The 66,143-nt window shown below is 32.6% G+C and overlaps 1 protein-coding gene across 2 annotated transcripts; it reads right to left on the reverse strand.

Annotated features, from left to right (window-relative positions):
- Positions 1–10,684: 10,684 nt before the first annotated feature.
- LOC130440445 (uncharacterized) lies at positions 10,685–35,842 on the reverse strand. 2 transcript variants are annotated; one of them, XM_056773588.1, is made up of 5 exons: positions 35,710–35,842; positions 31,876–32,068; positions 15,268–15,347; positions 12,959–13,085; positions 10,685–10,992 (listed from the first exon to the last, which is right to left on the reverse strand). In XM_056773588.1, the coding sequence occupies exons 2-5, from the start codon at positions 32,048–32,050 to the stop codon at positions 10,763–10,765; spliced, it is 612 nt and encodes a 203-aa protein (XP_056629566.1). In that variant the 5' UTR covers positions 32,051–32,068; positions 35,710–35,842; the 3' UTR covers positions 10,685–10,762. The 2 variants fall into 2 exon arrangements, with proteins under 2 accessions (XP_056629566.1, XP_056629565.1); XM_056773587.1 differs by having other exon boundaries at positions 15,268–15,362.
- Positions 35,843–66,143: the final 30,301 nt, after the last annotated feature.

Below are 66,143 nucleotides of genomic sequence, written 5' to 3' on the forward strand. Positions count from 1 at the left end.
ATTTGTGAGTCGTTGATTATCATATTTTTTATAAATGTTTACCAAGTACAATTTATTTTCAGATATTTCACCAATAACAGTAAATCGACGTTGAACATGAGTTTTTGTATGAGGTATTGTGATAATTGAAGCATTTCCGGTATTATTAATATCGTTACACATTTTATATAATTCCTCCCTCCATAGAGCTCCTGCGATTTCGAATATTGAAGCAACCTGAAAGATACAAATGTTATCGAAGCTTACATTAAAATTTTTTGCGGGCAAATGTTTTAGATTTTTAGATTTTTTGGGTATATAGCCAACCAATTTATGTTTAGAATATGCAATGGTGCCTTTCAGTTTTAAATAAGTCGACCAAAGTGTTGAAGACTTCCATATTTTGGATTTAGTTTCAAAGTAAGCTAGTAAAACTCTTTCTGTAAAGCTGGTTATGCCTTTTTTAGTACGCCACTCCATAAAATAATTATATTCCTTTAAATACTGTTTCCTGAATTTCTCAGGGAGAAGATTCATTGTCGCTGCCGATGCCGATTCACTCCATAGAGGACTAGATGAGAGAGAATATAATATAAAATCTCGATAATATTGGCCGAACCAAAGATCAAGTCAAGCTTATATCAACGCATGTGAAATATGCCAAATAACAAAATATGATCGGAAACTGGTAAAACCACTTTTTAATATCACTCCAACTGCTATAAAAACGTTTGAAATAATACATTGAGATGCCATTACATCAGAAAGTACAAAATTTTTGACTATCATAGACTCTTTTCGAAAATATGGGCAATAATATAAATTGAACTCAGCTCAAGGTATAGAGATAGTTGATAATTAAATATTTCACCCATAATTGTATACCGGAACAAATGATATCCGACAATGGGACAGAATTGAAGAATGGTGTAGAAAACGATTTATTACGAGTATAAGCTCATGAAATTAAAATACATTTTATCAGTTCAAATCATCCTGAATCAAACGGCATTGCCGAAAGATTTCCCTCAACAATATTTGATCATATAAGGCTTCTAAATAATCAGACTGAATTTAAAAAAGTACCTATTAAAATAAAAGTGGATTACGCCCCTCTCGCATATAATAATGGTAGTCACTCAGAAACAAAATTAAAACCATATGAAATTATAACAGGTCACTTAGAGAATAATTCTTCTTTTGATATTGACATTGATAGACAATTAGTAAATAATTATATTCATAACCATAAAGAAAAAATGAGATTACTTAATTCTGAAATAAACAAGTCTTTGCAGGAAACCAAAGAGAAAGTGATATCGAAAATTGATGAAAGTAGGGAGACTTACCTAATCCTCTTCCTACAAAAGTATTTGTCAAAAATACACAAGTCCAAAGTAAAACAAAATACGAATATCAACCCGATAAAATAAAATCCGTAAATCAGAAAAAATAAAACTGCAAAAATTGCTACCCGTCATTTTAATACCACACAATACATTCATCGTTCAAATATAAAACGACCTAAAAAGAAGCTATACAATTTCATTTCAAATTCGTCTTATTCGAACAAGCAACAATAGAAATAAAAGACATCACTAATAACTTGGGAATTTTAGCAATAAATTTTGAACCGGCAAAACTACAAAAATGACTATGCTAATATCACAAAAAAAACTTAAATATTCATTCAATTACAAACAGAAACGAAATAGGCTTGATACATGGACTTGGATCTATAATAGAAACTGGTAATCTATTCTCAAGACGAAATAATAAATGCAATCTTAGAACATTTAAAACAAAATCAAGATAACCTTCAAAATCAAATTCAAATGGGATCAAATACTAAATAATTTTAATAAAGTTATTGAAGATATTTAGAATAAAGAATTACTACTAAAATCGATATAATTAGACATAAAAGATATGCCTGACCTTCTATTGCAATATGAGAATCTTATTTATCTCAAAGATATGTTGAATGAAATTTTAATTATCTATAACATAATATTAGATGTTATAGAAACTGTAGAGATATCTTGGACATTCTGCAAACTAAGGACATTACATCCGAGTATAATGAAATCAAAATAATTGTTTACTGGGTTGCAAAAAATATCTTCGTATTATAAATTACAATTACCGTGGAATTGAAATACGAGAATATTTTAAGTTTTTATCAATGTTAGATATAACATGTAGAGCAAGAAAAAATAGAATAGAATATTTTTTATCAATTCCCATATATTTCAATATCGAGTTTTTATTTTATTTACTACCGATACCCACTAAGTTAGAATCAGAATTCGTAATCATTATATGAAATTCAAAGTGTATTCGCTAAAATCTGATACACAGATAAAACTCTGAACGACATTTGTACTAGAAGCGAGACTTTCCAATGGGCTTCTAACCTTCAAGACAATAATTAATTTTCAAAGAAGAAGAAGAAGAAAAGCTGAAAATGAAATGTTCGAAAGACAGAGAAATCAAAATCCTGAAAGGAATTTTTTCTACGACCGTGCGTTTTAACCCACTTTTCCGCACGCATTTTAGTTTTGAAAGTGTCACTTTTCCGCACTAGTGAGAATCCGATACAATAATATTAATGGATTCATCCGACGAAGAACTTCCCGAAGCCATTTTGAAGGCTGCAAATGAAGCTAATTCCGAGCGGTTATCTGCCAAATCCAGACTAAAGTATGAGAAGCAATACGACCATTTTGTTACATGGTATAAGGAGAAAGGGGCCAAGACTTATAAGGAAGAGGTATTTCTGGCGTATTTTTCAGACCTCAGTAAGGTTTTGAAATCTAATACATTATGGTCCCGCTATTCGATGGTAAAAAGTTTCTCTGTTCTACAAATGACTTAAAACTGTTGCCGTCACCGTCATCGTCATCTTTATGCGATTTGCAAGCGATGTCATCCTCACCGACGTCATCTACCTTCCAGTTGAAACAAAATAATTCCACTGGACCGGCAATTCTTACTAGTCTACAGAATACAACAAATTGTGTTTTCAATATTAATATTTATAATAATTAGTAGTTTTTAGTTAAAATTTTGTATATCATTATGTTTGTTACAATAGAATAATTTTTGAAAAATGGGTTGGTATACTTTTTTGTATATACGGCCGTAGAAAAAATAATGTTCCTAACTCATGCGTAAAGTGTCTTTCCCGCACTTGACCTCTTGCCCGAACTCCGCTCCGCGTCGTTCGGGACAACTGCAGTCGCGTGCGGGAAAGTTTCACTTTCCGCACTTGTTAGGAAAATAACTATATCATAGATCACACAACACATTATCACCACTTTTCACTACTAGTATTTATAAAAAATTTATGATATTTATATATGTATATGTATATGTATATATTTATATATGTATATATGTATATGTAACTCTTTTAAATATTTAATATTTTCAGCATTTGCTTGAAAATCTAGAATATCTCTTATCTCAAATATTTTCAATTTTAATAATTTTTCATTATACTGAATGTCCTGAATTGTCTTATTAAAATTATCAATTATTTGGCGACTAACAGAATATTGCATTCTTATTTGATTTTGCAAGTTTTCTTGGTTTTGTTTTAAATGTTCCATAATTGAATTAATTCTTTCTCCATCTTCAGAGTCCAAGTTTCCTGTAATTGTTTTTACTATTGATCCAAGACCGTTAATTAACCCTCTCTTTGGTCTATCTAAGGTAGAATGAATATTAATGTTATCAAATTCCTATTCCTATTCCTAGTGTACTCTTTTATATTTACAATATTTTCTGTTTCAGAATGAAAAAATGTATTATTAGACATATTATATTTAACGTGATTATATTGTATACTTAACTTATTATATTCTACGAGTAGTGGAATTAAATTATAAAAATGAACAAAAGTATGACTGGATTTCTGCAGCTTGGCATATCCAAGATTTATGAGAAGTATTCCCAAGTTATAGGTAACATCTTTTATATTGACTGTTGCGTCTCCGGCGGTGACGAACCTAAAATAAATTTATAAGGAGTTTTTTAGGACGTTTTATGTTTGAAAGATGAATATTTTCTGAAGTATTTTTGTGTCTAGTAGCGATTTTAGCTGTTTTTAGTCGGGTATTTTTGCTTTTGATTTCTTCACTTTTATATTTATTTTTGATTTTACCTTGTGCCAGTTTATTACGTACGTACACTTTAGTGGGTATTGTATCTAGTAATTCTTCACGGCTTTTATTTGCTTTAGAGATTACTTTTGATTGGTTTTCCTGTAATTTTTTATTTAAATTCGAGTATAAAATTTTCATTTTATCTTTATGATTTTGTATATAATTATTAACTACTTGTTGATCAATTTATATATCGAAAGGTATGTTACTGTTTATGTGTCCGGTAATTATTTCGTTTGGTTACAATTTTGTTGCAGAATGAACGCTATTATTATAGACTAATAATGCGTAAAGTATTTTATTTTCAATAGTCTCATTTTTAAAATCTTTTTGATTATTCAATAGTCTGACGTGTTCAATATTCGTAGAGTGGAATCTTTCAGCAATTCCATTCGATTCTGGATGTTGAGAACTTATGAAATGAATTTTAATTTTAGGCGTTTCTAATAGTTCTTTTACAACAGAATTTTTTAACTCAGTTCCATTGTCCGAAATTATTTGTTCTGGTATATAGTGGTGTGTAAAATATTTAATTAGACGATGAGCTACCTCTATTCCTTGTCTCTATTTTAATTCATACATTTGACCATATTTGGAAAATGAATCTATTATCGTAAGAAATTTACTATTTTCTAAGGTTATCGTGTCTAAATGCAAAATTTGGAAAGGTTTAGTAGCTGTGGGGGTAACATTTAAAAATGGTTTTATTGGTTTTCTATCATATTTGCTTAACTGGCAAACTTCACAATCGTTTATATAAGTTTGTATAGATGCTCTTTGATTTGGCCAGTAATACAAAGCTTTTAATTGATTTTCAGTTTTATCTAGTCCTCTATGATTAGTATTACCTTCGTGGTAATTTTAAATTACTCCTTTAATTTCATTTAAAGAGACATCTATTAATTTTTTATTACATTTAACAAAGTCAATTTGAGAATCTTGAAAGTGATTTTGTAGAACGACACTGAATTTTTCATAAATTGGGTCTTCGAAATAAATAAAATATTTAGTTTTTGGTACTATGTATTCTTTCACGAAATTAATGACATCTTGCTGAAAATTGTTTTTAGATAATTGCACAACAATTCTTTGTTTATTTTCGTACAGTTTCATAATAGTATGTATGTATGTATGAACAGTTATATCTTCATCGTCATTCTCATTATTATTACTTTCATTATCTGTTTCAACTATTAGCGAACCATTATCATCGAGAGTTGATGAGAGTTTTTTATTAAATTTGTCCATATAAACTAATAATTTTTTTGAACATTGAGGTTCTTGTAATTTAGTTTCATTAATATTTAGTTCAGTTCTAATTTTCGAAACATCAAATTTAGCATTTTCACAATAAATTTCATTAAAATTTGGGTTGAGGGTTTATTCGTATTCATCGAATGTCTCAACACTAATAGAGGGGCTTAAATCTACTCGAAAGTTGGATTCTGAAGGATTTAAAATTGTACATAAAGCTATATTATTTTCAACTTTTGTTAAACATTCAGGGATTTCTAATTTCCCAATTCATGTATATGGTATAATAATATTACCATTTTTTACATTTTCAATATTTAATTTAATTACTTGTTCACAACGTGGAGGCACTACTATACAATTCGTGGATCCAGTTTATTATTTAAATCGATAATTGCATTAAGTAATTTTAAATTATCCAATCCTAACAAAAAATCAAAATGATCGTGAAATTTGAAAACGCAATATTCTAAATTGAGCAGTTTCCTATAATTAAACATTTTAGGGATTGGAATGAATGTGCAGAAATTTTGTGGACTGCTACCTAAGGCAGATTTTACTTGGAAGGGTTTTTTGACATAAGATTTTTTGAAATATTTCTCAGCAACTGCTGGTGTCACAAAGGATCTTGTGCTACCAGTATCAATTAAAACTTTAAGATTTTGTTCTGGAAAAATTATATAGGGTAACACGCTTTCTGAATTATTTAAGTTTAACAATTTGATAATGTTTGATTTGGTTTGGTTCCGAGGCTGGTGTCTCTAAAAAATTATCGGATTCATCATTAGTGCAATCAGAATCGTCTATATTATGGAGTTCTTCCGAGATAAAATTTCTAGGTTGATTAGGATTGTGTTGGAACCTATTTTGATAATTTTGAGGTTAGATGTATTTCTTGTAGACATACTCATTGGAGTTGGATTAGGAAATCTTTGGTTCTGGTTGGGTTTAAAGACGTTTTGACCATTATTAGAAAGGTTTGTATTATTCCTATTAGAAGGAGTATAAGAAGTTGATGGACGATTTTGCGGGTTTCATGCGGAATTTCGATTAGTATATTGATAATTCGGAATAGAATTTTGCCTAGGTGGTGGCTGCTTATATGCCACATTATTTTGGAAATTGGTTTTATTTTTATGTGAATTATTTTGCGTATTAAAGGATGAAAAAATATTTTTCGGATGATTATTCTGGGTCATATAAACTTGAAAATCATTTGTAAGAACATTTAAAGCAATATTCAAATTTTCTGATTTTTCGTACGCATTAATGTGCCTAAAGGTTCTTTTAAACCGCGTAGCAATACTCTGAGAGCCAAATTTTTAAAGTAATTACCCAAAATTAAATGTTCACTAATATTAGAATGTGTCGTGAGATAAGAAATTTGAAGATTTAATAAATGTTGAATTCTATTATAAAATTCGAAAGGCGTTTCATTACCTTGTTTCATTTCTGAAAGTTCTATATTTAAAGTGTAAATATCTCTTTTGTCAGCGTAAGTATTAAGAAGTTCTTATCGTACAAGAAGAAATGTTTATTGCTGCTTCACCTTTTATTTTTGCTAAAATGCTGGACATCAAATATTCATTTTGAAAATCTCCTACATCCACAGTATTATAAAACTTAAATACTAATTTCTCTGAAATTTCTATGAACCTAGGAAGTAATGCATTGTTTCCATCAAATTCGGGTATCATATCAAGATATTCTTTTTTTTTAAATAGGTAATTGTGCAGTAGCCATTTTATTAAAATTATTCGTAGAAAAAAGGTTTTGATGATGCTAAGTTTTATTTTAGTATTAACAGAGTTTGAGCCTGAATTTGAGTCAGAATCGTCAGATGTGTCAGGTAAATAATTAATATTTCCTCTATATGACATTAAAAACACTTACAGCAATAGAATGAAGATCCTTTCCATTGGCTCGGACTGCACAGGAACAACAAATATCCTCTTGAATCTTCCGGTTATATTTCAATTTATAAAAATTTATAAAAAATTTTCACTAATAGAAGAGATAAGAATAAAATCAAACTATAGTACGGCCGCTCATTACAGAGAGTAATCACGTGCATAGTGCGTGAGAGAGAAATTGTAAGCCTGAATCACACCATACACAACACTAAAAGGTATTTAGTGACAAATTTGAATTGAATTTTAAATGCTTTTTTCAAAGTAACATTTTTATTTGAATTTTAAATACTTTATTTTAATATCATATCATATAAATAATACTTTTATTTATCAATTGTATAGCATTCATAGCATTGTATAGCATTAAAATCTTCGTTCAATTTGTTAACTACTAAATGTTTTACCTACATATTTCACACGTTGCCTTGATTTTTTTAAAGGTATCTATAAATATATATAATTATTATTTCAATCGTAATTTTGTTTTCCCCAACCTTAAATAGCTAGACGGTTTTTCAAATTTATGGTATATTAAATAAAAATGTAAGTAGGGTACCTAATACTGTAAAGTAATATATAAGAAAAAAATGTCGTGCTATATGTTTTATTCAAATACGTATCAAAGGTTATACAGTAAATTCATACAAAACGATATAAATAATAATAATAATAATCTTTATAAACAACACAAGGTCCTTTCTTGAATAAATTCTTTGTTTTCAAAAAAGGTGGTTGGGAGGGATATAAGGGCGGATGAATTTTTATTTTAATCTAAATCGGAATCTGATTCCGACGAGGACGATTCAGCTCTTAAATTTATTATTAGAGATTCCACTTGTTTTTCCATTAAATTATCAATGTCCCACATTTTATTTCGAAAAAAGCGGACATGTTGGATTGCCTTACTCCAATTGGTTTGGGTAACACTATTTAAAGCTTTAGTAAATAAAGTTTGGACATCAGTATTTTTAAATGTTGTGTTTTTCCTTGCCACCTCACCCTTAATTTGTGTCCATATGAGTTCAATTGGGTTGAATTCACAATGGTAAGGTGGCAATCGTAAAACAAATTTATTTTTCTCTTCGGCCATCTCATCAACGACATATCTTTGGACTAATGGCCGATTCTCTTTAAGCAATGCCAATAGTTCTGCCCGCACCATATTGTTTTCAAAATAAATATTTCGTTACCTTAACCACTGTTGTATGTCCGCTTTTATTGTGGAACTTGTGGGACACTGGTCTAATTTTCTGGAATGGTAGGATGCATTGTCCATTACAATGACTGACCCGTCTTCAAGTTTATTTAAAATACTACAATAAAAACAATAATATTTCCAAAAATTCTCTTTTTCGTGTTTTTGGATTGGATTTTTGGTGTTTTAGATTTTAAATAAGTGAAATATTTGGATAATGTATTATGTCTTTTATGACTTATATCATATGTATTGAAATAATTCGATAATGCTGGGAAAATGCTGGGAAAGTCTTTGTACATATGGTAAAGAAAATTTTTTTATGTTTTGATGTTTCTTTTATGTTTTGGTTGTTAATTGCTTATAGTAAATGTTTTCTTCTATATGTTTTCTATAGTAAATTATTTATTTGTTTTTTGAGTATATATATATATATATATATATATATATATATATATATATATATATTGTCAGTAGATTGAAATTTCTCCCTTCAACCTAATAAGTGCAATTTTAACCAACTCTTTAACTCGAATGCAAAGTTATCTCCAATAATTCCACATTCCTTGCGTAACTAGTAAACTATTAAGTGGACTGTGAAGAAGAGTAGGCCTATTTTACCCAGCATCAGAAGGTAGAGATTTCAACGAACAAAAAAAATCACCGACTTTTTCAAAAAAAGCTGATATTCGGACGAGAGAATTTTCGATTGGAAATTAGGGTGCGTTTTCGATATTGAGTCAAAATAAGGTTAAAAAATCAATATCTCAAATTACATAAATTACATTGTGTTTTGAACATAAAAAGGTGAATTTCCACGAAATTTCATGGAAGCAATTTTTTTTGTAAAAGATAAAAATAAAAAACCAAAACCAAAGTAAGGTGAGTTGAGAAATATTTCAAATTACATTAATTATAGTATGTTTGGTGTATAAAAATGTGAGTTTTCACCATATTCCACGAAAAAAAAATTTTTCTGTAAAAGATAAGAATAAAAAACCAAAACCGAGTTATTCCAATTTTTCACATACGTTTTGAGGATTACCTGCAGTTTTACTATTCAAGTTTTCCCATAGGACTTGTATTTTTGCTGGAAATATCAAGATAAAATGTTTTTTACTTCCCGACCTCTGATCGCCCGTAAATCAGTTTTCCTTTCATTTTTATTATATTCTCATTTTACAACGGGTTTGATGCTAATACTATTTTTTTCCACTTTTTATAATTTTAAATGTAGATCAACATTGACTCGACTAGCAGTAAGACCGGAAAGAACTGATCCATCAGACTTTATAAGATTAGTGCACAGAGCACAAACGGAGTACATTGTTGTAAGAGTCAACTACAAGGCATTTAATAACTTTAAGTACTCAGTACTTAGTTTGTAAGAATTATTAGATTAAAACATAAATCGAGAACAATGAATTATTCCGACTGTGTGTAACAATTCTGAAAACTTCGAATATATTTTGATAGGGTATTGAAATCTATCGCTATCTTTTCGTTATACTTCCTGACAGAGATTTATAGCTTTGAGGTTTGAGGTTTTTCTCGGGGCTCCATATTAAATTGTTGATATGATTGAGACTACAATCTAGACATTATGGATTTAATTTGATATACAAACGCACCCATTTTAACAAAATTGCAGTTCCAACAAAATTAAGTGATCAACGTTGTTCTGGCCGCTGCCAACGAGAACCAGGTTACTGAGGAGCTTTCACAGTAATTTTTGAATACTAAGTAATTCTACCAAAATTAAGTATCAATATTCTACATTTTCAAATAGTCGTCAAACAAATTGAGGCACTTATCACTTAGTACACGTACATCTAGCTCATCATCGTCGCGCTGTCTTGAATATGAGTTCTTCATTTTTAATAAATCTTCGTGTGCATGAACAGTTCTAGAGAATGGATGATGTGAAACCGCTTATTTAAATGAATTAAGATAATTTTTAGAACGTTTTATCATGTGTGGTCCAAAAAAGTCATAAAAGAACTAAGTATTGAATATCAAGTTTAACAGTAACACTTGAAGTTTATTGTACGGTGTGCGGGTACGTTCGAAAATTAAAGTATTCGACGCGTTAATCTTCCTTGTGATGCTGCTTACTTAATTACCGAGTACGCTGGTATTTACTTTCAAAATAAGGGGATTTGTGGAAAAGAAAATATGTGAAGTAAAAAAACATTTTATTCGTTAAACTGACAAAAAAAGACTAAAAAATATGATATAAACATTTTTCCATTCTACGTATTTTTATGTTTTCTTGACTTACAAATAATGTGCAACTCTGAGTTGCAATTATCGGTTTTTAAAACAGCTTCATTAGTACTAAAATCGTACTCGAGAATCATGCAATCTCCTGACATTCTATTTTCAATTATGATATCTCTATTCACAGGTTTCCCAGTATCCATCCACATCCAGAAGCCTGCTTTATTCAGTCTTTTCCCTGACGTGTAGAATGAAACTTTATCTATAACAAACGTAATTTGTGATGGAAAATGTTCAGGACAGTTAGTTTTCTGATGTATTATATCACAATCTCAGCCCAAAATATCAACAAAACAGAAAGAATAATGTTTTTAGTACTATAACTATGCACCACTTCACCTATTGTCCTTACATGGGGATGCCGTAGTCATGAACTACAATAAATATGAGAAAAATATGTTATTGCAATCTATATTATGCATGTAAATATTGAACTTCGCTGTTAACACATAAAAACAAAGTATCGATAGAATGAGTACGGTGATTGAGCCGTGAGAAACTCATATAATTCTCCCTCCCTTGATTTGCAATAAATTTCTTGCATTGAGAAGAATATGAAATTTTTGTCACTTCTAGAATATCTTATTGTTTTTGTTGAACTGGATAATGCATAGATTACGACTATAACCTTATAAATGAATTATATGTTCTAGTTATTGTGATATGTGCATAAATTTTGAGTAATAAACGATCAATATTGATAAAATTTAGCTTCACAGAACGACTTATATCGTTAAGAACGTATATCTGGATGAGTTGCAAATTATTGAGTGAACTTTGATCCAATATTTTTTTGCCTTTTGGAACATTATTTCGTCACCGAGAAAGTGAAAGTATAACAGTATCATATTTTGTTATACTTTTGATGTTGATCTAAGTAAAAATAAACAAGGAATATCACAGATTTTTAACTGAAATTTATACTAAATATAGAAAAATTGGAAAAGTTTCAGCTTTTGTAAATACTGTGTTGAATTTTTACGGTTGTGGAAGGAAGAATAACGTACTAGATTAGATTTTAATATCCCTATCATCTGCATGGAGTCTAGATATCATTTCATTGGTACTTTTCCGTAATAGATGCTGAAGGTTTAAATAACAATTAAACGGTGGAATATACAAACTTGCTGTCTACAAAAATGTCCTCTTCACAAAACAAAAATCTTAATCGGCCTATTTATGCTTCAGACCATTAATTTCTATACCTTTAGAAATAATTATCTTGTCAGAGACATCAAGACATTCTAGAAGTGTGAGTGAATATCAAGGTGAGACATTTGCGCCAAAGTTAGTCTTTACAAATAGACTACCACATAATACAAGATACTAATTCAACAAAACAAAGGTCGAAACTATTGTCAATAATACATTGCAAAGCTACAAGGTACAAAGGTGTACAAAACTTATGAGTGTCTACTTTTTAGTGATAGTTGCCGAATGAAATTGAAAAAAATAAGAATTCTATCGCAATGAGTAAGTGAGTACCTAACAAAGACAGCACTTTAGATAGGTTGAAAAAAAAAAGACTGCTTCCAGGACTGAAAACCACCTTTCAAGAGTTGTGTTGTAGAATCTTATTATACCTTCATGGTAATTGAGTCTTCTAACAAATAATTGTGTAAATTTTCCTGACTTTTCAATTAACCTCTTAAATATTCGTATTTAGTCATATTCATCAACATACGTAAAGTATCTCCATGAAGACTTATTTTGTAAGTGAGTTAATACCAAGTTGATTCGAACGTATGTTTTGAAGAATTTTATAATCCAACTGTTGTTATCAACGAAGATATAAGACAGTGATACTAAATCCTTGACTTGACAAGGTAAACTAACGGAACGAAACAGGTTTCTACGTTTAGCCAGCAGAGAATACCTAGAAGACCACTTCATAAGAAACAATACTCGGTAACATTAGACAAAATATTTATGGCTGATAGCTAGACAGACAAAAAGTCGAAAAAGGGCCAAGAATAATTTGAGTTGTTCTTTTTCAAGAGATTTTTGAACTACATATAATCAAGTGGATTTAATGAAAGACGATAATATGTAGTTATTCATAATTCTGCGGTATTAATCATGATAATGAATAGATGGATAATGATAATTAAACTTCTGCTGATATATTTTCTCCAAATATAATCATATAAAAGTGAGTGTATACTTACTATCAAATTTATTATCATTTTCTACCGTCATAAAGTACGCTATATTCTGTAGTTCATTTGAATCTTCCACTGATAAGACTTCCATGAAATATTCCTTGCAGAAAAACCAGGCTTCATGGAAGTCACCCTGAAATCAAATAATCTTGAAAAATTATGGATTATAATAATAATACTAGCTAGATTAACAATATAATATTGCGATAGGGATTGTCTTAATTTTGTTTACTATAAACTTTTAGTCGATAGAAATTCGTGTAAAGATTTATACTGACCTAAGCATTCGTGCGCCCACGCCCCAGTGTGTTCATGAATATCAGCTTTATAACGAGTACAGTAATGCATATGGTTTCTAGAGATGAAACTAATAGAATAAGCGATAGTGGATCATATAACTTTATCGGAATAGAGAAATATGCAAAAAGCCAGTGGATTGAAAAACTGATTTTGAACTATTATACCTCAATAAAACTAGCCACATTATTACTGGAATAGCATCTGAGAAATCCCAGTCTATTTATTTTCTGTTATACCTCAAAATACTCTATTTTTAAATTATAGGTAATGATATTCCAAGCATTTACTTTTTTGCTTTTTTTTAAATGCTGTGGGTCATTATTATCCCATTACATAGGATACTTTTCGTATTCATAAATAAGTTTTAATGCTACCTTATTTCATGTGGATAACTGTTTGCTTGAACAAACACGTCCAAACTAAACACATAAGTCCCTAGATATGTCGAGAAATGCATATGCACACGAATATTTGTCATTTGTCGTCATTCTAGATATTTGCGCACACAGCATTCGCATACGCACGAATGCTTTGATCAGTACGCAACTTTACACAGACAGATCCGCGACCGGGGCGAGTTCGTTCAGCGACTTCCAGAGGAGTCGCTTCCCCGATCCCAAAAGGAATCAGTTTTTTTTGCAAAAGAAGCGAAAGTATTTTTTTGAGCGGTGTATTGTATTGAGCGTAAAGAGAAATTTGCATGTAACTTGAAATTTACCATAATTTGGATCTAGGCGGGATGGGTGTTCTGAGTTTAACATTTATGCCTAACGGGATAGGGAAGTTGTGTCCTCAAACGCATTCTTTACAATATACAGGGTGTGAAAATTTGAAAAATAAAACGATTTTTTGTCAATAAGTTTCAAATGGTATGATCAATTGTTATTTAAACTACTTTTAGACGATCATTAGATTGATAAACTACTTGATCAAGCACGAATAGATGCTTCTATAATCATCATCAAAACAGTAACAAAATTTGACTACGCTAAAGCTAACCGTTTTTGAGAAAAACATCATTTTGTGACCATTCTTGTGATTATTTAGAACAATACAAATTAGTTCTTTCCTTACCAACTTTCATCGATAGGTTGATGGTGTCCTACAAAATAGTCGATGTTTTAATTGGTCGTTAAAGTAGGAGTTTAAAATCGATTTCTCTTTCGCTAAATTCATTATTTACTTTAATACTTCATTTAAACACGCATTCACCTTTCGCAGCATTGATAAGCGCACGTTTTAGAAAACATTAGGTGTCTTAGACTTGACTTGAGGCAATTTTTACCAGAAAAAGCATGTTAAATTTCTGAAACAGTCATGTATTGGAGGATGAAAACCCATATACTTCTTTTACCCATGCATGTCAGCAAAGGTTTCTGTCAATTTATGGGCCGAAATAGTAGACAATTACATAATAGGACCATACATGTTTCCTCAAAAATTAAACGGAGAAATTCATTTAACATTCTAAAGGGTCATATTACTAGAACTTCCGAAAAGATTTCCTTTTTATACCCAACAAAATATGATAGAAAAATACTACCAAATTTGCAAAAAACATGCAAAGTTTGGATCAGCACGCATGAAAAATGTAAAAAACATCCTATGGGAATAAATTTGGCAAACAGCAAAAGATAGTGAAGCATTTGAAATTACTGAGTCCACTATTGCCGAAGGTCGTTTGCGCCTTTTTGAATAAATATTGCTGAATATATCGGGAACTTTATGACTAATAAAATTTATGACTAAAAATGAATATAGAATAGATTCATCCTCCAGTTCAGTTTTTCCCAGCAACTTCATCTTCGACCTCGGCAAATACTACAAAAAAATTGATGAAACGAAAGGACCTAGCAGGAATTATTTTACAAAATAGTTCAAACAAATTTCTGCGCTGTGGAGGAATATGTAATGTTTTGCACTTGTTAATTGATACATTGACTTCAAAACTGCAAAACAATTGTATAGAATTGATGTTGCTATTTAAGCAATAGATCTATAAAACATTCACTCACCTTCAAAATCGGATCGACATAGTATAGATTGTCCACAATATCAGATACTGGCAGAGTTTTTCTCTTATATCCATCGGAATCTAAAATCAAGTGTTCTACACAATTATCATTTTCATCACAAAATTCCAAACAGATCATCTCCCGAGAGATTGTGAACAGGCTTAAGTTTGTATGTAACTGAATGCAGTTTTTATTTTTTTTTTTAAACTTGTGGGGCAATTTCTGTTGCAGTTGCGTAGGAATTGTCTTTTTATGATAGTAAAATAACTTTGCATTTGTCTTTCAAAATTTGTTTCGTTACGTAAAATACGTGTTTCACCGTGACATCATTAGAATTTCTATCTAAAGAAAAAACTTTCGTATGCTTTTAATAGGTAACTTTAAGTTTCAAGTGTCTAAAATTATCTACTTTTCATTCAAAACTTGTAACATGCCATTCAGCTTGTTACGTTTTTCTCCAAACATTTTGAATATTCCTTTGTTCACGTATTGTGGCACAATAGTGACTGATTTATTTATTCTAGTATTCTAAATTTTGAAAAAATTCATTTGTTACCGACCTCCAACTCCATTCGAGAAATTCAATATAACGGAATATATTCGAAATCTTCCTCTACCTATCTACACTCCAGTTCAAATCAAAGTAAACTTTAGTACATATGTAGTGATATTATTTTGTTTATTCGCTGTTTTACAGTTGCCAGGCTAGGAGTTACAGCTACAACTGAGGATCCTACCAACAAACTAGACATTCAACTAACTCCAACATCTGAGAATCCAGTTGTGGGATGCAACCATACCGGATTTTCATAAATAACCTTTACCTTTAATGTATATAAATCTTAGTTATTTCATTTTATAATTTCTTTTTATTCGTTGTGCTTTTTTGGGTACGGGGTTAATGGGAACTTATTATTTTTGCAATAAATTTAGTTTTTGCTGAAATTTTTTTATTATTCAAAGCAATGAAAATATTAATTTGGATAATCGTGTCCGCGGATAGTTTTAGTATTGTTCAATTTTTATCATTAATTTAATTCATTAGGTGTTTCCAGCTTTTCTACCTTTTTTATTCATTTTTAACGTCCTTCGTTAAAAAGCCGGTGGCGTTCAATTTAATATTAATTGTTCACCCTATCGGAGTACCAGTTATTTATATTCTCTAAATGAGACCGAATACCACTTCCTGAGGAAGAGTCTCTAACCGGGAAATAAAGTTGTAAATTGGCGCCCAGTTAAGCTTATTTTTTGCAGTTGACGTTTGTATTCAATCAATTTTCAGCATCATAAACTTCACTGTGTAATTTCAATATTTATCTCATTATACGGGAAAGCAGTACAAAATATAAAATTTCATGTAGTTATTCGGTACAGTAACTATATTTTTTACAAGTTCTAGGTCATTTTATTGTTTGTAGTGATTTTAGTTGTTCCATTTTCTGTTTTTGACAAATTATTTCTTCAATTAATACTTTTGAAAATGATATTTTTAATATACCGGACTCTTCATATTTTGTTATTCTCTTGTAATTTCGATTTAGTTGATGACTTTAAAGTTTATGTTTAAATACTATTAGTATGATGTATGATGCAAGCAAATCATTTGAAAACTCACGGACTTCCTTATTAGATCAGTATCAAAAATATACCTGTACCTGATACAGTTGAGGAAAAGCGATGACTGCTTACTGGTTTATTAGCCCATGAAAAAGCAAATCGTAGTTTATCATTTCCCATAGACAATTACACATTTGAAAATGATTTAAGCGAAATCCATGGAACAATCCAACATTTGACTCAAAAATAATTTTGATAGTAATAAACGCGAACCCGAATTCGAGGTTAAATCATTTAACTAACCGAGTTAATAGATTAAATGTTGAAACAGATGATGATCAACAAGTTCAGCTCAAAATTCTTCTGGATAGGGAAGTGATTTTAATTGAATCTCATTTGGAAACAAAGACAAACACATTAGTTTCTAATTGTGTTTAATCACACAAAAATCATGTTCCTCCCGATTCTTCATCTTTATCTTCTCTTTCTGTTCCCATATATCATCATGATCCAGTTTATAAATATTACCTTGTAGATGATGTAAAATTGAAATACTTAGAGTCTAAATGTTGAATGTTGATGTTGGTGAATGTACCGTTAAATATTAGACAACACATGTAGTTTAAACACGATGGGGCATGTGTTGATTTTGCTACAGCGGCAAGAAATTACTTAAACAGACGTTTAAGAGAAAAATGGATTTGTCGGGACCCAATTGTTGGCCTCCAAGATTACCTGACATAAATCCTATCGATTTTTTAATATAGGGCTATATGAACTTCTTAGTGTACGAAATAATCATGGAATCTGAACAAGATCTAATAGTTAAAACTGAAGCTGCGGCAGAAATCAATCAATCCCATCCAGATTTATTCTCAAAGACACGTTTTTCAATGAAAAAACTACAGTTTGAACAACTACTGTAACTTTGTCAATTTTATTATTGTTCTAATGCAGTGTTATTTAAATTTAATATTACACCAAATTCGGAAAAAAAATTATATGCGTTCATGATTTATGGCAAATTTTTTGGAACAAAAATAAAACGTGTACGTTTGAAAATGTTAATTTCAAGTTTTCAACTATCTGGTAAAATTCGTACTCTATTCTCAAAAGTTGCATACTACCTACGATTTAAATTCCTCCATAGTATATATAGGTGGAGAAGGCAATATACAAATAGAGGACTCATATATAGGGAAGAAAATTATTATCATTTAAACTAGTTAGGATTATAGTTAGTCCTCAAACACTTGGTCAAGAAAAAGAAAATGGGGAAATGACGGGAAAAATTAAGAGACGAAACAAAGCAAAAAGAAAGGTACGAAACAAGCAAGAGACGAAGCAAAGAACAAAGCAATACACAGAGAGATATAAGGGGATATAATAGAACGTGAAACCAAAAAATCACCTATTCAGAAAATTATGAAACCAAACGATTTATCATAATGAAACAGTATTCAAGTGAAACGAAGAAGCACCGTATATAGTAATATTGACAATAAACGTCGTAAACAGACTATGTAGAACAGATAGAGGAGGGGAAAATTCATTAATAGGTATATGTCTAATCTCATTGTCAGAATAGGAGCTATATACTCGAAACGCAAATCAACTAATGCTATAAAGAATAACAGGACAACTACAGCTATACGGATCAACCAAATTGATTATAGCTGCAACGGATATTGAATTACAGCATTCACAAAAATCATTGCAGCAGAGGACTGCATGATGGGCGAAGTATCGGTATTATTAGGTAGAGACTTTCTGGAAGAACAATGAGCTATAATCTTACACAAAGACGAACTTTCATCGGAAATATGGGAATGACACTTACCACTATTGAGCGTAAATCAAATTGGATATATTTCAGACAATGAGAAGATAACAGTCCAGACACAAGAAGAGAACCAATTAACAGTAGACAAAGAAGATGACTACACAGAAAATGAAATTTGGACAAAATGGCTAGAAACCTAGAAATTTAGACATTATGTACATCTATTTGGCTCTCAGGGCAATGCCATTGTTCAGATTCGAATTCAAAACCAATCACAGTTCGAGTGCGAAGTGTGTATTGAGGATGTAAATCGGTGCCAAACGTGCGTATGGAATGTCGTCAAAGACGCGATAGCGTCTTAGTTTCTGTTAATCGTTGTTTCGGTAAGATTGCTACAAATTTACCATCTCGATTTGAATATTTTTAAATAAGTCTAGGAAAGTATAGGGCAAAATTGTTAAATGAGAGTGATGTGAAACAGTGGAGTGGATAGAAGAATACGTTTCTTTAACAAATACCATTGGAATATTGGAAAATATTCAAAACCAAAAGTAATACGCCATATTACATATGCAGGTAGATGACAGGTAGGTGTGAGGAATATGCCCATGCTGTTAATATGCCCAACTGCTGTCATTTTGAATAGTTTAGCTTATCTGCTAATAGAGGGAGAGTAATATGTTGAATTTTTGCCCCACAGTACTACAAGGAAAATCAGTTTGGGCTATTCAGGCTGCCGAGAGGTTATAAGTTGTTCACATGTAATCGGCACTGTTGTAAATAACAAATTCACGTGCTTAAATAGAGTGTAAATTTCGTGTATGTTTGTTTGCAATAATTGTAAGTACAACATTATAAAATAAGTCTTTTTACGATTCTTTTAGTGATAAAGTCAAATAAAAATATTTTCAAATTAACCCAAAATACTTGAAAAAAGTATTAACTCTCTATGATCTTATGTTGTTAATATTCCCTATGTGTATTTCTATTCAGCTTATTGTCTTGAAGATGTCACCTTAACAAGCAAAAAAATTTCCAGTGGACAGAAGATGATCTTAAATTGGCCTCAATAGCAGTAGAAAACTGGTCAAAAAACTCTTCCAGGCAATATAAAATACCTCGCAAGACTCTTAATCGTTATTTAAATTAAAATATTTACTAAAAACAGCCATTGGGTCGAAAAAGTATTCTCATTAAAGCTGGCTGGAAGAAGTAGGTTACCCTCTAACGAAACGAATGCTTCGAATATCTGTATATAATTATTGTGAACGAAATGGTCTTTGTAACCTGTTCTCATAAGAAAAACGTCTTGCTGGCCGTCACTGATTGAAAGCATAAATAGACACCAAGAAATTTCTTCTAGACGAGCTCAAAAATGAATCCTGCTCGAGCACAGAAGCCCAATACATATATTTTTTCTGATTATTTTGAAAAACTTAAAACAGTGCTTCTAGAACTTGACTTAATGGATAAACTTGAGAGAATATATAATATGGATGACAAGGAATGTAGGTTAACTCTACATCACCAGCAAACGATTCTAGCTAAAAAGGGTGCGAATAGGGTCCACTTGGAGGCACCAGAACACGCCGAAAATATCACTGTTGTTGCTTCTGGCAATGCTAGTGGAGGAAGAATTCCCCTAGCAGTTTTATTAAAAGGTCAAAGAATGAAACAAGAGTGGCATGACAACTTACCACTGGGAACTATGGTCACCATGACGAAAAAAGAAAACATAACTATTCAGATATCCAACGAATGGATAAAGCACTTTGGAAAATTTAAGCATCCACGAAAATGCTATTTAATTTTCAATGGTGCATCTTGCCATTTAAATCCATCTATAGTGGAAACTGCAGATTCGTATGGCATCACTCTTTTGTGCCTTGCGATGAATTGCGATAAAACATACAACCAAAGATACGAGAAAAAAACATATATGTAAAGGTGAGATTATGTGAAAGTATGCAGATTTAAATTCCATATTTTAGCTGACAGGAAAGAATGCCCGCCAAAATTGTAGTTACAAACAATCATAGCCATAGTCTGACCTTTGCAGAGATCCTAGGTTATTTACGCCCCATATGTAAAGTGAGAAATGAGTCTGAAACCTATTTCGATAGTGGATTAGGAGTTACAGAATCTATTCAATACCATGAATCATAATTAGAATTGAAATATGATTTGGGAAGCGTTGAGCTGGTCAATTTATTACTAGATCCTAAATATGGAGCAATGTGTTTTTGGTACAATAAATGGAGAATTTTAAATTTAGGAACACGAAATGGACAAGGCGTTTTGTAGATACGTAAGTTTCCCTATAATTTGTATTTAATTTCAAAAAATGGTGTTGTTCTGGAAAATACAACAAAAAGAAAATGTATGATGAAAACGGAATTATCGTACAATTTCAAGAGAACCCATTTGCTATAGTAGTAATAACATAAATTATGCAACGGGCTCATTCCTTACCATTTTTTAAACATATTGTATTCACATCTTGCTGTGACTTATTTGAATTATTCGGTCACATTGGTAAAGGTGTATTGGAGCCGTTCCTCTAGGCGTCATAATAACTAAGGAACAAACTGCCGCATATAAGCTAATTAAAATTAACGTACCGAATTTGTTCTGTGGAGAAGGATATCCTAAGATTTTCATGACAAACGATAGTGACTTAAAAGTTGTATGGCCGGAATCTAACCCGTTTGACGTTGGCTTTGAGAAAAGAAAAACAATGTTCCAAAAGAAATACGTCAATCACTTTACAAATATTTTCAAGCAGAAATTGAAAATCGCTACATAGATTGCAAAATACATCAGCTAAGAGAAAGCCTTCTAGAAATATAACAGTGTACAGAAAGACAATATGAACAGTGAATGGAGCAATAGCAAGAACGAGACCAGTGACTAAGGTGCCGCGAAATAAAAAAAATTAAGTGAGAGAAAAATATAGAGTGTTATAACTAGTACACGTAGAGACATTATCGTCTCACGGTTAACAAAATAATATTATATACACTTAGATAAGTTTAGTACTTAATTAAGGGTCATGGTTGTAAATTACCAGCTTTTTACTGTAAGCAATTGTACACAACCTTAAATTTATTGGGCAAGAATAAAAACGTATTGGACCTGTAGAGGTCGTAATATTTTGACAAAGAGAGATGTGATGTAATGAACATGGACCTATAAAAGATTAATCGAAAACAAAGGAATAATAATTATCGAAAAAATTACGATAGTATGTTTATGTATTTCCCATTTCTTTAAAAACAAACGGAACGAGACGTCGTAGCTTTAATCTCACTCAGCAATAATTTTCAATAAAATGGAATTTCCGAACGGCTCCAGAGTTCGTTTAGCAACCTCCACTGAAGTCACTCCGCGATCCCAGATGAGCGACATAAAGTTGAGACGCTTCACGATTTGGAGCGAAGTCGCTCTAGCGATGAACTTTAGGTGAAAGTTTTTTCGGTCGAAACGGGAACTTAGTGCCTAATATCCAATTTCATATAAACCAATATCTATTTTGTCTTAATTTAGCTGATTTGGTTCTCTGAGCGTTTTCTGTCGTTGGATTACTGAGCATTTTAGACAAGTTGTGGCATTTTCGAATGAACAAGATTCAAGTTTGATAGAACATTGCTACGGATCTACACATCTAAATACGTCCATTTTTATGAATGTATCTTAGATATCGTTTATATATATTTTTTCATGTTGAGTGGTTGAATCGCAGATAAAAAATCAAGATAGAATATCCATGGACGGGAAATCCTAGAAAAACAATTTCTAATTGGTGAACAATGTAATTATGAACTGTGCTGAGTACAAATTTTCCACTTCCAAGATAAAAACTGACGCAGTTCAAGGTTGCTGCTTACTAATAAGTTAGTTCATGTGATGAATCATCTTGTTTAGATGGTACCGTAGTAATCCTCTATCAATTCCCTTTCCGCTCAGACTAACGGCCCACTTTTTACTGAAATTGTAACAGTTGATTATCTTCTCCTTGTGCCGTTTCGACACTGTTGACAGCAGTTGGATTTCTACACAGGAAGAAATAACGGAAATTTATGGCAAAAATGCTCATATATCGTAGACCTGGGCGTATTCTAGATGGTGGGTCAGTAATAATGTAAACCTGAACATCTATTCTATACTATCATATCATATCAAGCGGAGAAGCCAGACATCCTGAATAAAAAAATTACATTGATGAATTGTAGCTCATGTGCAACCGATATATCAATAGTTGAAAAGAAATGTTTTGGAAAACAACAGTTATAAAACTAAGTGAATAGTGAAACACAAGTCATGAGATTCATCATATGCTTTTTTTTTAAAAAAATACAGGACAATGATCAACCATTAAGCTATAGTTGGTTGTCCAACATAAATAAACTCTCGCTCGTTGGCTGTTCGACTTCAAAGCAAAATATTGCTTATCAAAATAATTGTACTTTTTGTAGTGATTCTTATAATTTTTTCTATTTCAATTCCATTATGTTAGTATTCACTGTTAAGTAAAATATTTCAATTCACTTGACTTTACTATCATAATTTAAATTCTCGATTGGAAAAATTAGTTCCTCAGTTTAAGGACATTGAGAGTCAAATTTTCAATTTAAAATCCTCCTAGACACCTCCATCTAGTGGTGGAGAGGAAGACGATTTTGAAGATTCATATTGTGAAATTATAAGGTTAATAAAATCATTGATACAAATGTTTGAATACGCTAGAAATTCCGATAACGGTTCAGTGAATAGCGGGAACACCGCAAGTGAGGGTCGCAGCGAGGGAGGCGGAGTAAATGGCGCAAGATTTCAAAATAAAGTACAATTGCCACCTATTAAAGTGCCTACTTTTAGATTAATGTGCCTACTTTTGATGCGATCCACACTGGCTGGTTATAATTTGGGGACGCATTTAAAGTTTTGGTACATGACAACCCGGAAATATCCGATACTGAAAGGTTTATTCATTTAAAAAATGCTTTAAATAAAGACGTTAATCAGATCCTAGACCAAATAGAAATCTCGGCTTATAATTACTACCATGCATGGCAGCTGCCCGTTATTCAAAAAGATAAAATAGATGATAATAAGGGAGGAACAATAGTTGTAACAATGTAAAGAGTGGAAAATTAGATATGATAGTAGCATTAAATGTAAATGATATTAGATGAACCTTCAGACGTCAATCTTAAAAATGACGTTAACTAAAGAAATATTTGAAAATGAATGAAATGAATTTTTATTAAAATGAAAACCATAGAAATCAGAATAAGCGACTACAGATTTATTATATTTTGGAGGATAACAAGAGTGTGTCTACGAGTAAAATTTACATAACAAATAACAAAGCAGTGATAATCTATGGAAATTTTACAGACAAGAATGTTCGACATGTAGACTCATAAGAAGAATGTGACTGAGTTGAAAAAGAATGCATCACGAAAAAATCGAACAAAAGAAATATTTATAAAAAGATAAATACAGCAATATCAGTATTATCGATTTCAGTTTGAAGAAATCACATTCTTTTTAAATTCTTCTATGAACGTAACATATCAACGAAAAAATATATCTACAGACTTTTCAATCAGAAAGTAACATGTCAATTAGGCCATTAAAACACGTAATCTGGAGCTAATCTAAAACTATTAAGGATTGCGTTACTTGCTGTTGAAACTATTCTCAAAAATAAATGTAAATTGGATGTGAATGTGAACTAAGTCTGAAAGATATTTCGAAGTGTAAAATCAGGTTCACAAAAGGGCTAGTCATTTAAAATATTAAAATAGGGTTAACAACCCGATGTAGTGACAATTCTATTTGGTAATTCAGTGAATACTACAAAGAAATTTTAAGTAATTGTATAGTGACTTGTTAATCCGTGATTCTCTATTTTGGTATTGAGACGATATCTTGAGAAAAGTGAATTTATTATTATGATAACGAAGAGAGTACACCAAATGACTGTGATTATTTAGAGCCTGAATAGAGCTATTGGACATTTGAACCTTATAAATAAGCATTTTCGAAAGTTGATAATATTGATTCTGTCTTTACCTCAGAAATTATCATAATTCGTTTAGAAATAAATTTACCAATTACAATTTTGTTCAAAGAGAAACATGTCCATCAGATCTATTCTTAAATATTTGTCCTGATTCAATTATAAATTCATTCTCTTATTTGGAAGCTTAGGAATATCAATAAGACTGAATCAATATATATGGTGTTCCGAAACTTCATTCAAAAAATTCAGGAGTCAATAGATGTTGTGAAAATAATTCCGTAACATAGAAAAAAATTCTCATGTTTGGCAGAATAAAAAATTCTACACTACTATTTGAAGGCCAGGGGCGGCTCATAGTTAACAATCCCTAACTTTCACAGGGACAACCCGTACAATCTAAAGATAGCGAAAAAGAATAATCTTTTGAAGTGGACATCATGCACTTCTACACACTACTAAAAAGAGGATATTTCTTTGAACTTGGACGAACATTTCAAGATTCTACAATGGAAGTTTATTCAATCGAACATTCATATATCAAAGTATCAAAAATTATTGAGAAAAAACTAATTTTAAAAGTATATGCATTTATACATGAAGGAACCCCATAGAAAAAACGAGTAATAGTTATGGTAAGGGTCAATAAGGGTAGTTTGGATGAATACGACATATGATGAACAAAAAATCTATCAAGAGTATGACAAACTACGCTAAAATAAACTAAAGAGACGAAAAAAGCATCTTAATGGAATTATGAGAAAGAAAACATATATAACTCCACTTGTGGTTGGTTACTGCGTGGATAGAGTAGCCTGGTGACTGCCACTGCCGGTCCCAAACCCGGGTAAAGGAGGAGGGTTGTCCTGTGAGGCCAGCAACCTGCCTGACGTAAAAAGAATTATCTGCTCACAGATCCAACAATCAGCCTCAGAATAGGACGGTCCAAACTAATTCGACTATAAATTGGAATATGAATACGGAAAACAAAGTAAACAAGAAACAAAAATGGAGGAAAAATATAATACGAACTGCTTGTTGGAACATAATGTCATGGAACACCAAAAATTGTGAAATACTTTTAGAAATGGAACAACATAACATAGATATATGTGCGCTATCAGAAACCAACCTCAATGGAAAAGGAAGCATCAAAATACCGAACTACTTACTAATATAAAGCATTGTCGTGAAGCACCAACGAGCAACAGCAGAAGTGAGAATAATCCGAAATAATAAATAACCGAAAAATACGAACATCCCATACCAGACATTCACTACGTAGAAGAAAGGATCCTCAAAGTATGAATGAATAGAGGAACAGGAAATCTTAATCTCTTAAATGTATAAGCAAGAGCAAAGAAGACACGGTCACATTCTACGAAAATCTTGAAACCGAGCTGAGAAACATACCGGTAAATAAAAAACTACTCATAATGGGTGACCTGAATGCCAGAACTGGCAACAATATATTACCCGGAATAAAGCACCACTTCAATGAGGAACACATCAATGAGAACGCAGAAGCACCTATGCGCACTTACAATAGACTACATAATATCCAACAGAGCCATACACCCAACCCAAATACTAGGCACAAAAAGCGAACATAGGATCTGACCATTTCCTATTTGTTTGTAAACTATGGCTAAACGTACAGAAGAAGAAGAAAATAGAAAAAACGTTTAAAGATAAGCTCAACATAGGATCCATTAGGAACCCAACAACAAAAGCCCTATACCAAACTCGCCTAACCCAAAAAATCGAAGCAAATAACATTGAAGAACAGGACGATACAGAGACGTGCTGAAAAGAGATAAAAACGAATATCACCGACTCAGCTATTGAGGCGCTATGCCTAAGGAAAGTAGGAGTGAGCAAAAACAGTCGAAGGAAATGGTGTACACCGGTAGTGAACGCTTTGGCCAAGGAAAAACGGGAGGCATATTTAAGATATAGGAGTAACAAAACACCCGAAGAAAAGAACATTCAAACAAAGTTAACCAGAGTTAACCTAGAAATCAGAAACATGAAACGAAGCTTCTAGGAAAACTTTACCTCCGAAATGGAACATGACCTATACGGAGTACAAAAAAGTTATGGGGAATGCTAAGAAGGAGAAGACATGAAATAGTAGAATACACACAGAGACAACAGATTGACGAGTCCCACTGGAAAACCTATTTCGAACAACTATATGCAGATGCTCCCGAAGAGGAGGGAAACAAAGAAAACGATAAAGAAGAAGATGAAGAAAACAATGAACCCCTCGAGATATTAGAAGAAGTAACGATAGAAGACGCAAAAAAGATCAAAAACAGGAAAGCTCCTGGATTAGGTAGCATACCAAATGAGTTATTGAAATATGGAGGACAACAACTAATGGTAGAACTTACAAAGCTTTTCAACAGATTACTATCAAACAGAGAAGTTCCTAACGATTGGAAAAAGAACATAACCATTCCTATATTCAAGAAAGGGGACAGGAAATCTCCAGAGAACTATAGAGGTGTAAAGGTTATAAACACAACCATAAAGCTTTTTACAAAAATCATTAAAGCAACATTAAATGAACACGTAAACACGTCGGAGGAACAACAATGATTCAGGAGATATTGATCAACCATAGATGCCATCTTCACAATCAGACAAACTATAGAATACGGCAAGCCCGCGTATATCGGCTTCATAGATCTCACCAAGGTAAGGACAAGGACAAGGACAAGGTAAGGCTAAGCGACGTAGTAGACATCCTAAAAAAGAAATACGTTCCGAAAACCATAATAGACATAATAAGACATTTAAACTATAACACATCCACTCCACAAAACCTAACAGAGGAATACGGGTATCCGAGAGGGAGACTCCTCAAGCCCGCATCTGTTCAACCTGATAATGGACGAAATATTAAATCATGTCAAGAATACAGCAAGAGGATATTCACTTACAACGGGCGAAATAGAAATAATCTGTTATGCCGATGACGCTGTAATTGTGGCAGAGAGCAATAACGACTTACAGCAGCTCCTATATTCATTCTACGTAAAAGCTAAAACCTTTGACATGCAAGTATGTACCGCAAAAACTAAAACCCTTATCATCTCTAAAGAACCAATGAGGTGTAATCTCGCCCTAGAAAATAAAACCATAGAACAGGTAATGTCATTTGACTACCTAGGCACACAAATCAGCGCAGACCAGAACGGAATAAAAGAAGTAAAAGGACAAGGAACATCAACCGAATATCAGGCGCACTCCGGGACATTATCTGGAATAGTACAAGTATGAACAAAAGGGCAAAAGTTAAAATATACAAAACCTGCGTTAGACTCATATTGACATATGCTAAAGAAATGAGAGCGGACAACGACAGAACTAAAAACATCATTCGAACAACAGAAATGAAAATACTCAGAAACATATGCGGGTACATAAGAGACAGAAAGAGAAACACAGACATAAGACACGAATATAAGGTGGAAGACATAGTCAGATATAGACGGGACAGGATAACCAGAGATCAGAGAAAGACTAGCACTAGACGGTTACCAGGGACATGACTACCTTTGGGAAGACCTCCAAAAAGATAGATGAATTCATGGACATCAACATCTCAAGGATGACAATATGTTGAAGAAGAAGAAGAAGAAAACATATGTGACAAAATTGATATATTGTTAAAACTAATTAAGATTCCTATTCCAAAACGATCGATACTAAACGCTAAATAATATATTTATATACAATATCAACAAAATATACTATAGGAAGATACTTATGTCATGGGTACCTGATTATGAAATATATAATTATATATTAATATATAATAATAAAAGAAGTCAAAATCCTGTGCTATGCAGACGATGCGGTACTGTTGGCGGAGAACGAGGACGATCTTCAAAGGTTACTATACCAATTTAACAAAACAGCAAAAAAGTTCAATATGATAATATCAGCGGCAAAGACAAAATCAATGGTTACTTCCAAGACACCGATCAGATGTAAGCTTATGGTGGATAACAAAATAATACACCAGGAAATGAAATTTAAATATCTGGGAATCGAAATATCCGGACACGGGGACGTGGAGACGGAAGTAAGAAACCAAGCTACAAGAGCCTCAAGAGCAGCAGCATACCTAAATGACACAATCTGGCGAAATAAATACATTCGAACTGAAGCAAAAGCCCGCATATACAAGACCGCAATCAGACCTATATTATCCTATGCACCAGAGACCCGACCTGAGACCTCTAAAACGAAACGGATATTGGAGACTACAGAAATTAAAATAGTTCGAAGAATAGCAGAAAGAACACTAATGGATAGAGAAAGGAGTGAAAACATAAGACGAACATGCGGCATAGATAACATCAATGACTGGGTACTGGATAGAAAGATAAAATGGAATGAGCACATTGACCGCATGACGGAAGAACGAATTGTGAAAAAGGGACAAACAACCAGCAGGACAAAGAAGCCTTGGAAGACCTAGGAAAAGATGGAGTGACAACCTCCCAGGTGACTGAGCAGAGGCAATGATGTGAAGAAAAACAGGCAATGATGCCTATACATAGCAGGAAGAAGAAGAAGAAGATAATTATAATCAACAATTAACAGATTGAACTATAGGTTTATTGATATATATGTGCTCACATGTGCTCCACGGAAACCCAGGGTTACGCGAAGCCTCTGAGGGGAGTCCGCGAGAGTTTAGAAAACACCTCTGATTATCAACACTGATCAACATCTGACATTTTCATTGGATCGTTGCAATTTAGTCAATTAGATTAGTACATCATTTAGTTGCGTCGATCCATTTCGTTCTATTTCGTTCTATTTCTTTCGGCGAGTAGCGCCTCTCACCAAGCGTCACCGCTCACGCGTTCATTTGTTAAAAAAGTCCAAACCTATCGATTTAGTAGAGTTCATCTTGCGAAACACCACTCACTTGTGTACTATACTTGACCGTAGTGCAAAGATTTTTTGACAATATTATTCTGCTCGTCGATTAAAAATTCTTTTTCATTCAATGTGCAAATGCCCTATGTAAGTATGTCAAACGAGATATATGAGTCGTTTTTAGAAGTCTCATCAGACACAAGTATGGAGTCATTGCTCAAAACGACGCCTCTCAACGATGTTTGGGTTATAATCCGTGATGAACATGAACAACAATATTCTTGTACTAAACAGGATTTTCAACCTATGCAGCTATGAAAACAAAAAACGCCAAACTTGATATAGGACTTCAACTATCTCCTATCAAACTTTACATCAACCAATTGATGAAAAGCAAGAAACAATTTCATACATCTCATTAAGTTTTTTATATTGTATCCATTCATATTATGATTATTGATGCACATAAGTACATATTTGTTTCATTCACTCATTCATTTCATAGGGATCCGTGAAGTATTTCGCTTTCCAAAAAGGTGCCGTTACCAAAAAGACCGCTGATATAGAGAGAAACGGGATCAAAATTTGATGAGGAAATGGATGTGAGACGGACAATCGGAGTGATATGGACAAATACAAAGAAGACCGAGATACGATAACGTATTACATGAAGTAGAGGACACAGAAATTATATGTAAGGGATTAAAAAATCATCGAAGAATTGAGGAATCTTGTTTTTTGAGATTGTACCTTTCGTAAATTCGTGAAGAAACTTAGCTTTAAATCTTCAATCTACAGTAAAAATATTCAGTTTAAATGATTTGTGTAATAAAAATTAACTAATTATACATGGATATCATCAGTTTTTCGGACAAAAAATCATATTGACGTCATTATTGGTAAAAGACATGCATCAGATATTTTAGATACTAGGTACTCGTTTCAGAGGTGAATATTCTGATACATACCTCTAACTTGCCGTGGCAAAATATGAGGAAAAAATGTATATATAAGTTGACAAAGAATATCAGAGGGAACAACCTGAAGGAAAATGGTAAAAATTCAAAGATAGAACAAAAAAATGGAGAAGAAAAGAGGAAATTATAGTCTACAATAATATTTCGTTGAAAATAGGATTAGGGCAAGGCAGAATACAGGAGCTTTAGAATAGGAGATATCAGCGGAATGTTTTCCAAAATCAAAGGGGATATCAACCCATAATAAACTTTTCTACTTCTAAGATCGGAAACTGATGTGAAAGTATAGATAAAGCAGTATAATGTGGAATATTATGAAAACTACGAACAACCGGCACATGAGAAATTGAAATAAGATATAAAAAAATTAAGCAATGGTTAAGTTACTGAATTACAGCAAAGTTACTCAAATAAGGATAATTAACAATCTTCCAATTACTGTGTGGATTCTTCAAGAGGCAATGCCTAATAAATGACAAAATGCCCTTGTTCACATCCTATAAAAAAGAGACAAACACAAATTTATTTCATTCGAGAACAATTTTGAACTGAGCTTTATAAATTTTTGTATTTGCTGATAACGTGAACTTGATGTAAAGAACAAAAACATGTTTAGAGGAATTGAGAAGAAGAGAAGCTGACAGGATTTTTTATTAACACAAATAAACTAAATAAAATTGTGACAGGTAGAGAAACAGTATAACCTCAGAAATTTAAGTATATTGTCCCAATCATTACTGAAAGAAATTCATTCAATCCAATGATAAAAGGTACTCTTGTTGCTGACAATCGATGCTAATGAATAATGATTTCTCTCTTCTATAAAGACAAATTTTATCAAACAATAATTCGAATGATTATCACTCATGCATGGGAAATATGGTCTACCACTATAAAACCTAAACGTATACAGTGGCTTGGACATCTAGGGCTATTACATTAAAAAAGGGTAAAAGAAAAAAAATGAACGCCCGAGAAAGGAGTGGTTAGAGAAGATCAGAAAACAATATGACCTAAGACGTGCGATGTTAAGCTTTGTGTAGATGAGGCCAAGGTTCTCCATGGATTGTATAGCCTATAAGTGAGTATATTGAAAAAAAACAGTAGGTAAGAAAATAAGTAAACAATGAAACAAGATGGAAATACTACATTTATCTATATGCCAAAGATACTTTGGGAACTATAGCTACATATAATGATTAATCGCCTAAATGCTAAACAAGTATTTTAATCTTAATTAGGACAAACGCCTGCACATACATACGCATATGATTCACCAACGTATACATAGAAAGTATTACAATAACCAAATATATGTGCAAGGGTTATATTCAACCAGAATTAAAATTATTTAAAATATTTACCTCTTCTTTTTAAGATGGAAGAATTTTTCACTTCGGTTTCGTCAAACGGTGATATCATTTTTTCTGTAGATAAAGCGGGGCTTCTCATCGATATACGGGGTGATCTCACATGGAATTCACAGCTTCCTAAAGATTGTAATATCAGGATACCAAAGAGACAAACGAACATACGCATCTTGAAAATTTGGGGAGTCTGAAATAACAGTAGAATTTTTTTTAATATTGGGTGTTAGTATTGCAACAAATATATATCCCTAACTTAACTGAAAATTCTAGATTCATCGATATCAAACAGCAAATATTGAAAACTACTTAGTGCAAATGTGAATATCATTAATCTTTTATATTCGCACTATGATATTTATTGAGAGAACTCAACCTAATAACAATGTTTCATTAAATGAACGAATTGAAAATGAGATATTATGAGTACAAAATTTCAACAGAATCTCTAGAATTCTTGATATATTGCTAGAAATATAGAATAAACAAATTTTGTGAATGATATTCTACAGTCAAGTTATAAATAGATATCAATAAGTATCTAATTTCCAATTTGACCGAAATTATAATTTGGTAAAACGATATTCTTCAAGAAATAACAATGGATTCACCTCATCTTACTTGCAAATTGGGGTAATCTAAAACTGATCATTTCAAATCCACGATTGATAATATTTCATCATCCTAATTTATTATTATTTTGAATTATTTATTTGCAAGTATGTACTAGACTAGACTAGGGCGTATCATGATCAAAAGGAGATACAATAGGTGTCCAGCAGGGGTCAAGAACTCTTTTTACACCCTTGAATTTTTCGCCACTGAAACGAATGCTATTTTTTTCAATTTTTGAATTCTACCATCATTCCCTAATAAAAAAGTAATGACATTGACTGCGCTAAAATTAATCGTTTTCGAGAAAAGTATCATTTTGAGACCGCTCTTGTGGTTAATTAGAAAAACACAAAACAGCTTCTTCCGAATCAATTTAATGGATCAATACGTTAATGGTGTCATAAAAAATGATATTTTTTCATTAAACTACACGTTTTATTCGAAGGAATTGTTATTTCCTACTACGCTAAACCTGGAAACCCTGGAAATTCTCAATTCACATTAATACCATTCAGATAACTATTTTACACAAACAAATCATACCAAACAAAGAGTAACTTCAAATTTTCCAGCTCCTTCACTTAAACAAGCCCTGACCTTTCGCAGCATTGTTAAGTGTATGTTTTGAAAAACATTTGTCGTTGAATGTCGTAGAAATTCAAATTTACTTCGACTTGTTGTTAAATCGAAATTGTTTAAGTTTGATTTATGTGACGTTTATCTGAAAGTGTATATTACAAGATAAATGATTAAAAAAATATACAAAATCGATTACAGTTTTGAAGAATTAGCAGATATTCATTCAATTTAAGGAGAAAGTCGAATAAATTGGAGATTGGCGGAAAGACTGTATAGAGAAAGATTTCCTCACAGACATCAACCGAGCCGTTCCATTTTTGTTAGCAATGAAAGAACAATAGGAGAAACAGGAAGTTCAAATATTAAAAGGAACGCCGGACGACCTCCTACAGTTAATTTTGAAAACGACGTTTCGAATAATACTAAGAATCAACCATCTTTAGGTTTGAGATCCCTCAGTCACAGATTGAATACAATAGGAACTTTATATGGAGAGTTGCTATTCCATCCTTATAAATTCACAAGTTACAAGATGTTTTACCAGCAGATTTAACTCTTCGCATAGAATTTTCTAATTGGTATCTACAACAACATGAGGATAATGATGAATTTTCCAAATTAATATTATTTACTGTTGAGGCAATGTTTACCTGAGAAAGCACGTTCAATTCCCGGAATAGTTATGTATTGATGGATGAAAACCCGTATACTACTTCTACCCATAAAATCAGCAAAAATTTATGGGCTGGAATAGTAGACGAATACATAATACCATACAGGTTTTCTCAAAAATTAAACGGAGAAATTTATTTGACATTCTTAAGAACATATTACAAGAACTTCTGGAAGTTCGTCTTTATACCTGACAAAATATGATATTTTAGCATGATGGAGCTTATGTACATTTTTCAGTTAGTGAACAACTCAATTTAAATGCTACTTATTGACAGGACTGGAAATGTCAAGGTGAGCTTATTAGTTGGACAGCTAGGTCTCCGGATCTAGCTCTCGTTAATTTTTTTCTGTGGGGGCATATGAAGTCTCTATCAGAGTCCGATAGAAAATGAGGAAGATCTTATTGGTCGTATACAAGCCACAAGAAGCTGGAGAATTTGAACAATTGCTTCAATTTATTGTGTGTCGTCTATTTTTTGTTCAAGATGTGTCAATCAATTGATTCGTTTTTATTCTGCATAATTTATTAATAAAATTCTCATCTGAATGGCGTTAAGAATTTCTGGAAAAACGTTTTAGCGTAGTAGAAGGAAACGTGTAGTTAAACGAAAAAATATTATTTTATAGGACACCAGAAACCTATTGATGTAAGTTGATTGGAAATAAACTGTTTTGTATTTTTCTAGAAAATCACAAGAGCGGTCACAAAATTACGTTTTTTAAAACGGTTAATTTTAGCGCAGTCAATGTCAATACTTTTTTATTAAGGATTGTTTGTAGGAATAAAAAATTTATTATTTTATTTGCAAAAACCTTGAAGTCATCTATCCATGTTCGAACAAGTAGTTTATCAACCTAATGATCATCAAAAAGTTTTAGTAACAATCTATCACACTATTAGAGATTTTTCGATAAAAAATCGTTTTATTATTAAAACTTTAACATGGATGCTTTTGCGAACATAAGTTCTGTACCCCGATAGGCATAATTTGACCCAAGTAATTTTCCCTAGAGCGTTGGCAGTTGAATTTAGGGACACCCTGTATAAACAGAAGGAAAACTATGAGTTAGGCAAGAGATATTAAATAGGTTCGAAAGAACACAAGGAGTAAAGCATGGATGTATACTGAGTGTTAGATGAAAGAAAAAGAGAGCAAAGAGACGAATTAAACAGTATAAAGCTGGACATTGGAAAATGGAAAAAATTAAAATATCGGAGATAATATACTCAGATGACATGGTAATAATGGCAGAAGATGAGAAAACCTCAAACTTAAAAATATACAATGACAGTCTTGAGATAAACTCTAGTCGATGATCATCAGCTGAAAGGAGAAGACACATTAGATAAACTCAGAAGATTGAAATGTAGAGCAAGTGAAATGCTCCTAATACATTGGTTTGACACTAACACATGATGGAAGATTGGAATAAGAAATAAACGAGAGAACTGGAGCAGCTGGAAAAACATTCAATGCAATTAAGATATAGTTTCTTGCCAAGATAAAATGCCAAAACTGATAAAAACAGGAGTATATGCGAATGTAGCCACACACATATGAATCAGAGACATGGACACTCAAAAAGAAACAAAAAAGTAAATACAAAAGTACAGAAATAATAGATAATAAATCAAGATACTAAAAAAATAAGATTAACACTATTAGAGAAAATTTTAATTTTAAACCAACTCCGCACTAAACAGAAGAAGGACAATTGAGATGGTTTTAGTTATGTTATTACAAAAAAAAAGAAAGGGAGAGCGGGGAGGAGCTAAACAGAAGTAATTCAGATGGCAAGAGAAAATCAAGAATAAGATGGCAGGAAAGTAAACAAAAGACACAGGGTAGGTAAGAACAGAAGCTGCTGTAATGACTTAAATCCAACATGCCTTACACATAAGACGATAGAAAGGCTTCAGGATTAAATGAAGTATGAAATTAATTTTGTTAGGCTACTTACTACGGAAACGTCCGGTATAACCACTCAAACACAATATCAACTTCAGACTGTGATAAAATTTTTCTTGTAATAGGTACTAAATGTTTACATATGAATAGCTTGGATCTGCAAAATACACAACGGAGGAAGTGTCGGATAAAATTAAAATTATATGCAAACTGTGCAAACCAAATAACTTGAAGTAGATTTCGCTGAGTTGTTGGATTTCTATTATCACAATAAAATTAATGAATCTTTGTGATCCACGACTAGAATTTATCACAATTTTATCAGTATTGAGCGGAAAATGAGGATTAATAGAAATCATTTTTCATAAAAACTGGGCAAGTCGAGGATAGATTGAGCTACTAACACAAAATAAATATTAAACAAACATTCGACAAAAATCCGATTTGACCTCTAGCCTGAACTATCATTCAAAATTTAATCAAAATTTCAGTCATTCAACAATCCTTTTGAACCCATTACAAACTGGTTAACTGAAATTTTGACTGAATCTTGATTATCACAATAATTATCATATTAAAGATTCCTTTACAATCAAAGAAACTATGATATGATACTACCACCGAATTATGTATTATTAGCATTGGATGTAATAACCCCATTTAGTAATTTTAACTTAAATACATGCATTATAGCTCTACAAAATAAATGGAGCGATATAAGTGAAAATTGCAAACTTGTAAAGGAACTCTATTAGAATAAATAACATTCATTTTGAACAAAACATATTTCTCTTATTTCACCATTGGGGTTTTCAATATCCACTATATTTTCGACTTTGTAATATCCGTTTTACCCTTCAAATTATTCTCAATTAATAAGTATGTGGAAGATATAATTTTATCCCTCACATATAATGAAATTGACAATTTACTATTTAACTTCAATAGTTTCGATCCCCATAAACTGTTAAAAAGGAGAATTCTGAAAAATCGTTACCTTTGCTTGATACTAAATTCATAAGAACCGAAGATAAGAAAATTTCAATTGACTGGTATAGGAAACCAATAAGTTTTGGAATATACATCAATTATCATTCATATCACCTACGTAACACTAAAATTAAGTAATTTAATCAAACAGATGAAAAATAGAGTCTTCAAAATTCCTGATCCAATTTTTCATAAAAAAAAAACATTGAAATATTTTACAAACTTTTTTATGAGAACTCATATCCTCCATATCATTTGAAGCAAATTGTGTATAGCACATTTGACACTGTCTTAAACATTGAATCATCATTTTCAAAAATCATTTGTAACATTCCTATTTCACCTATTAATATATATATATATATATATATATATATATATATATATATATATATATATATATATATATATATATATATAATGATATCAATCCGCTCGACTTGACCATTACCGATAGTCAGCAATTGCTCAGAGAATTCTTCAGCAGATGTATCATTGAGCAATGAAACTCTCATGTTTGTTGCGATTTTTCGGTAGTATTGACCATGGTTTTATTGAGTCTTTCACTTCACGAAGTTTGTGTGTGGATGTTGACCATTTGATCTCCCATTCATCAAACACTTTACGCTTTAAGATTGTTTTAATATAGGTAGTAGTTAAAAAGTTCACGCACTCCGCACTATCACTAATTACAGCTTCCTTAGCCGTCAGGTCTGCCTCTTCGTTTCCTTTTATTCCAATGTGTGAGGGGATCCAACAGAATACTATTTCATTGTTGTTGTCTTGTATGTATTTCAGTTTTTGCTTGATTTTGATTACTAATGGATTTATGGTGTAAATTTTTTGAAGACTTTGGATTGAGCTAAGGGAGTCTGTGAGTATGACATGATTAGGCTTGTTTGATGAAGCGGCGAAGTGGGTAGCTCTATATATTGCTTATAACTCTGCAGTGAAAGTGGATAGGGTTTGAGGAGCTTTTATCATATATTTGGAAGTTGGTGTAATGATTGCGATCCCCGTACCGTCTTGAGATGTTGATGCGTCTGTGTAAATATGTACAAAGTTTTTGTACTCATTGAGTATGTTATTTAAGTGTCCTTCGATTAGCTTATGGTTGGTGAGGTGTTTGTCGAAAGAGGTGAGATGGGTAATGAATTTCGTGCTTCCTATTGTCCATGGTGGAGTTTGAGAAGATTCGATAGGAAGGCATTCAGGAATAAAGAAATTTAATTCGCTTAGATATGATCGAATTCTAGCATAGAAAGGTTTGGGGGCTCTGGGTTTATTTGACAAAACATTTGGGAATTTCTTGAAGAAGCAGTTTTGGAGAGTCGGATTGGAAGGATTGGATTTTAGATGGCTGCATATGTAAGGCTCAAATATATTCTTCTGTCTCCCAAGGGTGGTTCCCCTGATTCGCAGTACAGACTTTCCACTGGTGTTGTTTTGAATGCATCTGTTATCAAACGTAAGGCTGAGTTGTGAAAGCTGTCGAGTTTTTTCAGTAGCGATTTGTTTGCTGTTGAATATACAATTGATCCATAATCCAGTTTTGATCGAATAAGTGTTCGGTACTATGTTAGTAATGTTTGTCGATCCGCACCCCATTCTTTGTTCGTTGGCGTTTTCAATAAGTTCAGTCGTTTGTTGCAAGCTAGGAGAAGGTTTCTAATATGGTAGTTCCAGCTTAGTGTATGGTCGAATAGTATTCCGAGAAATTTTATTGTTGTTTCCATTTTTATGTCTTCATTATAAAGTTTCAGTACCGGTATGTTTGGTATGTTCTTTTGTCTTGAGAATATAGCGAGTCTTTGTAGTTGAAAAATTAAAACCAGTTTTTTGTGTCCACAGTTCTAAGTTATGGATGAAAGCCTGACTTTGTGAGAAGAGGTTTTTAATATTTTTTCCTTTACAGTAAACAACTAAGTCATCAGCGTATAGTCGAGCTTTTACTGGTAACTTTAAGTTTTTCAGGATGTCGTTGATTGCGATGATAAAGAGTGTGGGACTTATGATTGATCCTTGGGGTACACCATTATTAAAATATGTTTTTTCGGTGCCGTTGGTTTTAACTTTAAATGTTCGATTTCTCAGGAAGTTTTTGATAAAATCCAGGCAGTGACCATGTATGTTGAATTCATATAATTTTTTTATGATGTCATCATGCCTTGCAGTGTCAAAAGCTCGGTTAATGTCAAAGAAAATAGCTAGACAGCTGTTTTTTAGGGCAAATGCTTCGTTGATTTCACTTTCCAAGTCTATTATGTTATCCAGGGCTGATCTTTGTTGTCTAAATCCGCTTTGTTCCGGTATAATAAGGTTTCTTTTTTCTAGAGTCCAGAGCAGTCTGCACATAGCACATGTGAGTGATATAGGTCTATAGGATTCAGGATGGGTTCTAATGGTTTGTGGTTTCAGTATAGGAATTATTATGGATTCACGCCATTTTTCTGGAAAGTTATGCTACAGCCATATAGTATTGAACAGGTTAAGGATGTATTCGTCCTAATATTTTTCTCGCTCTTTCCCATATCTCCGTCATGGGTGTTTCAGAATTTATTGTAGAGACGTATTCTGTCCAGGATTTGCGTTTAGCAGTTTTTATTGTACGTCTAGCTTCGGCTCGGGGTTTCAAAAATTCCATTTTGTTTGCTGATGTATTGTGTCTTTTATATCTATTTAAAGCTTTTTTGTTGCTCTTTATTGCTGATTCGCAGTCACTATTCCACCACGGCACAGGATTCCGTCGTTTCAGACGTGTAGTTCTTCCGATTGATATGTTTGCTGCTCGCTGAACAATACTAATAAGGTTTTCTAAAGCTTCGTCTATATCTGTTATAATTGTGTGAGTTGTCAAACTTTCTGAGATAATTGTTTTGAAAAAAGCCCAGTCTGCTTTTTTTTAAGTTCCATTTTGGATATAAGTCGTGATTGTGATTTGTTTTTCTATTGTTATGAATGACGATTGGATAGTGGTCACTATTGTAGGTATAGTCCAGCCGATCCCAGGAAAGAGCTGGAGTCAAAGTTGAGTCACAGATAGTGAGGTCAATATATGAACCCTGTCCTGATTGTATGTTGAATCTAGTTGGCTTCCCATCATTTAAGATGGAGAGATTTGCGTCATCAAGAGTATCTCCTAGTAAGCGACCTCTGTGGTTTATTGATGTTGATCCCCACAAGGTGTTATGGGCATTGAAGTCTCCGACTATTATTCTAGTTTGAGGAATTTGTTCCAATAATTCATTTAATTCTTTAGCATCTACTTGATATGCTGGAGGGATTTATACATTGCATATATTTACTTTTGGATTAGTGTGTAGTTCGATAGCTACGGCTTCAAGGTTTGTAAGGATCGTGATTTCTGCAGCGTGGAGAGATTTTTCCACAAATATTGCTACTCCTCCGCTAGCTAATTCAGCACTTATTCGGTTCTTGTAGAAGCTGTTAAATTGCCTGAGCGGTTCGTTGTTATTGCCTTTGAAATTGGTTTCTTGAAGACAAATAACTTTGCATTTCTGTTTGGATAGGATGGTTTTCAACATTAGTAAGTTGTTATACAAGCCATTGATATTCCATTTTAGTATAGATGTAAAGTCCATGAGAATACGGGGAGAAAAATGTTAAAGTAAATTATTGGTTCAGTTGGTTAATATTTGTTTGAGATGATTCACTTTCTGTTTCTGAGAGGTCCGTTTCTGGTATGTTCAATTGTAGGTGAGAAAACAGTTTCTTCTTGAGTTTAGTGCATCTGCTTTTGATAGCTCTGTGCTCAAAGAAAGGGTAAATTTTTGTTAGCATGTCTATTAATCCAGTAAAAGCATTTGTGTAGTTCTTTATTATACTAATTGGATCAGATGAGCTGTAGACATTTTCAAAAAGATCAGATATCTGGTTGTGGTCCAATATGAAAGAAGGATTTTGTTCTGAAATGACTTTTCTAATTGGTTCCATGAGAATTTCTGTAGAGATGTCTGGTTTATTTTTAGGCTTTTTACTTGGCCTATTTGGTTTGGGGAAAGAAGGTTTCTTAGGGTTCTCTGGTTTAATTCCTTCTGTTTAAGGGGGAGGCGTAATTATTTGCTCGTAGTTGTGTTTGGTGCTGTTTTGCAGAATTTCTTTTATGTTTATGGGGGGTGCATTCTGGGAGTGAGGTGTTATAGGGGTTTCTGATGGGATCTTGGTGTGTGGTTGTGGAGTATTGGCTTCGGTATTTTGGGGCTACTGGGAAGGTTGGGTGGGGTTTTGTGGTAGTTCAGCTATTTGAGGTTGTTCATAAGTTTGTGATTGGGAGTTTTTACAGTTTGCTGCAATATGACTTGGTTTTTTACATGTAAATCATAGTAGACGGTCTTGGGATACGTAAATTCTGTAGCTGGTGTTCTCGTGTGTAATCATTAGACAGTCGGGTATTTGGATTGTGGATGGTGAAATAAAGATTTGTCTTCTGAAGCTCTAGATGTGGTTATATTCCGGAATTGTGGAGCTAATTTTGAGGAAAGACATTGGTGAGAGTGTATTGAGACCTATTTTGTTAAGTTCATCGATTAGAGCTGAGAGTGGTATGGTGGGGCATACATTTGAGAGTATCAATCTTTCGGAAGGTGTTATAAGCTTTCGGGCTTGGATCGAAGTGTTGTTGATAATGATCAGCCCTTTATGAAAGGTCATGAAGCGGTCTACAGTATCTTCATTTGCGAGGTACATGCATATTCTATTGTTTGATAGCCTCGATGTGAATAGTATATTTTTTGGACCGATTAGTTCTCCAAGTGATATCAGGTAATCTTGAATTTTCAGGTTATCAACAGCTGGAAAAACAATTGCTTGATGTTTTGTTTATTGTATTGTATTGTTTGATAGCCTCGATGTGAATAGTATATTTTTTGGACCGATTAGTTCTCCAAGTGATATCAGGTAATCTTGAATTTTCAGGTTATCAACAGCTGGAAAAACAATTGCTTGATGTTTTGTAGGAAATTGTGGTTGACTAAGTATAGATGAATATGTTTTTGTAGGGTTTATATTCTGAGAGCTTCTGTAGTCAGAAGTCCCAACGTTTGTATTTTGCATCATTAATTTTAGAAATATTTCCGCTTTGATTCTAGAGTGCTGACCTGTTTTGGCACAGGCCACTTCATATCAAGTTGATAAGAGCTGGTTTGTTTTTTTTTTGTGAATTCTTCTTCCAAATCGGTGCGGTGTAAAATTGATAGCGCAGTGTGTAACAAATTCACTGTTTTAGTATGAATGTATGAGATTCTACTTACAGTAATGTCTCTGAGTTAAGAACACTTCTAAACGATTCTATCTATAGTTTCAAAGATTTTAGGACTTTGATAACTATCGAAAAAGAGTTATTTTTATAGGAACTGACACTTTCACTGTTAACGTTACGGTTGCCAGAGCCGGACTCTTATTTACACCTTGTTACCTAATGTTAGTTTATTTTTCCAGACTAATATCCAATACTTAAATTTGGTTAAGTCGAGGACCTATCTACTTGGAAATACTAGTTCTTGATAGAAGTTTTCTGTCTAGATGAGGACCTAAATATTTGTCAGTTTAGAGATCACCGAGTAGCTTGTACGACGATTATAGATGTAATGTGAACTGATTAAGTTTCTTGATACGGATACATCACATCAGTTATTAACCTTCTACCTACTCACACCTATTTTGCACTAAAGTTTGATATTTTGAAATGATGAGAAGTTAGAAACTACAAACATCAGTAACCTAACAATTACAAACTCATGAGAATTAATACTAGACAGCTATTTAAGACGAATAAATAAGTTCAAAAAACCATAGAGAAATAAAACAATACGTCAACTGATCGCATTTACCCACCGGTCTACAAGGGTAGAGATAGTCATATAATATGACTATGACCCGATGAACTCGATCAGTTCTTGAACAACTATGACGGGAACCGGGTTCTTCCCAAACATTCAAATTAAAATCGGGTTAACCCGATCATAATTTCCGTAAGGCACTTTGTGCAATGATTACTTATTTTTCTCTCAGGTCCATTTCTCCTCAATTATTTTTCTATTTTTCTCAGAGTACCGATATCGGTGTCAGATTAGGATATTATTCCATTTCTGTTCCTGTTGTTACTCTATATCCAATATTTTTTCAACTTTCACACTTCTGGTATTTGGCATTGAACATTCTCTTAGATTATCCGATTAGGAAGCAATGTGAGGAAGAACAAAAGTGAAAGAGAAAATGGAATTTTGGAAGATTTGAGAAACATAACATGCAAAAGTAATAGAATGTATGGAGAGAGTTGAGTTGAGTCTAGTTGAAATAGAAAAGAGAATAGAATACCACAAAGGTTGAGTGAGTGAAGTACATCTACAATAAAATCCAATTATGAATGAAAGAATGAATGAAATAACTCCACCTAACTATAATGGAAAAATGGCTAACAAATAATATCTATGTTATCGAAATTCTAAAATTTTTATTTAATTTGAAACAAAAATAATAAAATGTCAGGACTTTGCTCCGATTGAAAAACCCATTACATAATAGCAGAATTTGCTTTTATGTTGCAAAGCATGAAGATAACAATTGTTGTAGCTATTCAATAAATATACCAGAACACCAAGCAAGGAAGGCATTAACTGGAGGGGAGTGGTAATACGATTGAAATCAGAATAGAATCAAAATTGTAACGCAAGCAGAACCAGCAGAATAAAATTTCCTCTAGGGTAACCTTTTAGCTGTCTTAGTGTTATTCTCTCATTGGCTTACTTACTTAGAAGATACTTTTCTATCTCCACACAAAAAGATTTAATTGAGAGGTTTCTATGATTTTCTGGTAACCTATTCCAAATTTGAATCGAAGTATACACAAAAGATTAGAGCTAGTCTTGCGAGGCTTTTTATTATATTGTAAATAAAAAATAGCAAGTGTCGCTCCCTGCGATTCTCCCAACGCATGCAGCTGTTTTGCAATTTTTGAAAGGAGGTGGAATCACCTGCAATAGTTATCGAATTAGAATAAAATATATCTCCATAATCAAGTAACAGAGGAACAAGAGTGTTACAAAGAAAATACTTGATTTTAGAAGTCAAGAGTTTTTAAGATCATTCAAGCTTTTTAATCAGGCATAAACCATTTTCAGCTTGTGTTTTATGTGATTCTCGAAAGAGAGAAATGAATCTATAATGAAATTTAAGTTTTTTGCTCCGATTACTATTGGTATGTTTTCGTTATCAATATTTATCCCGAATTTATTACTAGGGTGGTTGTTGTCTGCTGCAACCAGAAAATAGTGCACAAGACTTTGTCGCATTTAGTTTCAAGTTGTTTATGAAAATGAAAGTTTTTGTTATTCAGGTCGTCATTTAGTTGATCCTTAATAACTGGAATATTTGATTCCGAAAAGGAAACGTATAATTGTAAATCGTCTGCATACTTTAGTATATTGGAATAGTTTAAATAGTTTTTTATATCTGCTACGTATAAAGAAAATATTAAAGGACCTAAAATGGAATCTTTGGGTATTCCCGTTTTTAGTAGCAAATATATCGTCCACCACATCATTATTTTTAGTTGAAGCGCATCTGTTTTGATGATCCGAAAAGTTAATAGCTGGTTGACAAAAGCCAAAATAATCTAATTTGGCTAAAAGTATATATGATCAATGGTATCGAATGCTTTGCTAAAGACAAGAAGCAGGTAACCTTTACTAGATTTTCTCAAGATCTTTTGTCATTTGCCAATTTAACCAACTTGTTGACGTACTGAAAAATATCTATAGCTTGATTGATTGTAAGGTAAAATGCTAGATGAACAGACGAATTCTCTTGTTTGTGTATGTCTTTTTAGGATTTTTTATACCACTGGTAATTGGTAATTTACTTATTGGTCTAAAGTCTTTTGCTTCGTTTGTATGTTTGTATGTGTATTTTTAGGAAAAGGAATAATAACACCATTTTTTCCAAACATAAGGACAAACACTTTCCAAAATACAACTGTTGATAATATTTATTGAAGGCTTTATGCAAAAAGTAGGTTAGCAGCTTTTTTCATCGATTAAATTAAAATTTGATTCACTTCTAACTTTCTCTTATTTGTCGACTCTGATAAAACTCAATTTTTTCGTTGGAAGTATTGTTTACAAAACCAATAAGAAATAGTTGTTAAGTAAATTTGCACTGCTTAGGTGTTTAGGTAATTTGGAACTATTGTTGTTTGTTAGCTTAAGTTTTTAATGAAATATTTAATTTTATCCACGGTGTAAAAGGTTTTTCTTCAATTATTATTGTTTTTAACGGAATATGTTTATGATAAGATAAAGAATATTTGTATTAAAAACATCGACCTTCCTGTCCATATTATCACTGTTAATAAATATGGTCCCAGTTTAGCTTTTCAGCATCCATTTTAAAGGTTTCCATGTCTAAGTAATTATAGTCACAGAAGTGAAATTTCCTAAAACCAATTTTCATAATTTTGAGATCAAATTTTACATATAAATTAGGGTCAGTTGTTGTGAGAAAAATGTAAACAGATTCAGATTCTTGGCAAAGCATTTACAATAATGAAGACAATGAAAGTAGAGGTGTTCATCACGATATTCACTCTGGTCGGCTCACATATAACTTGGTTACGGCTGAATATTTCCAGAAGAATCATTTGTTTAGGTAGCGAGAATTTTGAAAGATCCAGATAAAAATCATAACATCACAAGAAGGTACCGTTATGCTGAAAATATCTTCTAGAAAGTCCAAAAAATTTGTAGGTTCAACTTTAAACTTATATATTCAAAATCTTCAGAAATGTTTACTAAGCTAGAGTTTATATTTTTCTTGCCATACATTCCTATACGCCCTACAAGCCCATCTCTACATTTATTGACAAAATGAGCCTTTTTCCTGAGAATAGTGCAGCGAACGTGTCACCAGAGGCAGCACTAGTAGTAGGGACAAACATAAAATATTTACATGCAAAGCAATTGTATTTACGTGATATGTATTATTTTATTATTTAAAAATGTAAATCTGATATAAAAAAATTTTTTTGAACTTGTATAATGCCAACAAAGCATTGCAGTTTTGCGAATTGTACGTCGGATAATCGATATCCAGAAGAGAATATGTTTTTTATACCATTTATAAAGCCTCATATTGATGAGGTTAGATGTAATAAATGGATACATGCTTCGAGGAGGGTGGATTTAACAGTACAAAAAATTAATAAATATTCATATGTGTGCTCTAAACATTTTATTGGGAGAAATGTCCTACTGAAGAAAATCCAGATCCTGTTTCTGCAACAATTAGTAAAGTAAGTAATAATAAATTTTTTTTAAGTAATGTTTGTGATTGGAGTAAAATAAAAATTTTTTAATGAAATATGAATGATTTAAGACGTAGTAGGCATGAAACAATTCTAAATAAATAAAAATAAGGTAAAAAATACTATTTATTAGCAATACACATACTGATTTAGTAATTTCTTACATGTTGCTTTTTTTTTATTTTAAGGTTTTTGCTATTTACTGATTACTTGAGAAAATAAATTAATGTCTGCTAGCGTCAAAGTCATAAATGATTGACTATTTTATAACTGAAATTATGATAAAATAAATAATTTTAAAAACTTTCAACAAAATTTTTCCAACTAACAAACTTTTAATTTTTATAGATACCAAAAGCAGGAAACAAACGTCCTTCAACATAAACAAACGATTTTCTGGGCAGTCCGCTTCAAAAATCAAAAAAAAAGAAAGATGTTGACACAGAATCTTCAAATCCAATCCAGCAAAATGATACTCAAGATGTTCTATTAGATAACAGTTTAACTCCTGAATCCATTAAGTCACCGTGAAGTAACGGAGAACACACCAATAAATCCGTAACTCATGCAGAAAGTCAAACATGCATGGAAGTTGAAAGCATTTTTGTGAAAAAATTACAGAAAGAGATTGAAAAAGTTACGAAAAAACTAAATACATCTACTCTTAATTATGAATCGTGTATGAATGATCGTAAAAAGTTTAAGTTTTATACAGGCTTAATGCCAGAAGATTTTGATATTGTGTGGAATTTTTTAGGTCCGCCAACGGAATCATCACTGATAATCTGGCATTCAAAATCTGAGACTAATAAACGTATAACGATAAAACAATTTAAAACATTATCTTTAAAGAATCAACTTTTTTTAACTCTTGTGAGATTAAGATGTGGCTTTTTATTGTATGATTTGAGTTGCCGGTTTGGTATCAGTATTGGCAATATTTCGAAAATAACAACTACATGGATACAACTAATGTATTGTAAATTTAAACAACTAAATCATTTTCCATCAGCTAAAGATATCAGTAAGAACTTACCTCAAGCCTTCAAGAAATTTAAAAATATACGAGTAATTATTGATTGTTTTGAATGGAACATGGAGAAGCCTAAAAATTTTAGTCAACAAGGAAATACGTATTTAAGTTACAAATCTAATAACACAGTAAAGTTTTTGATTGGAATCATACCTACTGGAGGGTGTTGCTTTCTTTCAAACGGTTTTGTAGGGCACATAACTGATAGAAGTATAACTGAAAATAGTGGATTTTATGAATATCTCGAGAAAGGTGACTTAATATTAGCAGATCGTGGTTTTAACATAGAAGATTTATGTAATAAATATAAATACACTGTATTAATGCCACCGTTTTTAAAATCGAGAAAAAAGTTTACAAAAAATGAAGTTAAGAGGGCAAGAGAGATTGCTTCGGCTCGAATACACGTGGAACGATTTATTGGGCGAATGAAACAGTTTAGAATAATGCAAAGAATTATACCTAAAACTTTATTGCCTATTGTATCACACATTGTTTTTGTAATTGCAATGTTAGTAAATTTTCAGGAGCCACTTGTTACATAAATATTTCAATAAAATTTATTAAAATAACTATAACACTATAATTATTTTGTTTTGTCTGATTAGTTCAGTAAGTACAGCATCATCAGTCATAAGTTTTAAAATATTTTTAAACAAAAAATAAGCATAAAACATTTATGGTAACAACATACACATATAACATCCTATTATTAAAAATCTTAAAAACATTAACTGTTGTTTTTATTACACTTATATGTCCATCACAAATAGAGGTAAGTTTCGTGGTAGTCTCATCTCAAAAAATTCCATAGCTAAGATATTATGGACTTTGCATAGTTTAGTTGTTAGGGCATTTATAAAAGTTTCATTTCGAGATATTCTCTCAACTACAAAACCATTCTTTGGCGTCCAGACAATAAAGTCACAAAACTTAGATTCCAAAATGGCTAGGGTTAGCTGAATTTGGTAGTAATAAGCATGATTCCTTTTTAAAGTGATTTGATTATTTTTAACAGTATAGAGCAGATTACTTTGATCTTTGACTTCAGCTAAATTTAAAGGTGAGCAATTTTTCAATGTGTAAGGACACTTTACTTCAATACAGTAAAGGAGTTCGTTATTTTCAAAAACTAAGCCATCTGGACTACAACCAAGCCCTGGGAACCGATCATTAACAATCAATCCTGGCTTTTTAATTTGAGTCCTATTAATAGATGTAAGGTATTCGTGGATAGCAGTTGATTCATTTTCTCTACCGTAAGCGATCGCAGGCAAGTGACTTATATCTTTTGGTTCTTGCCATAATTTTGTATTAATTAAATTAGTTAAATCTTTGCTAGTATAAAAAGACTTACAATCTGATGCAGTGATTCGGTATCTTCGTGCACTGAGCCATGCCGGACTATTTTGTTCAACCTTTATTTCAAACGGACCACGCGTTGATGAGCTTAAATTCGTTTGAAACTCTGCAATTCTTAATTTTAAATTTAATTTTCGATCACTGTCCAAATCATAATTATCATAGTGTATTTGTAATAAGTCAATCCACATTGATTTCTTATCTTTGTGTTGTAAGCGTTGGATAAAGTCTGTTGTCATCATTTCAGCACTCTCAGAACAGCTTAGGTCCGACTGCCCGCTAAAATTAATTACTTTTTTTCTATTAGCTTCATTACGATTATTTTCTTAACGCTTTTCACTCGGATTTTTCGTAGATTTAGCTTTTTTATATTCAGCAGTAATGATACTAGATGGATTATTTCCAGTTTTGGGACCTTGGTTCCATTCCTTGATTTTAAAAGTAGAAGTTAGCGGTTCAAAATCATGTTGAAGCGTATATTCTTCTAATTTAAAAAGTAATGCGACAATATGAGAACAATTTAAAGATTCTGATGCTGGACATTGACATGCAGCATTTACTACGTTTCCATCTTCATCAAGACCTATTACCACGTCATAAATCGTAGTTTTAAAGGATGATTGGATTTTAGCCCTTAGATAATAATTATTTTTACAACAATTATCTTGTAAATCTTTTATACGATCACTGATACAGTATAATCTACCACGTTGGATGGCTTTAGAATTACCACAAACAGGCATTAAATCATCATCCATTTCTTGATCGTTGTCATCGCTCTCCTGTAAATTTTTCCCTTGTGTGATATACTCATGAATGATACCGTAACAAAATGAACGGGGAATCTGTTTCGACTGAAAGGTTTGCCAATTATCATTAGGATAGAAATTTGTATGAATGGGTAATGTTGTAGAAGAATCTGTCACTGTTGATCCAGATGTAGATGCTGATGTAACTGTTAAAGATGCTTGCAAGCGTTGTTTTTTCTTGACTAGCCATATTCCTTTATCAATACCTTCAAAAATAACTCCTTCTCTTCCATTATTTATACAGTCGTTGACCCTATTGTATACCAATAAAAGATTACTAAAATATTAAATACTAACTAACTGATAAATTTATCACTGAGAGTCATCATCTGCATATGTGTGCGAAATTATTTTTAAAATTAATTAAATGAATAAAAAATGAATAATAAATTTTTCATTGTTGATTACCATTGATTACAATAGCATACAACCTCTATTTTTTATTAAATTATATTCATTTATTATATTTAATTAAATTTATTTCATTACCTTAAATATTTGATACTCGGAAATAAATCTGAAAATCATAATAATTTTCAATTTCTTTTATTACAGTTTGAATCTACCGCTACTATTTTACTAGAGTCTGTATACTAACCTCTCTATTAATTCATTTTTTTTCCACTTATTTTTAAATTACGACAAGCAAGCCAGCGTTTTAATGTTACAACATTGTTATCTTTTACGGTTGCAAATTTTAATTTTGCTCCAGGAACATCGTCCTCTGTTAAAAACATTTTTTTTTCAAGTACACTTTACTGTGTGTTTATATGGGGATTTGACAGTGTTTGTCCCTGCTGAACTACTAGCGCTGCTAGTGAGTAATTTTTCGTACTTCAGGAAAAAGGCTCATTGTGATTTGGTATGGTGAATCGTGTATATCGTTTTCCGGAGTTAGCCAAGTCTCGCTCAAGCGTTCATCAAATCCCGTATTCATTGAACGAATATTGAGGTGACCAGTGTTAAAGTGTTTATGATTTCTTGTATTAGTCCCGTAATTTAATTAATTCTACTGATTCTGCGCTGCATCCAGGTAGCCTTCCATGGATAAGCTTCACCCCTTAAAGCCTGCCCCGTTCGAAATTCTCTGTTTCAATGTGTTTATTTCTAAAGTCATGTATTGATATACTTATTCCAAGAATTGAGACGAGTGAACCCCGAGCTCAATCATAGAGTCGAGGATCATGTCGGTCGTTAGCTATTCTAGTAAGAGTAAGTTGAAGTCTTGTGTGAAGGAGAAAAAATAAAATATGATTATTATCTAAATTTTGAATTGACCTTCAAAGTAAATAACCCAAATAATTAAGAGCCACAAAATGAACGTGGAATCTGAATTTTAAGTTTTTTAGGATGTAATTATAGCAACAAGAAGAGAAGCCAAAATAAAAATAGAAAAATTATTTTGTTGTTTTTCAATTTCATGGTAAAACAATTTAATTTTGTCCTCTGGTTCCTCATTTATTGTTAATTTTAGGTCGAAAAAGTAGTTAATAATTAAAAAAAATTTACAGATTCCAGTATAAGAATAAAGATAGAAATGAGAATGTTTTAAAAAAACATTCCTCACACTTCTAACTGTTCCAAAACTTGAAATAAGCACTGCACTATTATTCACAGGATTTAAATTGAATAAGCCCTGTTAATCCTTCTTCACTACTTAAGCACACATGAGTGCCCTTCATCGTGATGTGAGCCTCTGCCATAAAATCCAATTACTCTGATGAACTAATACAAAAATCATAATCTCACTATTCCCCCAACGTTAATTAATTGTTTTTTTAAGTTTCAGGGAATTTATAAGCCTAGGGAACCTATATTAGTAGGATTTCCATTCCAAGCAAGTTCCATGCTTCATAGAAATAAAACAACCACCACTTTTTGCGGAGGAAGCTTAAACACATCGAATGGATTCTACTGCTGCTCATTGTTTGGAAAATGATGGTCAGCCACTAACTGTGTACGTAAGAGAGTTATGCAGCATAAAAGCTTCTATATTGAATGTTATCATTTATTTTCAATAGTGTGAAGCTACTTTAATCAATTTACCAGTGTCAATTTCAATGAAGGTTAATACGCTAAACAGTATCAATAGATTCTGAGTAATTCATTAATTAGAATGAAAATCGATCGTTATCAGAACAAAAGCGGTGAGGTATACGAGTTCATAAAAATCACGTTTTTTTAAACGAAAATAGATATTTTATAAATATCGCAAATCATTTCGTGTAATTTGAGTTCAATGTGTTACAAATAAATATACAGGGTGATTCATTAAGAATGTCCAATCTCTGAACTGTAGATTCTAGATCTAAAAATATTTTGATTCTGCTTAACATGCTTTATGCAAATATTGCTAGTTTCAAAGTTTAAATTTAAATTTTGATTTTCGCAATAAATTCTTATGTATTCACAATTTCTCTTTGAAAATTGGCAATTTTACGTTTTTTGGCATGAGGAATCATAATTTTCACTCTAATTTAACATTTCTAATAGAGGACGCTAGTTACACTTGTTTGTGTTAATTAAATCAAAGTCAAATTTTTTGGAGCTAAACTTACAATTAAAATAATAAAAAAATATTAAATTCGTATAACTCAATCGGTTATCGAGTTATTTGCTTCTATAAAGTTCAATAAATTTTATTATTCCTTAAATATGTAACAATAACAAATTTGTAAACAAAAGTAAAAAACTTCAAAGCAAATGCTCAAAATACCCCTCATTTACTTCAATACACTTTATGATCCGCTTTCGTAAAGATCTCTTAATATCAAATAATCCTTGTCTATTATTTTTAATTACATCTGCAGCTTCTTCTATTTTCCGTCTCAGTTGTGGAAGAGAAGTAATTTTTTCTTTATAAACTAATACCTTCACTTGCCACCAAATTGAAAAATCGAAAGGATATAAATCAGGGCCTCGTATCTCGGAAACTTGCAATATTTGCATCAGGCATGTTGAGCAGAATCATCATAGTTTGAGGTCTAAAATCTACAGTTCAGAGATTGGACATTCTTAATGATTTACCCTGTATATAAATATAAATTTGTATAAATATATATTATGCACGACAATACCTTCTGCAAAATAAATAGCTGACAACACTAAAATTCAATAATGAAGACAATAGAACCTTAATAACAATCTATAAATGTGTGATACCTCCAATTATTGTAATATTCCAGTTTCTTGTAATGTAATTTGGACTTAAGTTCGACTCTGCTCAAATCAAATACACAAACTTGAGTTCAAACTCTTATTGCTATTTACTGCTCATCGAAATATACTACAGTCCACACAATGTAATTGCTCACTCCACAAATATAATTCATTCAACTGAACTCATTCTCAATTATCTTTTATAATCACACCAAATGTTTCCATTTTCATTCTCTGAAGGACATGAACATATTAAACACATGTTATTAAATATACAAGTGATAGACACGCTTTGCTTACGAATAGAAAACAGTAACGGTATGGTATGCCCGTTCAAAATTGTATGATACTCTTATTCTCTCAAATGTTCAGTAATTTGGACAAAGTAAAATCCGATAGCCGTATAGTTTTGGAAACACCTGAATAGAAATAAGATCTTTATGTTAGTTACGGCAAATTTTGTATTTAGTTATCAGTGTCATGTAATAAAACATGGGGCTTCACTAGCACTTGCTTCAGGCTTTTACAAGTGCTATTAGAGTTGATTACACATATTTGAAAAATTCATCTTTTTTTTACTAAAATTTAGTGCTTCAAGTTATGAAAAGAAAATTTCCATATTTGAATATGTTTATTTGAATTTCATTAAATATTTCATGGAGTTTGTTTCTTGGAAACATTCTTATTACATCATGAACGGTAGAGTAGATTTGTACCCGTTGCTTGAATTTGCGCCGATATTAGGGAAAAAGTAATGTTCCATGTATCATATAAGGTATATCCACAATGTAAGTTCCGTTTGTATTTCTATTAGCGGCAGCAGTTCCGGACATACATAACATTGATTCTTAACTAATGGGTTTATTCTGTACAAACATGTTAGCGGTAAATTCGCTGTTGATTTTCAAAATCGATAGATGTTAAAAAAATATCATTTTGGATGGTTTAAATGTTGCGTACAGCGATGTATGACAACATTTTCGCTTTTAAATTAACAACGACTAAAACACTCAGCTTATGAGTGTTTTTTCAAGGTTAGTTAAAATTGATTTGTAAATTTTTGAATAATAAGTGAAAATGAATAATATCATCTTATGTTTAGCATATGGTTTAGATGAATCAGACTACAGTACAGTGCAATAAAATATTGGTAGACAAAGAAAGTAGAACAAGTTATATAAACAATTTATTGTTATTGTAAAATGAATTTATCTACATCAAACTTCACATGTGAAAACTTATAATAGGAAATTTCGAGATTCAATTCATTGTCTCCAATTACTAACTGTTATGTGTATAAGTTTATAAGATCAGCTGAGTTTTTAATTGAAACGGCAATATCTTCCAATTACCTCCAATATATTATTCATTACTTGAAAGATTTGGCTATATATGTTTTTTATTATATTTTTTGGAATTTACATTTTTGTTTCCAATGGTACTATTTTCTATATTATCGTTTTCTATCGAGCCTTAATTCAATAATATAATCTGCTTACTCTGCTTGGTCCACTTTAGACATTTCTCCTGAATTTATTGGAAGCATATCTTCTACAACACCTTCAAATCCGGTGACTGTAGTCCTTATCCAAACAGATACCTTCATATCTTCCTATTTTCTAATTTTATCAATTTTAAGCTCGATGGTGTCTCTTCACCTTCCGCTTTTCGGCTTACTTGAATATTTCTATATTAAGATAGACTAGATCCCAATTTTTGAATCTCTGTGATTATACATTTGTGAAATATATACCAACACAATTTCTAGCAAAACTGTCCTCCTCTATTCTTTCCCAGTCAATTGTAATCCATTACCATCGAACTCAATTTATTTCCAGTGATTTCCATTTATTTTCTAGGTAATTTTTGCTCAAAATTTGGTTAATTGTTCCACATCACTTTTCATTTTGTTCATACTGTTCATCAAACATTCTTTTTCTCTACATAGAAACATGTTTATAAATATATAATATAAAGAATCCGAAATTTTCTTATACATATTTTATTAGATACTTATTTGATAAAGCATTAGCAAATTTGATTAATTTTGATTTAACATTGCGATATAAACTACAACAATGTCCAATTTAGAGCTGTAGGAATAGTGGTACAGAAAAAGCCCATAAAGCAAAAAAATATTCGAGTACGCCATTTTTATATTCCTGTTACTGGCGTGTTTTTTGTAGCGCTTCTTTATTATGTGAGCTTCAATTGAAAATGTCACCACTTGTGAAATCAAATTTGTAATTCGTTTTCTAAATTAAATAAATCTAAAACAAGTGAAATTTATCGGAAAATCTATAACTTCCTCAGACAAAATGTTGCGAGTAATTCCATGATCCGAAGATTAAACAGTACAGTAAAGGACGGAACCGAGTGCTAGATGAAGAACGATGTGGCGCTCGGCTTTAGTTACAGCTGAATTGGTTCACGTAATTGAAGAGAAGCTGAGCAAAACCGTAAATTCATAAATAGCACTTTTGCTATGGAATTTACGCAAATATCAATCATCAAATCATCATCTTTACGGAAAAACTGAAATTTCGGACACTTTGCTCACGTAAGCTATCCAAATTCTTACTGAACAACAGAAAAAACCATAGATGGGTAGAGCAATTCAAGTTTTGAAACGCTATAATGAATAATAGTCAGGGGACGTGTTGACTTTGACACTTCAAAAACTCATTTGTGTCATTTTTTTGGGAGAAAAATGGCATTTTGCTGATTTAGATCATGCACATCAATACAAATATTTACTCCGAGACCATAAGACATTGCGCCGTGCAATACAGAACAAAAGTTTTCTTGATAATATCTTAGACTGTGAACGTAACAAAAAACTAGCAATTTTTGTCTCTTACTCGAAAATATTTCCTTGGTGGTGAGCACAAATGACGAACTGGAAAAGCTTGTTACCACATGGTTGAAAGCACAGGCGGAACCTTCTATGAAGAAGGCATACAAAAGCCTGGGCTACGCTATGAGAAGTACATACAAAATTTCGGAAAAAAATAAGAAATTGCTATAACAGGTGTAGATTTTTGTACAATAAATAATTTTTCTTTGTCTGTACACGTTCTTCTTTTAACCAAACGGAACATTTTGAAGGTTCAACCGGAAACCTATACGTAATAGTGTGACAAGATCGCTGCCATTTGAAAACTGGACAATAATACAAGCACTACCGGGGACAAGGTATAAGGAGGATAGAAAAAGGGCCTACAGAATCTTGGTTTCATTTTTTTTAATATTATGTATTGAAAAATATTCAATAAACTTTTGAAGCATGAAACCAAGTGTGATATATTTGGAGACAGAAGAAAATCTGTAAAGTGGAAAGATATTACTATGGTTGAGTTGGAACAAATGCCGGTACTACTTATCTTAAAGGGGTGAATACGTGATAATTCAATAAACAAATATTGGTCTACAGATAGAACTGTCCGAAAATCACTTTTTGCGTATGCTGTATGCGTGGCATTTCAAGAATTACAGAGATCAGTTTAAAAGATACACCCAACTATATTCTCTTTTTGCCTAAATTTCAAGTGTACAAGCCACCGAAAGAGTTGTCATAAGATGAAAGTATCATGCAATGCAATATCATTTTAAGTTCAAAATGCATCGAAAGTTATCAAATATGGTACAGTCATAACAATTATCTGGGAAGCTGAAACTTTATATATTTCTAGATTTTTGCATATGATGTAACGAAATAAGTAGTTCACAATTATGAATATTCTTGTAACCTATTCCAACGGATGGATAACTGTTATAATAGTTGCGATTTGTTTTCACAGCATTTTTGGCACTATTTGGACAAATAGAAGCTTTCTTATTCATTAAAAAAATGCTGAACTAGAAACAACTTCGATATTTTTGGTATAAAAACATTTTATAATTGTTAATTTTCCCCTGATTTCCTCTTCTCTTTCTTATATTTATTTTTGAAGACTTTGGTATATATTTATGAGTATCTGCATACTTTCAATACATCTTTTATGGCATTCTTTATTACTCTGGAAAATAGTAAAAGCATTGAAGACATATTTATTGCAATTGATATGAATTGCAATTGCATGCATATCAATATTAATCGACTTTATTTGGACATATCTGACAGGTACGCATGCACAAAACGCTATTAATAAAGTGCTATAAATAAAGTTAGTACCGTCTTTTAGAAACGAAGGAAGGCATTAGCTTTATTAAAATCAGCTTTATGGATCTTCTTTGGCTATATGACTCGTGAGTTTTCAGGAATGAAGACAAAATAATATTGCTTTCAATACATGTTGGGATTATAGATTAGGTAACGGTGTATTTCTAAAAAAATCATTGGATACGTTAATAATTGGAAAATTATTTTATTTCTATTAGAGTTTCGGTGGTATGTCCTTACAATGTTAAGGATCGGAGAGAACTAACTACTTACAATTATTGTTCTTAGGTTGTCTCTTAATTTGATTTTTTTGGGTTTTTATTATCTATTTTAAATTATACCTGGTTTTTGACTTTTACCACAAAAACCTTTATCTTTATTCTTAGAAATTACTAAAATATATTCTTTCATAATGTTCAACATGTGTTCACCAGATGTCATTGAAAATAGAAAATTCATTTCCAAAATTATATCAAGCTTAAAAATATAAAAGTATAATATCTCAAAAGACAAGGATTTTTGCACTCATATTACCACATGCCCTCTCAAAAATTAAATTCTTTTGAGATTAATTGAAAGTATTTATCATTAACCGTTTACATACTGATCCGATATCTGCTTTCACGATAAGGGAAACTCATAGAAACCTAATCAGAAGCAAAAAAATAAAATATCACACTTATAACATTACTTATATTTAGATATTATTTATTAATCAATCTTCCAAACCCACTTTTGCTCTGAGCTCCAGGAATTTGACCTTTGGTAGTGAGTTAGAGAGAATGTTAACAATTTGCTCACCTGTTGAAATATGTTTAACAATTCTTCTTTTTCTCACATTGTTCCCGATAGAATAATTATATTTGATGTTTGGATCTTTTGTGGCTTGTAGGATTATTAGCTATTCTTCTCATCTTTTACAGGATGATTCAATTTTTAGGAAGTTTTCTCGTTTAAATAGAGAGCAGTTCGATTATATACTATCGTTGATCCAAAGTGATTTAACGAAAATCTACTGCAATAAAGTGAAGCAGCCTATCAGTCCTACAGAAAAACTGGGATTAATGCTTAGGTAAGAATGTAATGAAACAGTAACAATATTTTAAAGAACAATATTTTATTTATATAAAACAGTATCAACGTTTTAAGAAACAATATTTTATTTATATAAAACAGCATAAATTTTTTATGAAATAATATTTTATTTATATGAAATACATCATATCAATATTTTAGGAACAATATTTTGAGGAACATTAGTACGTGGGTTTTTAATATAACAAAGTGATGTCGTAATCTTCATTCAATACTGATGGGGATCGAATTTAGCTACTGGTGAAAGCTTCGCTTCTTTATCTTTTGCATTCAGAATATCAACAAGTTATATTAGCCGTATTGTCGAGGAAGTATTAAAACTATGCAGTTCAAAACTTCCACCTCAATTCATGCCTTTTCTTACCACTGAAGACCTCATCTCACTATCAAAGGACTTTAAAGAATTATGGAATTTTCTGAATTGCATATCGGCACTAGACGGAAAACATGTCCGGATTCGTTGCCCGGTAAATACTGAATCCCAATTCTTTAATCACAAAGTTACTTTTCAATAGTTTTGCTGGCTTTTGTAGATGCGAAGTACAAGTTTGTTATGGTTGATATTGGTTCCTACGGACGTGAAGGGGATAGTGGAATTTTAGAGAAATCAAACTTAGTGCATCTTATCAGAAATGAACAGTTTTATCCCCAGTCAAGGAATGTAGGTACAACAGAGCTTCCTTATGTCGTAGTTGCTGATGAAGCCTTCAAACTTTCAATGAATCTAATGAAACCTTACACAAGACCAGAAGCTCGTGCCAATAAAAGAAAAGCTCTTTTCAACTACAGACTGTCTCGTGCAAGGCAGGTATCAGAAAATTCCTTTGCTTTGCTGTCTCAAATTTTCCGTGTTTTTTATACTCCAGTAGCAGTCAATCCGAAAATTGCAGACAAATTAATAATGACTGCATGTTGCCTTCACAATATGCTACGCGAAGCATACCTTAAATAAAATGGCCGATGTTACTTCGAGCTTTCCAACACAGAACCATTAACAACACAAAATTTGGAAACCTTGAAGGTTTTTACATAAGAGGCCGTTTTTGTGAGTACTTCAACAGCAAAAGCGGATCCGTTTATTGGCAAATGACACAAGTAAATAAGACAGACGAAACCATGAAGAAAATAAAAACCTATTGAAGTTAAACGTCTTGTTTTTCCGAAAGTAGAAGTAAATGTACTTTAAAGTTATTGTTTAAGAGAATACAAAAAAACTTATGTACATTTGGACCAAAATATAATTTTTTTTTCAGAAATTAAACGTTAAATGTTAAACAAATTATTGGAAATTTTTCAAATAAATTTTTATGTCTGTCTCTCTTTGTCTGTCAGGGATGAGCTCTTCCATACAAGACAGAGTCACCTTTTCAACTGAGTAAGTTACGACAGAAACAAGAATTCCCATTAACAATTGAAATGTCCAGGGGAAAAAGGGTACTCGTCTAGTTTATGACGCCCAATGTTTGTGTAAACATTAAAACTTAAAACATCCTTCCCCAGAGCCGCTTGGACAAGGACCTTTTTTCCACAGCACTATAAAACTTTTGAGGATCATAACTTTGGACAGGATTTTTTCCCCGGGAAATATGAAGAATGTAGAGCTAAAACGAAACATCTTCCAGATCATGCTGGTTAGGTTAGGTTAGGTTAGATACAACTCGTTTTTGACAAAAAATGCACAAGTACTCTTTTCCTCCTGGACCCTTCAATTTTAAATACAAAAAGGCATATAATAATTTATTCAGATTAAACATTTAGCTATAAGTTTAATTTTTGTTGTTGTTGAAAGGTTATGCTACTAGGTTAAACTTTTTACTGCCGCATTTTAATAACACTGAACTGGTGCCGATAACATATAAAGACAAAAAAAATTTATAAGCCAAAGTAAAAACATCAAAATGTCAATAAATAAATAGCATTTATACTTTATCCGCAAATTTCATTTGCGCAACAATTTCTGTCCAGACGTTGTCCCTCACGGCAGCATCCTTGTACAAAAACTTCTTCAAATCAGAGCTCTGGTCGTCGCGGCTATTGCGACTAGACTGCTCATGGGAACAGTCCAGCCGTACGGCTCGTGCCGCTTCACTAGAGGCGCCTCTGTCGCGCGGCCCCAGTCGCGTCATAGGAATGGTTTTCATTCATTTACATGAGAAGCAGTATGAGTCATAGTCGCGCGGCTGTAGTCGCTAGAGTCGTCGCTTAGGAATCCTACCTTTAGGAGTCAACCTATCCTGTAAATATATTATCATACGTACCGTTTATATATATATATATATATATATATATATATATATATATATATATATATATATATATATATATATATATATATATATATATAGTACCTCGTGATTATTGTACTGGTTTCAAACATTGCCAAAGTTTTTTTGGATATTTTCATTTATTATTATTTTCATTTAATTAGAGGTTAGTGATTCTTTCTGTATACCTCGTTAGGTTCAGATCGTTAAGTTAACTCCTAACAATAATAAATTCTTCGCTTTTTGTTATAATTAAAATGTGATACCACAAATTGTCGAAGCAGCGTTTTTATCATAGAATTTGGTAAATATACTTTAAAATTATTTACGTATCCGGATATCAATAGGCCAATCACTGAGACACAGACTGTTTGGTTTTTCTCGAGCTGAGATTTATTTATATATTTGATCCGTTTTTCTTATTTTTTTTTTCAACTAATGACTGTGATTTTGGCAACCAAGATCACAGCAATATATCTAACCTTCCCTCACTACCAAAAACCAATCCAAATATTAACTCTCCACCTTTATCATATGCTGCAGCTACCTCAGCAAAATCCCCACCCCCTTCTGTGCCCTCACGAAATCAGGCCATCATTATGCCTTCTATCCCCAACACTGTACTATTTGACTACATAAAATCAATAGGTAGCATCGTCTCTCCTAAAAATGTCATTTTCGCATCCAGAATATCACACGGACGCATATGCATTTATTTATCATCGACGACTCTAGTCGACGAACTTCTAAAAACCAACCAAAGTATCCTAGTTAATTCTAATTTGATCCCTATACGTCGGCTTATATCTCCAACCAAAAGAATACTCATTTCCAATGTATATCCATCCATTCCCCATTCCGTCATTGAGAAAGCACTTCAAGACCTAGGGTTATCACTCACGTCTCCCATATCATACGTCAAATGTAGCTCACCTGATGAAGAATACGCACATGTGCTCAGCTTCCGCCGAGTAGCTTACGTATTACCAACCAATAATGATGAAAATACAACACACAGAATATTCATTTCTACCGACAAACTTGAATGCTTTCTCTGCAAACAGGCTGGGCACACTGCTGATTCATGCCCCAACACTCCCATCCCTCAAGATCCCTCTCCCAAATCAAATGATTCGGTTAATCTGATCCCCACCACCTGTGCTGACCCTACTGCCACAACTAATACTTCGGTTATTCCCGTAGTATCCTCGAAGGACACCCTTTCTCATTTTCCCTCCCTAATTTCCTTACCAAAAACTAGCAAAAAACGTCCCCGTTCAAATGACAGCAGCCTTGACTCGCCACAATCTATATCTCCTACTGATCTTCATCTAGATCCAATGCCTCCCCCCGAATTTTCAACATCCAGCTCCGAAAACGCTGCGAAAAAGAAGACCAAAAAATCTAAACTGACTAAAAACGATTGTCACTTCATAAGCCCTGAATCACGCTCCGTTATACATAAACAATTCAACGATTCTCCTGAAACATTTTCCCTTACAGGCATCCAATTTATTGCGTTTCTGGAAAACACGTATGGCATCAATGACCCCCTCCCCGAAGCCAACAAATTTATTTCCGACACAACCCTTCTTCTCAAGGATTTGTCCCTAATTTATCCTAATATAAAAGAAAGATCTTTAAAAAACCGTATTACACGTCTAATCAATAGAACTTTAAACTTCACCCCGAACAAAAAACTCCTCCCGAAATGTCTATTACTGATGATGGGAATACCACTGACTCCTCGACATTATCTCAGTAAATACTCTCTCCCTTCTTCCTAAACAGTGGAACTGCGATGGATTTTATTCAAGAATTCAGAAAATCACATCCTCCCATAAACCTGACTTCCTTTGTCTCCAAGAAACCAACTTCAAAATTGATCATAAACGCAACTTGAGAAACTTTGAAGGATATCATTACATCGGTACCAACTGCATAAGAGCCAGTGGCGGTACTTCAATATTTGTATCCAGCGACACATACTCATCCCACCTCCCATTATCAACAAACCTTGAAGTAGTAGCTATAACTACTTGGTGCCCCAATAAACTTACCATTTGCAGTATATACATTCCACCGGACCACCCCCTTGATGAAAAAGAGTTAACAGACCTAATTCGTCAGCTTCCCAACCATACATTCTTGTTGGAGACTTTAATGCACATCACAATATGTGGGGCACTAACCAAACTCGCACTAGAGGCAACACAATAGAAAAAGTCATAAATTCAACTGGTATCTGTCTGTTGAATACTGGAACCAAATCTCACTTTAACATCTCCTCAGGTTCCTTTTCTGCTATTGATCTCAGCTTCTGTGACCCTAAAACTGCACTTTCTCTCTCTCTTGGCAAGTTTTCGATGACCTACATGATAGCAACCACTTTCCTATTATTATATCCAATCCCTATAATAAAGAAACTGTTGCCAAAAGCTTCTGGCAAATAAAAAATGCAAACTGGCCTGAGTTTACCTCTCTCTCCGAAGCATACTTATCATCTTTGATCATTTCTACGAATATAAACGATACGCTAAATATGTTCACTAAAAGCATTCTTGCGGCTGCCGAGGTTCACATTGGTAAAACGGTCTTTTCCTCGGCATGTAGGGCTGTTCCATGGTGGAGTCCGGATTGTGCGAATGCCATACGTGAATCAAAACATGCTCTTAATAGGTTTGGACGTCACAAAACACAAGAAAACCTTATTGCACATAAAAGGTTTAAAGCTAAAGCTAAATTTATTGTCAAGCAAAGTAAGAAATCTGCTTGGCAAAGTTATACTTCATCGCTTACCACACAATACAGACCCCAGTCAAGTTTGGAAAAAAATTGCACAAATTCGAGGCAAAAAAACTAATATCAAAATTCCTTCTTTAATATCTAACGATCTGCTTATCACCGACAGCTAAAAAATCTCTGACACACTAGCGCAACATTTTAAAGAAAATTTCAGCATCCATAATCCGGCATCCGATTTTCATAGCTCATATATTCAGCCCTCCTCCACACTACAGCTAAATCCTCTCGATATTGCGTCTGTCAATGCTCCTAATAGTTTAAATGAACTAAAATTCGCGCTATAGTCCTGCAAAAATTCTGCTGCCGGTCCTGAAGATGTCCTGTATATATTTCTCAAAAAACTATCCGACTCGTCCCTCTCCAAGCTCCTTGACATCTATAACATTATTTGGAATACTCACCAATTCCCTGATGCATGGCGCAACTCTATAATCATTCCAATTAATAATGCAAGTACATCCACATCATCCCCTAAGTCTTTCCGTCCAATCTCATTCACTTGAACTACTTGTAAACTCCTTAAAAAACTAATCAATAGAAGACTCCTATGGTTCCTTGAAAAATACAAACTTATTCTCGACGCACAATCGGGTTTTCGACGTAATCGATCGACATACGACAACCTTGTTCTCTTGCAAACAGATATCTCCTCTGCATTAAATAACCATCAGGACGTCATTGCAACTATTCTCGACATTGAAGGCGCTTTTGACTCTATATCCAGAAGTGCAATAATGAATAAACTCACTCAATACAATCTACATGGTAACATATTATTATTCATCCATAATTTCCTAACTGATAGAATTTTCAGGGTTTCCGCAAACGGTAAGCTCTCCCTTCCTCATTCACAAAATACTGGCATCCCTCAAGGTTCAGTATTAAGCTCTACTTTATTTATCCTCACAATAAATGAGCTATGTGACAACTTCCCATCTCCCGTAAAATATATCCAATACGCTAATGACCTAATCATTTATTGCCACGGTAAATACGTCCCCTCTACATGCCAACTGCTCCAAAAGGCAATAAATCTACTACAAAAGAGATCCCCCTACCTAGGATTATCATTTTCCCGAAACAAATCCATGCTGATAAAATTCTCTCGAAGAACATCTATTCGCTCACCCCAAATTTTCCTTGATAACTCCCCTCTACCTATTGTGAATCAATGCAAAATCCTTGGTATGACTTTTGATTCTCGACTCAACTGGAATCACCATATTCATGATGTAAAAGGTATTTGCCTAAAGAGGCTGAACATAATTAAAACCGTTAGCCACCTTCAATGGGGCTCCAATGAAACTATACTGATAAGAATTTACAGAGCTCTCATTCGGTCAAAGCTTGACTATGGTTGTTTTATCTATATATCCGCTTCCAAGTCTAAAACTGACTTGTTGAACTCTGTACACAACACCGCTCTTCGCCTTTGTCTTGGTGCCTTTCGCTCAAGCCCCGCCGCTAGTGTCAATGTTGAAGCTAATTAGCCACCACTATTCCTAAGACGACAATCTCTTCTCCTGTCATATGCTGCTAAAGTATCTTCCAATCCTTCTAACCCTGTCCATTTGCTACTTACCACCACTTCCGTTTCTAACAACTCACGAATAACTGTAAATTCAATCCCTCAATTGCTCACACCTCTCTCCAAAATACCAACCTCTTGTTGACCTTTCCACTTTCTTTGCCTTCTTCTCCCCCGTGGATAAAAAATATTCCCATAGTAGATACCTCACTAACCATCTACAATAAACACGAATCCCCTAGCGTTCTTGTAGAGAAAGCATTCTTGGAAATTATGCATAAGAATTCCTTCGACCTAATTCTCTATACAGATGCCTCCAAAGCTGAATCCGGTGTGGGTTGCGCAGTCACTTCAAACCACGAACTCATAAGATCTTTCCGCTTACCCTCGACGTGTAGTGTTTACACTGGTGAACTATACAGTATCCTTCAAGCCTTCAAATATATTTCTTCTCCCCATAAACATATCGCCATATGTACTGACTCTCTTTCATCCATCACAACCATATTCACCGACCACCCAATAGTCCAAACATTCATGACATCTACAAAACTCTCATTGCTCTTGATATAACAGTCTCTCTCATCTGGCTTCCATCGCACACGGGAATTGCTGGAAACGAATGTGCCGATCGCCATGCCAAAGAAGACACAAAGAATTATCCTGAAATCCCAGTTCAGCTGGCCAATTATCTGAAGATTAACTTCAAACACCTCATTAAAAAATCTTGGCACGATACATGGAACAAGAGTACTACAGCACTACATCACATCCACCCATCTAATTCTCACATTTTCCTAAACTTTTTAAATAGGAGAAAAGCTGTGACAATAAGAAGACTTCGCATCAACCACACGAAACTTACTAACGGGTATTTGATGTCGTCAGAAAGTCGTCCTGTCTGCCGAACTTGTCAAGTTTCTGTGACTGTTAAGCACATCCTCACCGACTGCAGAGAATATTCCACCGCATATCAACAGTTTGATATGAAAACCAACCTCCAAGAGACACTTAACTGCCCGACGGAAATAAGGAAAATCGTGCAGTTCCTTAAAGTCACCAAGCTATACAAGAAAATATAATTTAATTTATACATTGTAACAGATTTTATTTTTTGTATGTAACTGTATTTAACTTTAATTTTTTTATTTAATTCGAATGTTATTTAACTTACGATTGTTTTTGTATGCCAATGACCAGCGCTGTCGAGGCACGTTAAACTGAAATAAAAAAAAATACATTAGACACCCGATTAGACTTCGACACGTAGCATCGTAGCATAATCTAAATCATACTAGCAGTTTGGTTAACATAGAGAAAAAAGTAAACTTATCGCAGATAATAAAAAAAAATCTATTTTCTTTAAATGTTTAAATATATAAGATTATCTTTGAAAACAAAATTTACGGCAAGCTGGCGCTAATTTCTGAGTACTCCGTAGAATATTTCAGGAAAATTTCAAAAGACAGGTGCTACTAATTTTTCACCGGCCTCCTCTTGTTTCGTTTTGTTCCGCAGATTATGGAAATGTAACAAAATAGTGGTAAATCACAAACTAAGGCAAATGAAGTATCATTTACCCTAATATATCTGTCACGTTTTCTATTAAAGTAGTTCGTAATCAGTGGAAAAGCATGTAACCTAGGACTCCAAATTACTCAAATTTTATTATATATAAAGTTATTATTTTCAGTAATTCCGTGCAGGTGGCACGGTAGTGGTAGTGTTTATACGAATGGTAAAAATGCTCAACAAATTCCAGCACTAAGTTTTCATATAAACAAAAAATATTTTGAAACCGATGGAGGCTATGATATCGGATTAGAGAAGCTGAAATCGAATGCAAGATTAAGAAGGTAGATCCAATTAATTAAACTACACCCTAATAACAGTGAATCTTTAATTGGTACAACTGTTTTGGTATAATTGATGGTGGGTAACCAACACTGTTTTTTATATG

Source organism: Diorhabda sublineata, chromosome 2 (assembly GCF_026230105.1).
Source record: "Diorhabda sublineata isolate icDioSubl1.1 chromosome 2, icDioSubl1.1, whole genome shotgun sequence".
NCBI classification, from domain to species: domain Eukaryota; kingdom Metazoa; phylum Arthropoda; class Insecta; order Coleoptera; family Chrysomelidae; genus Diorhabda; species Diorhabda sublineata.

Bases quoted from the DNA above. Each gene is read 5' to 3' on its own strand.
- LOC130440445 (XM_056773587.1), bottom strand. From the start codon at position 32,050: ATGCGTATGTTCGTTTGTCTCTTTGGTATCCTGATATTACAATCTTTA. The intron at 13,086-15,267 runs GTGAGTGAATGT...ATTTGATTTCAG, and splicing joins ATGTCGATCCGATTTTGAAG to GGTGACTTCCATGAAGCCTG. The intron at 10,993-12,958 runs GTAAGTATACAC...CGTTTGTTATAG, and splicing joins AAATGATAATAAATTTGATA to ATAAAGTTTCATTCTACACG.